The 72089-nt window shown below is 33.8% G+C and overlaps 2 protein-coding genes across 2 annotated transcripts; one reads left to right on the plus strand and one right to left on the minus strand.

Annotated features, from left to right (window-relative positions):
- Positions 1-10922: 10922 nt before the first annotated feature.
- Positions 10923-16347, plus strand: LOC125825280 (probable serine/threonine-protein kinase PIX13). Its single transcript, XM_049504631.1, has 6 exons — positions 10923-11163; positions 11511-11839; positions 13363-13498; positions 13582-13724; positions 14915-15038; positions 15646-16347. The coding sequence occupies exons 1-6, from the start codon at positions 11082-11084 to the stop codon at positions 16077-16079; spliced, it is 1248 nt and encodes a 415-aa protein (XP_049360588.1). The 5' UTR covers positions 10923-11081; the 3' UTR covers positions 16080-16347.
- Positions 16348-20324: 3977 nt separating this feature from the next.
- On the minus strand, positions 20325-33713 carry LOC125825253 (phosphoinositide phosphatase SAC6-like). Its single transcript, XM_049504600.1, has 21 exons — positions 33380-33713; positions 32621-32784; positions 32440-32523; positions 31868-31995; positions 31673-31764; positions 30709-30766; positions 30489-30545; positions 30374-30407; positions 30182-30262; positions 29261-29367; positions 26558-26644; positions 26385-26462; positions 26056-26126; positions 25880-25978; positions 24835-24934; positions 23968-24076; positions 23714-23786; positions 23125-23218; positions 22701-22793; positions 21331-21397; positions 20325-20756 (listed from the first exon to the last, which is right to left on the minus strand). The coding sequence occupies exons 2-21, from the start codon at positions 32766-32768 to the stop codon at positions 20626-20628; spliced, it is 1791 nt and encodes a 596-aa protein (XP_049360557.1). The 5' UTR covers positions 32769-32784; positions 33380-33713; the 3' UTR covers positions 20325-20625.
- Positions 33714-72089: the final 38376 nt, after the last annotated feature.

Below are 72089 nucleotides of genomic sequence, written 5' to 3' on the forward strand. Positions count from 1 at the left end.
CAACTTTTATAGTTGAATTTAAATTTAAATATAATTAAAGTTATCCTACTTTTCACATGACAAATTAAAAAAAAAAGAGTCAAATTTGTACTCTCTTTTTGGGTGTGTAATTTTTGTTTTTTCATGCGTTTTATTAGGGTGAATAATATTGTTTACATCATCACTTCACTTGGGACACTTATGTTCTTTATCTTAATTTATATGACATAATTTTTTTGGATTATTCAATTTTGTTCTTATTTGATAACTATTGGGAAAAGGGTTCAAAACACATACAAATTTTGGCCGAAATTGCTGTTACACACTCTAACTTTGTGAGGGTCCTATATATGACCTCCCTGAATATTTTTTAGTGTATTATTGAGGTTATTATCAGCTTAGTTGGATGAACAAGTGACCAACACTGTTAGCGCGTAAGGGTGGGATCAAAGTAAAATGAACCCATCTTTATTTGCCATGTGGCAATCCACATCATTCCTCTTCTTTTTTTTCCATTAAATATCCTTATTATTTTTTAATTAGGGAATATATACAAATGTCAATTTTTAGTTGGATATCTCTTTAATAAATTAGAATTAATTATTAATTCTCATTAATATTTCTTCTTCATAAAAAATCCAGCCGCTTCACTGTGTCGATTGTGGCAAGGGAAAACTCTGCCAACGCCAACAACGAAAAACTCAATCAACAATTATCAAAAATATAATCACCACCACACGAGTAAATCCCTCAATTGTAACAACTACCTCCACACAATCGAAATTGCAAATTTGCAATGAACTGGATCTACAAATTACAAATTTTACCATTTTCAAATTTCGCCATCACTCAATCGTTAGCACTTCACCATCATCACAAAAAAACCTCCATCACCACCAAAATGACAAAGACGACCGCAAAGTTTTAATTTTTTTTAGAAAGATAGGAAATTTATATGAAAATTTATAGCCAAAAAAATTCATTATTCCTTGGAAAGAAAAACCCAATGTATATATTGGGTTTTCTACTGATTGAATTTCTTAAAGAATTTTTTGTTGATGTAGTTTAAAAGGAAGCTTTTAGGATGTTTTTGTTGGATTATAATGTGAAAGTCTTCATGAAAAATTTGAAGATTTTTTTTCTTAAAAATGATGAATACACTGGCAGGCCTGTGTGTGCCACCTTTTGGATAAAAACTTGATTTTGACCTTTAAAAGAGGTAATAATTTCACTTCAAAATAATACAGGGGGTCATAGAACCCCGCAAAGTTGAAGTGTGTAACAACAATTTGGGTCAAAGTTTGTGTGTGTTTTGAACCCTTTTCCCATTTAATACATTATCCCTATTTTATTTTTATTGTGTTTCACTTAACATTTTATTGTGAAGAAAAATTAACTAAAATAAGTATTAAAGTGACTTTAATAGCGCCAATTTGATAAACGCTATCTTCTCTGATCTGCTAAATTACTTTATGTTCAATCAGAAGATGTCATATAAATTAATTCGAAGGGAGTTTACTTTAGAATATAGAGATCAGAAAAAAACTTGTGTGGATATTTAGGTGTGTGAATAATTATTGGAAATAAATTAAGAGACAAAATATGTAGAGATTACCTGAGAGTTAAGTACCAACATAACCAAAGCCAAAAGCTGATTAAATTAAGGTGATACACATGCAAGGAAATATTCAACTAATTATAAAGAACCCAAAATTGTTTTTTTTTTTGGGTCATTTTATGTGTTTGTGGCAACGTTGAAAATATTTTGCTGCGTTCTCACTAATACTTTTCAAATTACGACAAAACCATATCTTACAAAATTGTGATCCATCATACATCTTTGTTTTTGTCAACTGATCATCAATTAATTGTACGTAAGAGCGCCAAAGTCAGAATTGAACGTTTATGAGTTTAAAATTTTAATTAGTTTAAGTTATTAATTTTAAATTAATAATTTATAAATATTTATTATATCTTCTTAAGATAAATATAAGATTTGAACTAAAAATACTAAATTCAGCTGGAAAAACCATAACTCTTATTCTAGCTACACACCGAATTTATTCTAAGGATAAAATATGCAGCATCTGCACTTCAAAATGAATTTAAATTTTTATAATGTGGGTGTTTGTTTTTCTCTATTAACACCTTTATCTTTATTCTTTTAATCTTTTAACTCCAATCTAATGATAATTTAAAATTATAATAAAAATTTTGAAGGATAAATTTGTTTCTTTTTGTCTTGAAAAATTTAGATATACAGAATCTAACCTCATTTTTTTTGTTGGAACCTCTTTTAATAACAAGGAAAAATACTAAACGATATGTAAAAGTATAACAAGAGTATGAATGTTCCAAAAGTGTAATACACAACAAAATTGAGTATTTTGGGTTAATACATTATACACGAGTTAGTTTGGATATATTTCCTTAAAAATAAAGTGGTTAAAAAATCAATGAAATATAAGTACTTCCTCGATTTACTTTTTTCGTGTTCACGAAAGACAGTTTGATTGATTATCAGAATTAAATTAAATTAGACTAATATAATATTTAAAATTTAAATGTTCGAAAATTATACATAAAATATTATAAGTTTTATCCTTCCATATTAATATAATGATAAAATACATTTTAAAATATTAATCAAATTGGAAAGACAGCTAAATTGGAATATTGCTTAGTGCAAGAGCAGTACTATATAGAAATTCCATTGACCAAGTCTGATCAATTATAAGGATATATATAATAAAATGTTTTATAAAATGCAAGAGAATCTCAATGTGTAAGTACATGACCTAAAATAGTAATCCATATAATAAGGATTAGTAATGTATATTAATTAAATTAAGAAGTGCACTTGGGTTAGAATAATGATTATTCCATACATTATTAGGGGTACTGAGGTAAAATACCGCTCAGATTATGAAGCTATATATATTTTTTAAGAAAACGAGTCAGTTTTTTAAAAGAAAAATATAAGATTAATTAATAATAATGTTATCAAAATTGGATAATATTTGATTACTAAAGAATATCAATCATAATATTTAGATAAAGTTCAAAATTTATTGTGAAAAAGTGAACGTGAATAGACAAATAAAAAAGTTGAACAATCAAAGTGCTTGGCTCAAACGACAAAAAAATCCTCTTAAAATAAAGTGAACTATATATAGGAATGACCATCATACAAGATGATCTTGAATTTTTGGCATTGCTTAATAAATTTTTTGATAGACAACCTTTGCTTTAAAAAATTTGCTAGACAAAATTTTCGTTGTCAATCAAACATAAATTGTGGGCATAAATTAGTTTTCCGTATATAATATAATTTTGGAATATTTCAATAAATAAAAAAATGTGCTTGTTTAATTGATCACAAGATCTTACTTATAGTCAGAATTGGATGGGTTGCTCAATTGAACACAAATCATGATAGATGAGTAAGATTTAATAATATTCATTCTACATATCGTATTAAATTAGCCACAAGTTATAATGTATACATAAAAAATGTTTGAAGTATATCATTTTTTACAACTTTGTCCTCGTCATTCTTATAATTCACAAAATAGTATTTTGCACTTTTTAAATTTAAAATGTGAGTTGCTAAATTAGTGTAAGAAAAGAATAATTGGCTTTGATCATGATTAATTTACAAATAAAGTAACTTAATACGACTGAAATGTCATACATAATAGACAAGAAATTACACTATCTTTAACCTCTGTAAGTTAATCCCAATTTTTGACCTTATAAACAAAATCAACTTAGGTGTATTGTGCACATTACCATTAGAGCCTATGTCTGATAGACAAAAGAAATTTTGTTAAACGATATTTTTTCCCCAAAATTTTAGCAAGCAAGGACGAAAGTACAAAATCACCCCTTATGGTATTTATTTTTTTGCAATATCCTTTTAAAATGGTGTGATATTATCTACTTTAGATCAAGCCCTCACAACTTTTTTTTTTTATGGCTATCCATACAGAATTCTATTTACACATGTCCTATAATCTCTCCATTAAACTAAGTTTTCACATAACTTATCATTCATTACTCATGAGCTAAAATAGTCCAAAAGTATTTGTTGTTCATCTTATATTCCTAAGATACTTTGAACAAAAACTTTGAAGAACTTGATAAAAAATAACAAAGTTTAAAGAGCATTTTCAAAACTAGAAAATTAAAACTAGTAGAGAAAATAGAATTAGAAACAGATTAGAAACAATATACGAAATATTTTTCTTAAAGAAGAAAATCGAGCCCACTGAATGCACAGTATCCCCTTAAGGAAATTATTCCCCTCAAGTACCCGAGGTTAATGGAATATATCCTCCCAGGATAGAACGATCTTACTCACCGGTATATCGATACTTAAAACCGCGGTGTCAACGAACCACTCAACGACAGTAAAGTACACTTAAAATACTAGATTTAGTAGTAGTAGAAGAAGTCCAGAAAAATTAGTTCAACTAAAATGAGAGGAAATCCCTCAATTTATAGAAAACAAAGGGTAGTGTGAAAAAGTTCTTATTGTGCCTTACCGGAAAGGTCACAAACCTTTGGAAAAGTCACAATCTTTCGGAAAGGTCACAACCTTTCATAAAAGTCACAACTTTTCATGAAAGTCACAACTTTCATGAAAGTCACAACTCTTCATAAAAGTCGCAACTTTTCATAAAAGTCACAACTCTTCATAAAGTCTCAACTTTTCATTTTTCATTCACACCTTTTAAAACCCAACAATCCCCCGCATGAATGGGGAATGACTCCAAGACAAAGAAACGGACAAGTATGTGTACTTTACAAGCAAGAATTAATTGCATCTGAATAAGTAGGTTTTCCCTTGGACTTTCCGTAGTGAACGTATGTCAGATATACTCGGTCAATCGGTAGATGCGATATCTTTGAACCGTTGAGCTTTGGTGTATACCTAGACAACCATATGTCACACAATTAACCCTTTACCGTTTATGGTTCTTACAGTTGTGTTCGTTTCAGCCATGAACACCTCCTGGTTTCATGAGTGTATAAAGAGATGGGTTTTTGACAATCATCCTCTTTGAAGCGGCTTACACTTCACACTCACATAGGTAATTTCTAAACGTGTTATCGCGTAGATACACTATTTGGTCAAATCTGCCAAACTTAGCATATCATTAAAAACTTTAAGCTTTATTAACTAATTAACAAGCCTTAATGTTGTATCCTTGTTCCTGAGCATTGTCTTCATCATGAGAATGGATTGAGTTGGTTGACAATGTCGAACCGTCAATCACAACTTTGTTTTTCTCCTTGAATCTAGCTCTTGGGATCTCTAGTCTGCTAGATAGAGTTACCGCCATGATGACTTGTCCTAAGCCGTAAACCCATTCCCTTAGATGATTTTTCAACTCTAGTTAGGCCTTTTTTGTAAGTGGATCCGACACATTATCCTTTGACTTTACATAATTAATTGTGATAATTTCACTAGAGAGTAATTTTCTAACGGTATCATGTCTATGTCTTATATGACGAGACTTTTCGTTATACATCATGCTCCATGCCCTACCTATTGCATCTTGACTATCAAAGTGTATGCATACTGATGCCAAAGGTTTGGACCAAAGAAGAATATCTATCAAGAAATTTCAGAGTCTTTCAACTTATTCACCGGCCTTATCTAGAGCACCTAGCTCAGAGATCATTGTAGAGCTAGCGATACATGTCTTTTTTGGAAGATTTTCAAGAGTCTACTCCTCCACCAAGAGTAAATACATATCCACTCGTGGATTTTACTTCATTTGATTTCGGTGATCTAATTTGCATCACTATATCCTTTCAATACTGTTGGATATTGTTATAATGCAAGACATAATTTTGAGTATGTTTTAAATACCCCCAAAACTCTTTTCATTGCCATCCAATGAGTTTGATTGGGATTACTCGTAAACCGACTCAGTTTACTAATAGCACATACTATATCTGATTGCGTACAATTCTTGATATACATCATACTTCCCAATACTCTAGCACAATCCAATTGTGAGTCACTTTCGCCTTCACTCATTTGAAATGCAAAGCTCACATTTATTGGAGTCTTGACAATATTGAAATCCAAATATTTGAACTAGTCAAGTACCATTTTCGATGCAATGAGACCGTGCCAATGTTAAACATTATAGAGTTCTAAGTATTCTTATACCAAAGACCGCATCAACAACTCCAAGATCTTTCATATCAAACTTGCTTTCTAGCATACGTTTAGTAGCATTTATGTCATTTGTGTCTCTACTGATGATCAACATGTCATCAATATGCAAACAAACAATGACCGTGTGATTTTAATGTAAACACATTTATTACTTCCATCATTCTTAAATCCATTTACCAACACGATTTGGCCAAATTTCTTATGTAATTGTTTGGGTCCTTGTTTTAATCCATAAAGTGACTTAACAAGTTCGCACACTTTCTTTTCTTCACCAGGAACCACAAAACCCTCAAGTTGTTCCATGTAAATTTCTTCCTCCAATTCTCTATTTATGAAAATTGTTCACATTCATTTGATGAATTTGGAGGTCATATACCACAGCTAATGCAATTAACATCCGAATGAATGTAATTCTAGTCACTGACGAGTATGTGTCGACAAAATCAAAACCTTATTTTTTTCTATAACCTTTGACAAAAAGTCTTGCTTTTTATTTGTCAATAATTTCAGCGACTTTCATTTTCCTTCTGAAGATTCACTTTGAACCCAAAGGTTTATTTTCTGGAAGAAAATCAATTAACTTCCAATATGGTTGCTCAAGATTGAATCAATCTCACTATTGACACCATCTTTCCAAAAGGATAAGTCTACAGAAGACACAAGAAATGTTACAAAATCATATTCGAAGGAAGTAGATATCCTTTGACATTTACTACGCCTCTGAATCTCTTTAGTAAGTACATTATCCTTTTTTCTTTCCAAGGTCTTTTAGACCCTTCACTAGACTACTCAAGTCTAATTTTACAATCCACAGTCATAGGTCCTATTTTAATCCTTTTAGGAATATGAACTTGGACTTTGGATAGACACCCCTACACTTTGAAATATTTCAAGTTGGATTTCCTTCCTTTCCATTTCTCATATGGAATAGATTGTGTCCTGAACAAACAATTTTTTTTATTGCTTTCTTTCTGAAAATACAACTTTTGTTGTTCCCTTTTGCTGTAAGGATAACTTCTCCACACAAGTTTTATGGTAAACCTGAACTTATAAGTAATGTAGTCATCATTTTCTCCAAAGTTTGATTTTTTTTTCCATTCTACAATTCTATTAGATTGAGGTGAATAGGGCAGTAGTTTGATGGATAAATTCACTTTTCAAACATAATTCTTCAAAATGAGATTTATATTCTCCATCCCTATCACTTCTTTATCTTTTTTCCAACTGATTTTCAACTTCAATATTATATTGTCTAGACATTTCTATTGCTTCATCCTTACCATTCAGCAAATAGACATAGTCGTTTCTAATGCAATTGTCAATGAAAGTTACGAGATACATTTTCCCACCACGAGATGGTGTTGACTTCATATCACAAATGTCAGTGTAAATCAACTCTAAGAGATTAGAATTTCTTTCAACAGATTTATAAGAATGCTCAACATACTTAAATTCCACACAAACTTGACATTTTTATTTATTGCACTCAAAGTTAGACAAAACTTCTAAGTTGATTAGTTTTCCTTACAAGGTTTTGTAATTGACATGCCCCAAGTGTTAATGTCACAAACAGTTTGACTCAAGCAAGTAAGAACAAATAAAAATATTGAGTTTGAAAAGCTCTCCGCAAGGTAGCTTTTTCTCACAAAATTTTGTTCCTTTTTCTTACAATTTTGTGTGATACAAACACTATTTAGAGTCATCACCTTGTCAAATGTCCTTTTCGAAAGGACCTTTCCATAACTTTCAATTTGATTGTTATAGAACTACCCATGAACAAAGTTTCATCGGGTCCAATAAAGACAATATAGTCCAAATGCTTCTTTTACAAAACATGACAAATGACTATTCACCAATATTCATGTCTAAACAAATAGTTATATTTAATAGACATATCTTTTCATGAAAAATCACAACATTTTAAGTGACACTTTTTTCATAAAAGAACTCAATCATTTTGAACAAGTATACATATAATTTGATAGTTTCATACTAGTCATATCATATACTAGTAAACGAGAAACTCAACGACCACAATATTAAATATACTCCAAGAATTTTGTGGGTCTAACACAATACAAAAGTATCATCGAATTTAATATCTTGTGCTCCAAATTTAAATTAGACATTAGGTCTAATTTTATCTTTGTCATAAACAAGAACCCCCAACATTTTAAATATGATCTCAAAAATATTTTTCAAGTATTTGAAAATAGTTTTTCTACATATTTTTTTTCCTCATGCTATCAAAGTGTCATTGGCAACATGAAACCACTTTTAAAAATATTATTCTACAAAAGAATTATAGTGCTTCAATTTCATTTGACATTTTTTACACAATGTCAAAGTTCACTCCATAGAGGCACAAAATCACAAACTCTAAGTCACTGGTATTTTTCCTTTATCACAAATAGACATACCACTTAGTATTTAAAATACTAACAAAAGACAAATTTGTTTTGTACAATTTGTTTCTATATAACAATGAAGTTTAAAGAAAATCAAAAGTACAACATTGACTTATTATGTGAAATTTTCATATTCTTCAAACCAATTGCATAATCTAATTTATCCAGAGTAGAAAACTATAAAAGTTTTTAGTCTACAAAAATCATACACAATCAAATTTCACATGGAGTACAAAACTACAAAAGTTTTTTTCAGTCTCCAAACAAAATTGAACATAATCATAGAGTATCACATAGATTTGCTTTTCTTTTCAAATAGCCTTCAACTATAACATTTTGACATACTATTTTATCAAACAAAAATGTGCATCTCTCATTCTGCAAACTAAAGAATTTTAAAGGCAACACTTTTCCCCAAGGAAAATTCTTTCAAAAAACCATATGATTTGCAGATCTTTTTCCAAAGACATACATGATAAATATCAAAACTGTTAACTTTTAGAAACTATTTTCCTCCTTAGATAAATAATAAGAAGGTTACCTGGTGTAATCTTTAACCGAAATACCACCAATTCTTCTAGTACATTCTCACTTTGACCTTGCTAAATAAAGCACCGAATTCTAGAGAAATAATGCGTTAATCTTCTTCTTTCATGATCTGCTTCTCTCAATCAGTAGAATACAAGAAATACCAACAGTATAATAATTTTCTTAAGATTGTTGTTCATCTTGTATTCCTAAGATACTTGGAACAAAAACTTTGAAGAACTTGATAAGAAACAACAAAGTTTAAAGAGCATTTTCAAAACTAGAAAATTAAAACTAGTAGAGAAAATAGTATTAGAAACAAATTAGAAACAATATACGAAATATTTTTCTTAAAGAAGAAAATCTAGCCCACTGAATGCATAATGTCCCCTTAAGAAAATTATTCCCTTCAAGTACCCGAGGTTAATGAAATATATCCTCCCATGATAGAACGATCTTACTCACCGGTATATCAGTACCTAAAATCACGGTGTCAGCAAACCACTCAACGACAGTAAAGTACACTTAGAATACTAGATTTAGTAGTAGTAGAAGAAGTCCAGAAAAATTAGTTCAACTAAAATGAGAGGAATTTCCTCAATTTATAGAAAACAAAGGGTAGTGTGAAAAGGTTCTTATTGTGCCTTACCGGAAAGGTCAAAAACCTTTGGAAAAGTCACAATCTTTTGAAAAAGTCACAACCTTTCATAAAAGTTACAACTTTTCATAAAAGTCACAACTCTTCGTAAAAGTCGCAACTTTTTCATAAAAGTCACAACTCTTCATAAAAGTCGCAACTTTTCATAAAAATCGCAACTCTTCATAAAAATCGCAACTCTTGATTTTCCATTCACACCTTTTAAAACCCAACACTTATAACATAATAAGACATGATTTACTTCTAATCAAACTCCCACAATTTTCTTTATAAGATATCACACTAATAACAATATTCAACATATTAGATATCGATATATCGAATATAGTAGCAGTAATACTTTATTCACACACATTTTTTAACAAAGAAAAGGTGGCCTTCAAGTGGCCGACCATGTGATATAAATTTATACTCGTAAAATAACATACCAAGCAAGTCTCTTCATAGGACTTAAATACACCTCCAATTTAACAATATGAGTGAAATACAATATCCCTAAATTTTCATCAAATTTAGAGGTATTTTAAATATTTTTTTCGACTTTTTGTGAAGAGCTTCATGCTCCTACAAGAGTTTGAGATCACTTGCTATGTAATGTGATGAATCAGAGGTATATCTAAGTTTAAATAATCAAGTAGAGGAGGTGTTTTTAAGATTGCCATGATTCAGAGAAAAACTAATAATTTACCAAAATATCATAAATATTTTCAATACTTCTCTCCAAGAAAAAAGAATGAACAAAAATTCTTTTTATGGTTCAGTTGTGTTCACTTGACTTAGACTTTCACAACGAAAGTGTCATATTTGAAACCCTTTATTGAACTCGTCGTACTAAGCTTATCTATTACGATTTACTCTTTTACACCATTTATTTATTTGTAATATAAACAAAGTTCATTTTCTGTGTATGTATTCCAACAAGGATGACGACTTCGACTCAATTTTCTTTGTCATGTAAAAGAAATAGTAAGAAGAAAAAATGGTTCATGTAAACGGCAAAATTGGGCATGATTAATTTAATGATGACTCGGCGGTTGACTTGTCTTTGAGATTGGTGGTTGCCATTGCCACGATCACAAAACTTCAAATATCAGCTAAACCAGGAAACCACACTGTAAAATCCCAGCAATTTATAGTTGAAAATTTGGCGTATCAACAACAATATTATTAGCTTTACTCTAAATTCCACCGTTTTGTCAAAAGTTACAACTTTGCTATTCTCTTCATAAAAATCAAGATTTCTTCTTTTGAATGATGATAACTATCAGTTTAGTAGTATTGAGCTGAGAATAAGAAGAAAACGTAAAAATTGATGGGGAATTGTTTTGGATCGGAGATTCTTGACACTAATCCTAGTACTAAAAGCAACACATCAACTAGACCTTCCACCCCAGGTACATACTCACGTTTTTCTTGTTTTCTCTGTAGGTTAAAAAGTCTATTCTTTTTAGGAAAATGATTTTGTTCAAATTCCCAAATGGGTTCTTCCTTTTGCTATTTATGGGGAAGATTTTGACTTTTTCTTGATTTTCTGCATGTCATCTTGTGCAAAAGATGCTAATTTTCTCTCTTTGTTGAGTCTTTACTAAAGGACCCAAATGGCTCCTGTTTCATTTTCTTGGCAATTTGTAGGTTGTTTATAGTTTTTGGTAAAGCCCCTTTTCAGATTCATAGCTTTAGCTTAATTGGGAGTAAAAAGACTAGATTTTTGCGATTTATTAAATGAGTTTTTTTGGTGCAGATACATCAAAGAACTACAGTAGTGGTGTTGGATTTTCGACTGACAGTAGTACTGGGCGTAGCCGTTTTTCAGTGGCTGCAAGTGAGGATTCATGTTTGAATGGAGAAATATTGCCTACTCCAAATTTGAAGACATACAGTTTCTCTGATCTGAAGGCTGCCACAAGAAATTTCAAGTCTGACACGGTTTTGGGGGTGGGAGGTTTTGGGACCGTATTTAAAGGATGGGTTGATGAGAAGACGCTTACTCCAACTAAAGTTGGAACTGGTATGGTTGTTGCTATCAAGAAGTTGAACTCAGAGAGCATGCAGGGATTTGAAGAGTGGCAGGTATGACAAATTTTTATACAATTGTAGGCATTTATTCTTTGCACAATGTTGGACCATCTTTTGTGGAAGAAGGCAATAGTTTGACCTTTTTTGTTGGAGAAAGATCTTTCATGACACATCTTAGGAAAATGCCCATGAATGGAAAGAACATATGCTACCTTGTTGCTGATCATTCGAGGACAATTATGTGGCATTGGTTGTTAAATATGCTGAATAATTTGGGTATCCAGTTTTTGGTTAACTATTATGTATGAAACATTTGCAGTTTATGTTCTTTAGTCAAGTAAAATCTGTTGGTAGACAGGCTAGTCAATGGTTAGACAGTGTCTCTGTAACAAACTAGGATTGCCTCTTACATGGATGAACTCTTTGATGAAGTTGAACGAATAAACTACTAAAGTGGAAAAATGTGTGTATTGAGACATCTTTATAAGTAATTCAATCTATAGTTAGTTATTGAGAGATTTTAGTTCCGTAATTTGCATGTTTTCAAGCTGGAAACAGACATTGATCTTGCTAGTTCACATTGTGTACTGATTATACACAATTACTTGCTGAATGTAAAGTCCTCTGTTGGTTTGATTTGAGTCCATATTTCTCCATTTACATCCCAACGATACAGATAAAAAGTATGAGCTTAACTTTTGTAGTTTGCATAGCTATACACAGATTGTGTGAAATAATTTCTCATCTTGTTAGTTTGAGTTAACAATATCATATAATGCGTCAAACTTCCTATCTTACTCCTAATCACACACTTTGAGCAATGAGTACTCATCTGCGTCCTGTTATAATACTACTTTCGTTTTTGTTGTTGAAATAATTTCTAGTAACTTCAAGTTAACTTGTTGCTGAACAGATTTTCTGCAACTGTATAGTGGCCCAATATTTAATTGATGTCTTCAGGTAATTGTAGTGTGCAGAGACATGAATAGTATAAGAGCTATCTGCCGATTTATATTAAAGGCCTCTCCAAAATTGTGGTGTCAGCCTTAGCAAATTTCATATCAGATAGGTAGTTTGTTGAGTGGAGGAGGAAGAATACTGCCTCTGAACATCCAAAATCCAGCCAACTCAGGAATAAAATGAACTGTTTTACAAAATTGACCCATATTTGAGATATGATTCGAAAAAAGATCAAGGGTTTCCATATGTATTATTGTTGAAATCTATACTACGCAAGTGTACGTGGTCGACAAGTATTATTCCTATGAGGACTTGTTACTAACTTCAGACTAAATTAAGCTGTTTCTAACATCAATTGTGTCAGCTGTCACTGCCATTCCTGAAGTTGGGATGGGTGTACCTTTCTCTTTTAGAGAGAGTCGTACTGTTTAGTTATTTAGGTTTCTTATTTCCTTATTTAGCTATCAGGAGCGTGTACTTGAACTTTTCAATATTCTTGTTTTGTTTATCAACTAACTTCTGTATTGCTAGTTCACTTTTAAACTTATATTATTTGTCATATATAGACTATAGTTAGATCCTTTAGCTAAAACTCCTAATCGTTCAATTAACTGCAGGCAGAAGTGAACTTCTTAGGAAGGCTTTCACACCCAAACCTTGTTAAATTACTGGGATATTGTTGGGAAGACAAAGAACTGTTACTTGTATATGAATTCATGCCAAAGGGAAGCTTGGAGAACCATCTTTTCAGAAGTAAGATGTTCTGTACTAGAGTTTCAACCGAAACAAGGTTAATAATGATATGATGCACTGATCTCTGTTATGTTGCTCTGCAGGGAGCACAGCTATTGAACCACTTTCTTGGAAGTTGCGGCTCAAAATCGCCATAGGAGCGGCACGAGGTTTAGCTTTTCTACATTCTTCAGAAAAGCAGATCATTTACAGAGATTTCAAGGCCTCCAATATTCTACTAGATGGGGTATGATCTTTTGACTTGTGATTCATTTGGTAGGCCAGTATTCTAAAATATTATAACAATAAGAGAATAAGGACAAACAAAAGCTAGATTCAAGAGTCAGCTACTACATTGGTTGGACCACTGGTGGAGACACCCTTTAATAATGGGTGTAATCCGACACCGTCTTGCAGAATTCTTTCTTATGTGTGTGTATAAACAATTTTTTTTCTAGAAAACAATATATATATGTACAGTAGGTCGGCGGCTCGGTGCTACTTGTAAAGTTTGCAAAATAATTATCAATTATGGTACACAAAGTGAAGTCTTAAAATGCTACAATCCCAGACCTAAACCCACTCACAAACCGAATAGTTACTAACTGATATCTCTGGGTAAAATCATGCATATGCTTTTCCCTCTAGGGTTTTGGCCTAGTGCTTGGAGCTTAGAGCAAGGTGTGTGTTAGGTGCACGTCATGCGTTCGAACCTCGTACTAGACAAAAGCTCAGTATACTCAGTATTTGAGTGAAGGGTAGAGGGGTACCCATCAAGCTTCGAACCATGTGGCACTGTTCCTCGGGAATTTCTTGATTATCAAAAATAAAATAATATCCTGCATATGCCATTGGTTTGACATATACTTGTTGCATATCCAATGCACTTGATACTTCTTGTTAGTAGCTGGGTAATTTGGGTCAGTGGTTGTTTGACTGCCGTTGTTTGTTTTCATTTTTTCTGTTTGGAGTACGGGCATGTGATTGATTGAAGGGTATGGAATTTTACTATAGCGTATAATTAGTGCATATTCCTTATGTTTTCTCTTTCTTTTATTCCCTTCATCTTTCACACAATTGAAACATGAGCAAGTCCTAGAATCAGCTGGATTCCTGAAATTATTCATCTATTATATTTTGGCTTTGGGAGGATTTCCCCTTCCATATGGTTCCCCAATAATTCTCAAAGAGGCTGTGAGTTTGTATATTATGCGATAATATGAGTAATAATACTGAACTTGAACGTTTTGTTCTGTTTAATATCATCAAAATCCCTATCTGATCTCATATTGTTTTTTTCTTTTCCGATGGAGAACTAAATGAAAGTATAAGGAGTATAACTATGTTTTTTCTTCAATGGATTTTCCTCCTTTCCAACTTTTATGTACATCTGCATAGGGGACAAATTTTGAAAGTCTTCTACTTTTCTGTTTGTAGAGTTACCATGCAAAACTATCAGATTTTGGCTTAGCTAAAGTTGGGCCTTCAGCTGGGAACTCACATGTGACTACTCGTATCATGGGCACATATGGTTATGCTGCTCCTGAATACATTGCAACAGGTGAGCACTATTTTCGAGCCCTTGTCCCATTACTTTTTAAGATCTACATATCAAATTATGAGCATAATTCCAGCCATTTTATCTCAAAAGTGATTCCATATTCTGGGGACTTTAATGGGTGAGAATCGCAAGTGACTTGAAGGCTTAGCTCTTTGACTCGAGGTTGCTTGGTTTTCAATAAGAAAATAACCGTAGTGCTTTATGAATTAGTTAAGTAATTGCATTCGCTTGTTTGATAAATTTGTCTCAACTTTCAATTCAAAGAGGCTCGCTGTGTGAACAAATATAACTTGCAGAAACTAGAACTTCACTATTTCTTCTTAAAATTTCATTGTAGTATCAATGCTTTCATATGTGATCTATGTATAACATTTTTCACGCTCTCCTGCATTGGCTCGGATTTCAGTACCTAAATATACATGCACATCTATTGAACCACCAGTAATAATTTGATCAACATATGCTATATGCATTAAATTGCAGTTATAGATGTACATCTGATTTGCCAGTGTGCAGAGTAAGCAAGACTACCTTGAAAGAAAAAACTAGATCCCAGAAACATTTGCAGTATAATGTGTTAATCCAAGGATTCTTGTCATGTCAACAGGTCATCTGTATGTAAAAAGTGATGTATATGGATTTGGTGTCGTCTTGCTTGAGCTTTTAACAGGCTTACGAGCACTTGACACTAAACGACCTGGCGGACAGCATAATTTGGTGGACTGGATGAAACCGATGCTTTCTAACAAAAGGAAGTTGAAGTCCATTATGGACGCCCGAATGGAGGGCCAATATAGTTCAAAGGCAGCAACACTTACTGCTCAGCTTACTATAAAATGCCTAGAAGGAGAACCTAAGAAGAGACCTTCTATGAAAGAAGTAGTGGAAGTGTTGGAACAAGTTGAATCCATAAAGGAGAAATCCAAACCTTCCAAAAGCAAAACCGAGTCTTCATCTCATCGATACAAGCAGTCGCCGAGAAGTTATCCTTCTCCACGTGGTGCAAGTAACCATGGATCCGGAGCCGGATCTGGAAGATGACAGGTACAACTGGAAAAGCAAACGCGAGCTGCAGAAAAATGAGTTTGTTTATACATTTAATTGTATTGAATTTGTTGTAATGCAATTTGGTTAATCATTGTTTTGGATAACAAATTTTGTAAAATTGTCTGTCACATCTGTACTCCATGAGAAGAATACTGATTTCATTTGTGGAAGGTATGACTACAGCTAAGATTAACAGGCAGTCCTGCCTGCTGAAATGTAAATTTGTGTAAGCCAAAAGCTCTTGTAAGGCTCCATATGATATATATCTGAATTTGAATGCACGTATGAATATTAAGATTTGAAAACTAATTAATTTAGATAGTTTGTTTTCTCAATATTTGAACAAAGTTTTTTGTTATAGAAAATTAATAAATGTAAAATTTAAATAAAATACTAATTATTCGTTGTGGTGATGATTAATAGTGGTGGTTGTGATTGTTGACAGACGGTGATAGGATTGTTGGTAGTAATTAGTGATGATGGTGAGTGATAGTAGTAGTTAATAGTGGTGATTGATGGTGGTGTCAACTAATAATGGTAGTTGGATGATGGTATAACTGATAATAACTAGGTTGTTCAAAATCGAACCGTCACCAATAAGTCAACTGTAAAATTGACTTATCCATTTAGGATTATTGTAATTACATTTTCATCGTAACTATATTTATTAAATAATTGTTTATGTGCATGAAACCTCAAAATTTAGACTTTCATATATTTTTCACCATGATTTACATTTACAAAATTACCAGAAATGCGCTTGTTTGCCCATAGGGACCAACTAACTCTATTACAAAGGTCTTAACGGACGTCCATGAAATTTTTTGGCCAAAATCAAGCCGGAATTCCGGATTACCGAAAATCCATGGACTATAGCACTAGAAAATCGGCAAAATCTGGGTTTACCTACTTTGGGGATCGTTTGAACTTCAAAATGCACCTGTTCGCCCCTCGGATCAAACTGGCTCCATTACTAAGGTCTTAACAGATGTCTATGAAAAATTTCAGCCAAAAACAAGCTGGAATTCCGAATCACTGAAAATTCATGGACTATAGCACACAAAAATCGGCAAAATCTGGGTTTTCCTTCTTTGGGGCTCGTTTGAACTTGAAAATGCGCCCGTGTGCCTCTCGAGACCAACTGGCTCCATTACTAAGTTCTTAACGGACGTCCATGAAAAATTCGACCAAAAACAAGCCAGAATGTCGGATCACCAAAAATTCATGGACTGTAGCACACAAAAATTGGCAAAATTTGAGTTTACCTGCTTTGGGGCTATTTTGAACTTGAAAATGCACTTGTTTGCCCTTCGGTACAACCTGACTCCATTACTAAGGTCTTAACGGTCATCCATGAAAAACTTTGGCCAAAAACAAGTCAAAATTCCGGATCACCAAAATTATATACCGGCAAAATATGGGTTTACTTGCTTTGGGGCTCGTTTGAACTTGAAAATGCGTCTGTTTACCCCTCGGGACCAACTGAATCAATTACTAAGGTCTTAACGGACGTTCATGAAAAATTTCGATAAAAAACAAGCTGGAATCCCGGATCACCAAAAATATATGGACTATAGCACACGAAAATTGGCAAAATTCGGATTTACCTGCTTTGGGGCTCGTTTGAACTTTAAAATGCGTATGTTTTCCCCTCGGGACCAACTGACTCCATTACTAAGGTCTTAACAGACGTCCATGAAAAATTTCAGCCAAAAACAAGCCGAAATTTCGAATCACAAAAAATCCATGGACTATTAGACACGAAAATCGGCAAAATCTGGGTTTACCTGCTCTGGGGCTCGTTTGAACTTAAACATGCACTCGTTTGCCTCTTGGGACCAACCGACTACATTATTAAGGTCTTAACAGACGTCCATGAAAAATTTCACCCAAAAACAAGCCGGAATCTTGGATCACCAAAAATCCATGAACTATACCACATGAAAATCAGAAAAATCTAGGTTTACTTACTTTGCGGCTCGTTTGAAATTGAAAATGCGCCCGTTTCCCCTCGGGGGCAATTGACTCCATTACTAAGGTCTTAACGGATGTTCTTGAAAAAATTCGGCCAAAAACAAGCCAGAATCCCGGATCACCAAAAATTGATGGACTATAGCACATAAAAATCGACAATATCTGGGTTTACCTGCTTTGGGGCTCGTTTGAACTTGAAAATTCTCCCGTTTGCCTCTTGGGACCAACCGGCTCCATTACTATAAATGATCAGATGTTATAAATTTCATTTTCCTTTTACATTATTAATGTTCGTTACTACATAATCTTGTATGTAAGACAATATAGTGTTTTAGTTTTAATGATTGGTAGGTCTTAAGTATTATTTTATAAATTCTGTTATATTTAAATTCCCGCACAAGGCTTGGATAATTTTACTAGTTATATATAATATCAGTTTGGTTTGGTCCCGAGTTGACTTTCTTTAGTTAAAACCAAATCACTAGATTGAGTTTTTTCTTCGATTTGACTCGATTTGCGATTTAGTTCAATTTTGTTCACCCCTACTGCCTAATAAGCTAGAGAAATGACATAAATAATCCCTTAACTATAGAAGTAGGTCTAAAACGGTCCTTTAACTATACAATTAACGGATTTAGTTCTTTAACTATTGAAAAACTTGTTAGCTTTGGTCCCTTAACTATACACTTACCGGTTTTGGTCCCTTAACTATAAACTTACCGATTTTAATCCTTTAAGTATTTAAAAACTTATCAAGCTTGGTCTTTGTCCATTTTTGTAATACAAATACCTTAGGTTTATATTAACGGAATCCATGCCTTGAGAAATTAAATCCTTTAGATACTTTTCATGTTGTTTCTCTCTCCGTTACTTTTTCTTCAAATTAACCGTATTTGAAAAACCTTAACCTTAACTGTTTAAAATAAAATTCACGAGGAAAGAAAATATAAGTCACAATTTTATTCAAACGAGGATAAAATAGAGCATATTATTGTTATTAATGACTTGAATATGCTAAATTTTATTATAAAAAAAAATATTACCCATTAAATCCAAAGTTTTACTCCAACGACTTCATTGAACGAACTTTGTTTAATTTTTTCAGAAATTGAAATTTATAAAATGGTAGACTTGCAATTTTTTTTAACTTTTTTTAAATAGATCAATTTTATTATTCTATTCATTTTATTTTACGTAAAGAAATTTGAGTAAATTGAATAAAATCCGCACTGAATAGCATATTCAAGTGTTTAATTTTATCCTCCATTAAATAAAATTAGAGCTTATATCTTCTTTCCTCATTAATTTTATTTTGAATTGTGGACGTTATTGTTCTTTTCATAAGAGTAGTTTGAAGAAAAAAGGACGGGATAGAGAAACAACTTAAAAAATGGGTTAAAGATTTAATTTCACGAAGATTTCAGTTAGTATAAATCTAAGCTATTTGTATTTAAAAAATGGACAAAGACCAAACCTAATAAGTTTTTGAATACTTAAAGGACTAAAATCGGTAAGTTTATAGTTAAGGGACTAAAACCGGTAAGTGTATAGTTAAGGGACTAAAACTGATAACTTCTTGAATAGTTAAAGGACTAAATATGTTAAGTGTATAGTTAAAAGACTAAATATGTTAAGTGTATAGTTAAAAGACTATTTTAAACTTACTTGTATAGTTAAGGGACTATTTATGTCATTTTCTCTAATAAGCTAGCTCAATTTCTCAGTACCAGTCTACCACCACAAACTTCAGAGTGCTTTACACAAGTCTCATTCAACATAAACCATAATCAAATTGAATATATAGAGTAGTCATTGAAAGACACCAGGAACAATGGTTAGCCAAAACACACACCATATGATGCCACTTATTAGCTGGCATAATGAATTTGTTTCAAAATATTTAAAATTTTAGAAAAACAAAAAATCACTTTGTTACTCACCCCCCCCCCCCCCCCCCCCCCCAATATATCCTTACTGTTCTAACTAGTGGAGTTTTTATTGAGAAATACTCTTATAATTAAGGCTATTAGATGTGTTTCTCAAGAAATTTGCAAAAACCTTTAAAGACAATTATATAAGGAGGAAATTAGACCTTATTTCTATTGTGGGACATGTACAACCAGTTTTTATATTCAGGATCCATCTCAATTCCCAACCACCTTGTTGACATGAGATTTTCTCAAACAAAAAAAGGATGAGTTATGGTGAATATTGAACAATCCATTGTTGCATAGAAAGGTCATATCAAACATAAATGAAGAACCAGCAGAAATTACACTGGCCTACGTCGAGGCCAAAGTTAAATTTCTTTCGTATGACTTCACAAAGTATTATTGGACCAAAATTCCAATCTATAAACAATCATTCATAGCTAAACCCTCTGAAATGAAATGATCGAAGTTATGACATGAAAGCACAAGTGGTAAAAAACAAGAAAAAAAATCTATAGCCAATCCATTGCAGTGTGATTCCTCACCAAGAATACAAAAGTAAATGAATATGTTGACTAGCAAAGCTAGCAACTTCAGCAAATATGGCAACTAATCCAGTATCTTAAACTTATAAATTAACGCCTTGACTGGTGCAGGCGAGGCCTGTTACAGAACATGCGACCATTGGCCTTCACAAGTGCAGCTATGGCCAAACTTATGCTTGCCCAAATCAGTGAAAATAATAGGTTCCAAACATCATTCTGAACTGTAGATGGAAGAAAACAAGAGCGTCATATAAGGTTTATGAGTATCAAGAGATGTAAAGATTGTCACAAATGTTGTACTCCAAATCAAATTATATTGGCAAAGATCCTTTACTACCAGGCAGAGTTTTTCCCTCCACCAGAATTGCACGCACTCTCACAGAGAAAAAAAGAAAGAAGATCAAGAAAATGCAGCATAAAGGGCATAAATAATCCCTTCATCTTGAAATACATAGTTTTTTACCCATCTTGTATACATACTGCAAATACACTCCTTTGGGAGTTCCATTGTGCTCTTTAACCCTAATTTCATATCTTAAGTCATGATTGATAACAGGCATGACTATAGAACATGAATACATGATCAAGATATTACTAGCACATGGATCATTTTACTCTAGAAAGTCATGAGGCCATATAAAACCCTTTCAACCCCCACCTCACCAAAAAAGAAAAAAGAAAAAAGAAAAAAGAAAAACTAGAAGCAACTAAACTGGTTTGATTATTGAGATAGAAATTCAAAAATAATGATCATACAGTAGAACCATAGGAAAATTTCCATGTATGGAAGCTCACCTCTCCCCAGTGACAAGGTAGCAAAAAATAGGCCAGTCAAAATCAGTCCCAAGGCAAGAGGAAATGACTGCACATAGAAAAGATTATAATTAGGTGAGATGATATGACTGACAACGTCAAAGTCTGCTTAAAAAGATCACCACATATTTGGACCCGATGATTGTTACGAGAAAACAAAAGGGAAATATAACAAAACAAAGATATATAAAGATATTGTATTATCTACGTACTCAAAAAAAGTTTGGACACATTTTCCAGTCAAGTTTGGGCACATTATGACAATCAAATGGCAGTCAAGTAGATTAAAAGAAAAAAAAGGCCAGCCCGGTTCATGAAAGGGCTGCAACCCTAGTGTTCTGGCTTTGGGTACCATAATCACTTATCATGTATCTGTAAATGAACACTCTTTTCAGTCCTTTGAACTCAGATTGTGAGTAAAAGAGAGGGACAGGTATTACTATATACAACTCTCCTAAAATACTGGTATTTTCTGGCTGGCAATTCTCCTTTCAGTTGCATGCCTATCTTTTGTCTTGACGTGTTGGGATCATAAATGGATTCCCCGAGAAATTTGAGACTAAAGCTATTCTTACAGTTGAGGGAGCTCAGTGAAGACATAGCTTCACCTACTTTATTCCACAATTCCAGTAAATGATAAATATGGAATATGATTGAGGTGAATCGCCTGTTAAATAGTAATGGATTATGATATAAATGCCCAACTCCTACAAAATACAACTCTTTTGATCATTTCTTCGCATGTACCTGCAGTAGCATTCAAGTAAAGTCCTTTGATTTCACCTGTTTCATTTTATACTTTGAAAATTGTTTCTCTCGCAAATTAGTTAACAATCTCCCTAATATATAAATGGCTGTGAGTTCACAATCTCGTCAACTTTGTTAGTGAAACATCAAAATTAATAGCTCCGGAGAAGCTTTAACCAAATAACCCAAATTTAGTTATAATAGTGCATTTAAGATCATGGCATTTACTTGCACCAGATAGTAACTTGTAGAGGTATTTGCAAGAGCATTAGTGTGATGGATCAACCTTCAGAAGAGAGTTTCACCAACTAATCTCATATCCGCACAAAATCTCTACTAACCAGGCAACAGGATACTATCTACACTGTTTTTACTATTCCCCTAATTTTGAGATATGTCTTGTATTATCTTTGTTTGTCCCCTAGGTCTACCTCATGCACAAAGAGGGTCCCAGTTAAGAACATGAAATATTAAATTCACACAAACTACTTTAACCCTGTTAGGTTACCAATGAATGCAACATTTTGCTATACAGGTACTCAGTAGAATCTGACAAATAGGAACAATAAAAACTTGATATAGTAAGAATAAGTAATAGCACTCACAGCTATAGCCTCAATTCCTCCTTTCTGCGATGTCGCCGTCATATCTCGGGAGACAGACATAATGTAATGTCCTTGCATTAGATCGATTGCATCCTTCAGAAAGTGTAAGAAGAAGATAGAATTTAAGTGTTTAAGTAGACATGAGAGAAGTATAAAAAGATTGTAAATTCTTTATCCTATCATCTCCCTAGCAATTAAGAAGAAAGTCATCCATCAAATATCAATAAATCAGAATGAAGACAAGCGAGAGACTAATCAATGCATGACTGCAATTACTACATCCCACATACACCCAGATACATGATTTCAGTATCATTCAAAGAAAACTTTTCCAATTTTTTTATGAACACATGGTACATGTAGGTACAAATGGATGCAAACTTAGTAACATGAAGTAACTAATTGCTGGTATGAGTAGCAATACCTGTTTTGTGCCATCAACAAAGTTGTTCAAGTAGTATCGCATTAGGGCATTGCGACCATCATTGACTATTCCTTGGACTGTTCTCTTACCAAATCTGCATCAATAGCCATTTTAAATTGCAATCATAGGTGAACAAAATACTTAGGTTCAGAATAGTAGATTTTCAAGATTATTGACGAAAGTACATGCACATACAAGTGCTAAATCCATGATTTAATTCTAAATACAGAACAAAAAACATCTTCAACTTTCCAGCTAAGACTTCTAAATCTTCAAAAGATTGTAGTCTTTTTATTATATTACTGATTTGCAAAAGCAAATCTAGTTGCGCGCAGATACTGCTAAAACAACTCCAAATTGGCATGTGACTGACAGTTCACCAGGAAAGGTTTATGCATGCATATCAGCAAATATAAGAATCTGACTGGTGAATTTAAGGTTCAATTACATATGCACAACTAAATATGCCTATAATCTGAAATACTGGCATAAAAATTGCTGCCTGTGTTTTATCCCTCTTAAAAATAACATCTACACATTTCAGCTGAACAAGAAGAGACATCTTTAGCATGATCGAAGAGAAATTTACCTGACAAAATCTCCCTTTAGGGCTGGAGTACCAGAATACTGTATGCTTATATCATCCCCATGGTTGGCCCACACTGCACTTAATCATATAAAGTTAAAAAGAAGATAGACCAAAAACCTGTAAAAGCAAGAATAGAACTAGGTGCTTCCATGAAAACCATTACAGTAAAAAAAAAATCATCTGCCACAAATTCTAACGAAGCAACATATACTCTTGAGAGAAAACATTAATACAGATTATCAAAAATTACTCACATATTTTGAAGCTCTCATCAAGGTTGGAGTGTGTGCTTATAGTTTCTTCAGCATCAAAAATACCAAGTCTTCTGAGTTGGAATTCCAACATTCTGCGACCAAGCATGCTCTGCAAATGAATATCATTTATTAGAACATTTACTTAAAGTAGGAGAGAAGAAATGCAGATCATGGCAGTAGCCTATATGGGTCAGCTTAATTGGTATGGGCTCCTCATGCGTCTTTTCTTGACTCAAGTCTCAGCTACAAAATATTGGTCCTCCTTGCCCCCACCCTCTCCCTCTGTCACCACTAGCGGGCAGTCCTCAACACACATAAAAGAAGGAGATCCCATACCTGAAACAAGCTAAGTAAATTTATCACCTTGCCTATATGTCCTCATAATTGCACCAAAAAGCTAGCACACACAAACATCTATATTTCATCTCCTGTACAGTGATTGCTTTAGCCTCAAAACACCTACATTTCCTCTCTGTCCAGAGGACCCAACATACACAAGCTGGAGCAGTTTACCAGATTTCCTTAGTACTTTGTTCTTCCATTGACACCCAAACCAAGTAGTAGATCAGGGGGGGAGGGGGGATTTAGAACAGTCCCTCGGTTCACCTCACGAACTAGTTTTTGGGATTGAGTTAGGCCCAAAGTCTCTCAACAAGGAGCATAACTACGTGTGTTAAGTGTCAATAGAAATAACATGCAAATATTAAGCAGTATCCTTTCACAGTGGCAAAGTTAAAACATGTTAAATTGAGAACAAGCACTGCAAATGGGACTCGACATTGTCCTCCCTGGACCAGTAAATCTGAGCGCTTCTTACATCCATATCCCTACAAAAAATCTAGTAATATTTTTATAGGTAGGAGATACCTGGGTGACATTTGTTCGGTCTAAGCAATCAATGCAGTTGGTCCTCACAACTCCAAGTTGCACCTCAACTTTTTCATCTTTCTCATTCAACAAAAAGTACCTAATATGGAAACAAGAAATCAAATTTAAGAATGACAGATCGGAAAAACAAGAAAGTATGTTGCTTGCAGAATAACAGAGAATGCGTTTCTACCTCTCCATGCATAATGAAACACAAAACCGTACAAAATAACTTTTCGATGCAGAGTAATACAGAGTCTATTTTAAAGACAGTAATGCCATTGCTTGTTACTTGCTCCACCAAGTATCAACATAGTCCACCTTTTTTTTCTGTTACCTTTTCTGGATGCTCTCTCTCTCACGTGGTTTTATTTTCACATAATTCTCAAATCTAAGCAAAAGAAAATATGTGTGCCCTTGCTGCTATTATTCTTTCCTTGCCCGCAATGCAGGTAGTCTTGGCATAAGCTTGTTGCATCTTAGATGCATAATATAAGATAAGCATCTTGCTTCATCAGCCCTCTGACTTCTGAAAGTGAAATATTGCTTTGTCTACTCCCTATTAATTAGAGAGAACAATTTTTTGAGAAGGAAAATTAAAACTGGACTTATTGACTAGTTATTGAGCATAAACCTGTCATTCAGATTCATGTTCGGAAGAAGGGGAAGAAAAATGTGCAAACAGGTACCCAGAAACCTCCAACTCAAAAAGAAAAAAAGATGTAAACCAACTAAAGCTCTCAACTATAAATCCGTGATATCCTGCATCCTTTAGACTGTCCTGCCCCTCAACATGCAGGCCAGAATAGGTGCCTGCATCCCATTTCGACCACCATCCCTATTCAGCTAGATAAGATTGGGATGATCCAGACTAGGAGAATGGTTTATGTGATCCCAAAGCACATGTCACAGTTGGTGGCTAATAATGAGCTAGGATGCAAGATACCATACATGAAAGCAAAGAGGATAATATTACACAATATATACATGAAAAGTAAACTCAAAGGAATATATACATGAACTGTAAAGTCAAAGGAGATTATACCTATTCTTTATGAAGAAATCCTCAATTTGATCATAAAGGATAGAAAGCCGCTCAAAATGAACATGCCCGCATATATGGTGAAAATCGAAGTGCAAGTATCTACAGAACTTGTTCAATATTAGACTGAAGCGCAGCAACTTAGTGTGATGATTAGATCACCAGAAGAAAAACCCTACCTTACATCATCACCATCAACATGCTGCATTGCATTGGCAAACTTTTCATTCAAACGCCCTTCTCCTCCATGCTGAAAGGTTTCAGAAAAGAAATGAAAAATTGATAAAATTGCATTACACATCACCATGAAAATATTTATAGCCACGTTTTTACATACGCGGCAATCAAACCACTTTCTATGTATCAGAGGACATTTTTTTTTCCTTGTGTTTTTTTATTTTGATAAGGTAAAGGTATTAGAGGACATCTTCTAGAGCAGCATTTTTGTTAAAAGAATTGTCAGATCGACTAGTCTGGAAAAAATAGAATAATTATTCAAAGATTGTACCTTGTTGACAAGATCAACTGATAGAACATTTCCGTATTTCTTTCTGAGGTCCAAAAAGTGTCTCTCAGCTACTCTAGGCTGTGGATACGTCACAAAATAAGGAATTATAACAGAAGCCATATAAAAAATGTGAAGAGAATGAAGACGCTGTAAAGCAGAAAATGCTACTCAACTGCTTCTTCAAGTCTCACAATCTCAAACTTAGGTTTATATGTCAAATCAACAATCTGATCCCACAGTAGTGGGATTGATCCTCTGACCTACAAAAGAAAAACTAAGAAGTTATACAAAACAGCATGATATCTCAAAAATATATACAAGCATGTGCATGTAATGAAACAAACCAATATATCTGGCCAAAAGGAATGAAGGTAGACATTTAAGATTGAAATTTCCCTACTTTATCATTTCATTGAAAACCCGAAAAAGTTATTTGTTTTATTTAACATAGATGATACAGTCTAATTTCGACCATCACAGATTTATGATGTTAAAACTCGTAAAGAATCTCTAATACTTTCAGTTCAAGTAATACGAGTTTTGGAATCAGTCAAATCAGATATGATGATATGTCAAGATTGAGAAATTCATCCTGGCCCTGATAGAACATCTAAATTTAGTAGATTTCCTATCGCAAATATAATTCCAAAGGATGGGTAAGCCAAAATATGTCGAGCAAATGTGACTACGTAGAAATACAACACCGAGTTTCTATGACATCTTTTCCGACTTCTATTGTTTGTTAAATGCTACTTATCACCAGATTCAGAGCTTCACTCAGTTCTGTTCTTATCAGAGGGTAAGCTATAATCCTGTGGCCTGCAGGAAGGAACTAATAGTAATCCTGGTGAAGCCTGGAGAAGTTAAGTGATATATCTTAATTAAGTTCTATTGCCGTTGGAAAATCCAAACAGTATTGTTGATCTCAGAAGCCCGTATTGAGACTTGAACGTTTTGTCATCACTAAGTTCATAATTATTTTTTTTGAGGTGTTTAACACAAATAATTTAATATACAGCAAGCATGACTTGTAGACAGAATGATCTTTAACACAAAATGCTTTTGATGATTGAACAAGTACCTAAGTATACTAGAGGTAACTTGTCTTACAACCATGATTAGTCGAAACTTTGTTTTATCAGCCAGAAAGGAAACAATGAACCAAAAAAAAAAAGTAGGGAAAAACAGAAAGCTGAAGGTGATACACTTCTCCACTCAACTCTTAGTTGCATTGTGCAGGGTGGAACAAAAGTTACTATAGTTAGTTAGTGTACCTGATTTTCCTAGGTGACCTGAAGTATCTCCTGCCGAGAATATTAAGTCACCGCTGCATTTAGCAAAAAATATCGATTGGTGTATTCGGCAATATTTGCATAAATTTTGGTGTTGTTTACCACTTGTTTTAGTGTTTTTTTGTGTGCATAAACCATTGAAAATGGTCAATTAGGCTTGATTATGAATTTTGGATGTTTAGGAAGCACTTAAAAAAGGAGACAAATTAGGATAGCTTGGGACGAAATTTAGTTAAAACTGGAAGATCTGGACAACCTGAAGTTGACTCACAGCCAGTCGTGAGAAATACTTAGGAAAATTTTGCAAGATTTTGGGACTTGTAGTGAAGGAAGACTCTACCACAGCTCCATCCCATGAGGAATCTGGGGACTGGATGATCAATCTGGGTGGCTCTTGCCAGACTAATGTCGTGGTTCGAACTTCCATCACAATAAGGAAAAATCTAGGCAGAAACAGGCGAGCTTATTTTAGTCCACACAAGATTTCTAGGCCATGTAAAATCCCTTCTACCCTATTTTTAGCAGACATCCCGACTGATTTACCAAAGCTTTCTTGAAGCTTGGAAGAACCCAGAGTCCGTTTCAATTAAAGATTTTAACAGTTTTTTCTGAGCTCTTCTTATTTTCTACTGCTGAGGATGTAGTTTTGACTTGGTAGTTGGTTCACAAACACGAGTAGCTAAATTTCTTATCTAGGGTTTCAATAGAACCTCTTGTTGGATCAGCTTTTTACTGTGTTTTCCATTAATCAAGCCTTTTTCAGTTTCATTTGGTCAACTATGATGTGTATGATGTTTAATTGGTGAGCTCTCAATTATTGTGCCCTAAAATCTTGTCATGATTGGGAAAAGAATCACGATTGGGTTTTTGTTGTGCAACAACACTTCAAAGTAATTAAGGAATTAATTGTTTCGCTTCACAGGTATTAGGGATGATTTGACCTTGTTGTGATATCTTTGATGAGTTGGTTACATGAATACTTAACTATGGGCTGTAGCTATTCGAATTTATTGGATATACTATGAAGTGTAGCTATTGGAATTTATTGCTAATAATTGGGAGATGTTAGGGATAATATAAGAACTCATGATCATTTGAGAAGAATTAGGCCGGGTTAAGAGAAACACACCATTAGTTCAATCCGACAATTGACAAATAATGATCCTATTGAATACTCCTCCATCTATTTAGTTGGCTATTCTATATATTTCTTTATTGGTTAGTACTAATTCATAACATAAAAGAATCTTCTTTTCATTACTAGGAAATTGTTTGAGTTTTTGAATCTAGTAATATTAACTAGCAATCAATAGATGCAGACTACCTGTGGGTTCGACCCCAGACTCAAACGGCAGGTTATATTTGCAGTGATTGCTTCCTTATTTTATGACTAAATAGGGTGTGATCAATTAGTACATATTTTATTCAAGCATGAATAAATACTAACATTTATTTAAATTGTAAACCAAAAAAAGGAAAAAGGGTATCACCCTCTAATCACGTATCAAGAAAACCAGAGTAATTCACGAAAAACAAGAAAGGATGTAGAAAGAATCACACCATCACATTGTTAAACAAGTCTACCTGAACAAATGATGCAGTACATCCATTCAGCTGTATAATTTGCTCGCTTTCCACAAAATTTGCAACAAATCCATCAGTATCAGCACCTCTTCTCCACATTCGAGTGCCTACAATGATTATGAATAATTAACATAAGCAAGAGATCAGGTTATTGCTAATTATAGTTTTCTTAGAGCTCTCTCTCCATGATCAGAAAATCTAGCGATTGTTTGAAGGATAACTGAAGAAGATGAGAAAAGTAAAAGCTACTTTCTTCATTATTGATACTGATCAACCTAATAAGCTAAAATCACTTATCAGATAGAACCTAAATACAAAGTCATCTATACAGTACTGGAAATGTGTTACAAGCAATTCATCTAAGAAAATATTTCTCTTTAGGCACAATAAAACCAAGTATTAATCTGGAGATTTAAGGCCTAAAAATATAAAAAATTATATTCATAGTCCCGAAAAACATTATCTAGGATTTACTTTAAACTGACAGTATCTGAAGTGGGTGTAAGTAATGATCATAAAAAGAAAGTTGTAATGTACATAAAACAGTAAAGGACGAAAGTAAGTGAAGTCAAGAGCAGAAAAGACATAACATGGTAAGAATCATATGTAAAGTCCATATGCCAATGACATTACATGAACATTGAACAGTCAAATAACAAAGAAGCAAGGTGCATTATGGGCCTTTCAAAGAATTACACAGTTGAATCACCATTGATATCTTACAGTAGTTAATTGTTACCATTTCAAAAAATATCATTCACCAGTTTACTTATCAAAAACAATATATATCATTCAGCAGATAATGAGGATTGATGGTTCTACAGAAAACAACAACTACAATTCCATTCCTTCAATCCCATTGATCATTTTTGTCAAATTGCACAGTTAAGAATGAAACAACAAGAAGAAAGCAAAGAATACCAGTTCTCCTATTACACCTCCTTGCAATCAGTGTAACATCAACAATGTCTTTCCCAATTGCTGCTTGAAAGTTGTGAAAACCTTATCAAAAGTTAAGGTATAACCTCAAAAGATAGCAAACAAAAATACCCTTAAACATGAATTAAAGCCATGCAGGTTAAAAAACCATGTATAACTGAATTGCAAGGATACTGCCTTGGACAACTGGAAGCAGGAAGGGGTCGAGCTGTCATGGCAAGAAAAACAGATGAGTTACAAATCTAGAGTAGATCCAACAAAATGAATGAAACTCACAAAATATATTTACCTTGTGATCTATTAGCACTTCCATCATATAGTTGTTCCAAAGAAACCGAGGGTCTGCCTGTGCAAAAACAAATGAAAGTGAAGTTATCAAATCAATATTCAAGAAAATTGTTAACCAATCAACAACAGGTTCTATATCAGTTAAAAACGTAACAAGCTACCACATATGAGTAAATGACTAGACTATGGACTTACATTTATGTAGAATCTAAAAGACTTACTTGTCTCCATAGAGGAAGCAACTTGGATTCATCACCCAAATCATGCAATCGCTGAGCACTGCAGTAGGAACCATAAGTTTCATATTATTGAGGATTGCACCCTATATATTCTTACAATCAGATGAAATGTAACAGTGATAGAAATATGTCATAATTCTAGTGTACTTTAAATTAAGAACAAGTAACTTCAAGTTTAAAAACTTTTAAAATGTAAAATTCACCTCCAAGAATGCTAACCTAAAATAAGATCTATGACAAAGGGGGATAGCTGAAACATAGCTTGCTTAGTTTATTGTCTAAGGTAGGGAGATACACTTTACAGGGGTTCAACGTAATGAGATCAGCATAGAGGGAGATGCAAAATAAGAACCTTAAAAGATATAAAAATTTGGCACTGAAGTCTGTTATACGCTAATTAAATGACCTTCAGAAAGAACTGACTTGAATTCTGAAGCCCTTTTTTTTTTTTTTGCAAAGTTAACTTCTATAGAAAATCACATATGTGTCCTTTTTATATAGCACTTTCCAGGATAACTCAAATATTTTTTTTAAAAAAAAAAAACATAATTCTTCAAATTTAGACAGTTGGATACCCAATTCGCTCAAATGATCAAAACAACCGTATACTTCACCTAAATTAACATAATGAACATTGTAGCCTCAGAGGTATGTTCATCTTAGTTCAACATAAATTATTATGTCTCCACATTCTCAATGTTAAAGACGACCAATTCAAACATCAAACATCTAAAGCTCAGAATTTCATGGTCCATGCTTTAGTGTCAAGCAATAGCCACTTATAATACTCTTTCAACCAGAATGTTCCCATTTCTTGAAAATAACAAGAACAAATAGTTTTTCGTAGGCACAAAAAGCTAGTTGATCAATTTCCAAGCACCTTCGAGAAAAGAAATAAAGGAAGCAAAGCTTGTTTAAGCACTGTAAATGCGATAAGATAATTCACCTCAATGTTATATTGACATCATAAGAAAAGTACAGACCAGGAGTCTTTTCTGCTACATTTAGCAGGGCAGAAAACTCAGCTTCCATTTTTTTCTGCCGAAGGAAAAAGAAAAATCATTGCAACAGAAACAGAAACAGAACCAACTAGATACGCTTCAAAATAAACAGAGATAAGAAGATAGATATGAGAAACTACCTGTTCAACAGGAGTGTTCTTGAGAGAATGATCACAAGGGAAAACCTTCATTGATGAAACTTTAAAGATAGGGTGTCCCATATAAGATCCAACACTTTCACGTTCTGTTATGACCAATAAATATGATCCTGAATGCAATAAAATGAGAACTTATGACCATTCTTTTCTGGAACTTTGATGTTTTCCTGCAACCTACCATATTCTATTTATCCATTCCTCTCAGAGTATAAGTATGATAGATAAAAAGGAAGAGGTTTTTGATGGCATGATAAAACTTTTTAGCGACTTCTAAAATAAGTCTTGTTTTCCCTTCCTTACTGTTTCAAACATATCTGTGCAAGACCAAGAGATTGGTGCAATGATTCTAACCGAATTACTTCGTAGAATGATCTGTGAAGAGGATGATCAAGAAAAGGGATACTTTCACATACAAATTATTTAATCATAATATTCTCCTATTAACACAGAGAACACTCAGGGAAGGAAAAGGGATTCCTAAATGCACTTAACTGCCATAACAGTTGTTCCGCTACAGAAGTAAAAACAAAAAACTCAAACTTTTACTGACTTGCCTGCCAAAAGCTTTAATATCCCAATAACTCCAAAAATTGTCCGAATTTTGGGAACACGAAGTGAACTGCAATGTGGTATCTCATCTAAAGAAGAGAAAATATACAAGGAAAGAACAAAGTTAGCTTATAGAAAAACTAAAAACCAGTAGAGCATTTGAAAACAGCAAAATAAGAAAGCAACCTATTAGTTTCATCGACCCATCCACACGACTGATTTCCAAACATGAACCAGAGGATCCATCAGTAGGCTCAACAACATATTGGTCTGGAAATTCCCAAAGTCGCATCCGTTTATACAGTTTCTGTGAAGAATCTCCCTTCTCCATCATTATTGGAATTCAATCACTATAAAATTGTAAGACAAAATCAAATCACTGAACCATAATTGATACTATCATTTTTAAGTCTCAAAATAAGAAACATAACAGCATTAAAATTCTAACAGGATGACAACAAATTGCAATAAGGAAAAGAAACCTGTGAAATTACAAAAGTGATGGTTGCATGCTGCACTGTGTAAAAGTAATTCAGCTGGGTTTTTTTTTTCTTTTTGCTCATGTCACAACTTACCCAAGTTGACACCCCAACGTTTCTTCATTTATTCAAACGATTTCTTTATTATCTATCTTTCATAGACTAAAAACAATGTCAGGAAAGTTGTTTCTATTGAATATATATCCGATAATAACTCAAGCAGATCTAATAATCGAATCTTCCACAACCTCCTGATGTTGCTTAAACAAGATATACATCAGCTAACAAAAACATCTCAAACAATGATCTAACAGTTTACTGAGATTCCCATCACCAATTCTACCATCAAGATTTGACCTTTAAGGGATATGAAATACAACCCATGAATTGTAGAAACAGAGTAAGCAATATGTATAATAAAACCCCAGAAACAAGAAACAAATAAAGAAATGCAAAAATTGAATACCTGAATGGAGAATCTGCGAAAAACTAGAAAAGGGGTGATTCTAATAAGGGAGTAAAATCAATAGAGGCAGTGGGGGTAGGCTGAGGCCAACCCAAAATCAAGAAGGAGCAAGAGTGGCAGCAATAGTAGAAAGTAAATCGAATAAATTAGAGAGAACAAAGAAGAAAAAAGGTTCTTTTTTTGTTTAGTTTCACTATTATTTGGGCGCAAAAACAAACTCAAAGGTGGATGGAATGAAAACAAAAAAGGGGAAGGAATGATACAACGTTTGATTCGCTACCAATTTAACGGAATACCCAACTCTTCCCTTACTTCTCGCTTTCAACACTAGTCTATTCTCTCTAATTTTTTATTCATATTTGATATCAGTATTAGAGCTTCAATAAAATTTAAATCGTGTACAATGTAGAACCTATTTTGTGTTTAATTTACTGCTCAATGAACTGTGCACTTAAAAGCACTATATTCATAGTTTGATAGTTAGTTTGAAAGTGAGTTATGTCATTGTTAATACTATATATGTTTAACGATACTTATCTATTATTAACTTTGCACATTTCTTAAAAAACTATAAATAGAGGAGTAATTTTACTATATCACATTTTGAATATAAAATAAAGGGAAAAATGTATGAAATAGCAAACTATTAATTCAAATTAAATGTTATAGTCATAGTTTATTTTATTTGTAATTCGCAGCAAACATCCTATTTTTTTGTCATCTGATTCGGTATACAATTAGCCATTTTCGGTATACAATTAGTCATTTTATATATTTCGGTATAAAATGTGTTTGTGTTTGTATAAAGCGAGAGAAAAATGTATATATAAATACAAATACATATATTTTCGTCCTATACACTTATAATTATACAAATACAGATCTTATTATACAAATTACAATGTATAAATGAATTTATACAAAACTTAATAATTTGTATAAAATTGGATGTATCTAGCGAATTATACAAATCAAAAGCTCCATAGCAAACATAAAATTTGCTATGGAGCGCAATTATGCAAACTATAACTATAACATACAAATATATTTTTTATGTTTGCTATATGCAAAAGTTGCTCTATAATAAATACAATGTCTTGAATAATGTGATAGGGAATGACTATAATTAATGATAAGGGGAAATTTAAAAAACTAAGTGCAAAATTATAAATTGATTTCATAAGTGGACAAGTATTGTTGAATATCCCAAAATAGTATAATGGACAATTATTGTTGGACGGAGGAGTTCCATGTTCGGTAGCTAATTATAATATAATTTTTTTATGTATAAAATTTATATTTTGTGGTTGATTTTTTATTTAGAAACTTATGTATTATTTTATATATATATATATATATGAAAATTATATATTTTTTTTTTATATATTCTTTTTAAATAATTTCTACATTACTAATATTTACATAACTTTTATCAGCTAACAAACGACTTCTAAGTGCTTCATTTTGTATATATGATTGAAAACAAAATCTGCCATTACGTCTACTTAGGGTCTTTCGAAAACAATTTATCTAACCTTCATGAGGTAATCAGAGGCGGAGCTAAGTGGGGGTTCATGGAACTCACTAGCTTTTTCGCAAACCCTATATTTATATTAAAAAATTAAATAAATATATGTACATTAATATGCGAACCCCCAAACAAATTGATTTAGAACCCTCAAACTCCTAATCTTGGCTTCTCCTCTGGAGGTAATGCTAAGATTTACATATATTTTACCTTCTTCAAACTTCACTTGTAAAATTTCACTGAATATGTTATCGTTGAACGAATAGAATATAAATTCATTCGGTTATGAACATTGAGATAATAATATAAAAGTTTATGCACTATGTTGGTATAAAATGCACAATCATTATTTTAATCCAACGTGTTATAGTAAACCTTAGTACATGTTCAAAAATGTCCTGTCGCCCTGTCAACCGGCGCTGGTGTGGTGGAATAGCACAATGATGCACTTCACGTTATTCTTTTCTTTATTTTTTCTTCCTAATAATGAACAAAATTCAAACATCTTTCAACCACCAGCATTTTTAATCAAATTTATAATCATATTTACTCAATTTATCATTTAGTCATACAAATTTTTCCCTATTTAGTGCACTTTGAGCCTTGGATAACCCCTAACAAGCTTTATGCCTTTAGATATGGGAGTGTTCCTGGTTCGATTTGGGTTGATTTCTATTAAAATTTAAATTTAAATAAATTTAGATTGTTTTTTAATTATTAAAAATTAAATAAAATATAATACGTATTTATTGATTTGGTCCTGTATTTTTTTTAAAAAACAATTTAATGATATTTTTTTCTTTCATTCTTTTCTTTACAACTAGAAAAGAATTTTCCATCATTTTTTAATTGTGATGGTTATAGTTTTCTTGGATCATGGTGAAAATATCTTAAGATCTATATACTTTAATCAAGTGAATAAAGATAATAAGAAATAGAAAAAACTAAGTAAATTCCATAGTTATTTCTTTGAATAAATGAGTTCGCATTCGTGATTTTCTTTTAAGAAAAAGGCTTAAGATGTAAACTTTATTAGTATATTAGAGATAAATAAAATTTTAACGAAAAAGTATGAAGTGTGTGTATATATATATATATATATATATATATTTAAATTGTGTGTGTAATTTTTCCGTCTGATTTGGTCTTTTATTCAGTTTCTTTTTGATAAAATAAAATTGGAACAAATATTATCAATTTTTGAAATTTAAAACCAAACTCAAACAAGATATCAATTGATTTAATAGTGATTTTATTTTAATTTTGTTAGTGAATTACAAATTACAATTCAAAAATAAAATATCTTCAGGCTAAGGTGCGAATATCTTGCTCCCTTTAAGGATATTCAAGCTCACTATGATAATTTTTTTTTAGGAAAAACTACATAAATGAGTCAAAAAACTCAAATTAATTACATGTTCATACCCTAATTCAAAGTAATTCAAGAAATACTTATTCTCTCAAAAAAAAATAAAAAATTACAACTCATACCCCCCCCCCCCCCCCTCTATTCATTAAGACTGATAATTTTCACTCAACTGATTAAATCAGTATATATATATACTTTATTGGTATTATTAAGGATTCTTGTTCAGAAATTAGTTATTAGTCAGTGACACTATAAACGTATATGTATATTGTTGTGGTATCATTAAAGTTTCTTGTTCAGAACTTACTCATTAGTCAATTTATGAATGAAGGACATATATATATATATATATATATCATTCATTCATAAATTGACTAATGAGTAAGTTCTTAACAAGAAACATTAATGATACCAATACAGTATATTTGAATCAGTTTTTGAATCATGACATTCATTCATAAAAGAGACACTTCAATCGGAAGCCTCATATTTTCATAAAACTAATTGATACTTTAGTCAAAAGCATCCTTGATTCATAAAATCTTTTATAACATCATGCATGCATATCAACATAGCTTGAATCATATCATAAAATACTTATATGACATGGGTTCATGAAAACACATTGAATACATTGAGATATGATCTAATCATTCATAATCATTCTATGGAGAGAAAATTTTAATCCAATTGAACTCATAGGAGAATCATGAAAATCCTAGAAATTAGGTAAGAATCATAAGTAGAAATTAAGGTTTCTTTAGGACTCAATAGGTGAAGAGAAACCCATTGATGAATTTCTCACATACCTTGATCAAACCTCATATTGCAATCTAGAAATGAGACTTGAAGCTTGAAGAATCTTTAATTGCCTTGGGAGGAAACTTGGAGAATATTTTTTTGGAGTTTTGAGAGTATGAGAGTGAATGGGGAGGTTAGGGGCCTTAGGTACCCTTTAGTCTTCTAAATAACCGTAGAATGACTTATTTTAGGAATTAAAAGAGTAGGAAAAGACTCAATTAACCCTTGTACACTGCTCTACGGACCGTACGATCCCTTTGTGAATGCCAAGTACTTAAAGTACAATTCTCTGACGAGGAACCATGGATCACCTTTCACGACTGGTACTATCAGGTAGTCAAACTTAATCCCTAAAACTTGACTTTCTGGATAATAATTCACGAGCAGGCCTCCACGATCCATAAAACCATGTACGACCCACACAAGCCCTTTATGGACTTCCAAGGTACTGAAATCAAGAGTTTCTGAAGTTCAAGTCTATAGATACCGACTACGACCCATCATCCTTTCTAAACTCGTATTGGCCAATCGTGCAACTATTTTTCTGAAACACCAATTATTTGAAGGGCACCCACTAGAAGAGGAGCTATGTGGGGGTTCGTGGGTTCGGACGAACCCACTAGTTTTTCTGTTAAGTTTGTATTTGTATTAAAAAATTATATATATACTTTTGAACCCCCTAACAAAATTGATTGACAGTTCAGTGGTAAGGAAGAACGGTGAAAATGCTTTTCACACATTTGTTGTGGGTTCGAACACCTTTCTCTTATGTTCTAAAATTTAGAACCTCCAAACTCCTAATCCTGGCCCCGTCTCTGATGTTATGCCGTAATTTTACTATCTTTAGAAAAACCACTTTTTGAAATGTTCTAAGTATAAAACAATTTGAGAAAAATACTTAGAAAAGAGTCTCCACTTAATTTTTTAGAAGAAATTAAGAAAACTTAATTTAAAAAGATTTTAACATATTAAATCTTTATAAATTTAGAGAAAATGGGTAAGAAGTTCTTATTTACGCTTCAAGAAAGTTTTTAAGGCATTTGAAGCGCCCGCTAACATGCGGTTATCCTACAACTTAGTTAGAATATATTTTGACTATTGTTTAAGAAAATGGTTTATTATGTAATAAAAAAAATTAGAATTTATTTGACTCATTTTTACAATAATAAGTTGAGCCAATTTAGTCGATAAACCAAGAAATCATTTTAATCTAATTAAAGTTAAGTGAAAGTTTTGACTAAAAATAAACATTTGAATAAGTAAATAAAGAATAAAGAGTTGATGAAATAAAATTTATTAAAATAAACCGACACAAAGAAAATAGTTCATCTTTTGGGGAATTCAACTAAGTTAATTAATGATTTTAAAGTTGGAGTTAATAATAATAATAAATTAGTCAAACATAATCAAAGCAAATAGAAGAGCAAAAGAGATAATGAAATTAGGCCCTTTCTTGGGCCAATTTCGCTGCAAATTTTTGGGGCTTTAACCCAATTTCCATTTTTGTATACATCGACTGTATATCAGCGTGTATATCAACTCTTTACATGTATCTCTTGCTTCCGAACACCTGTATTTTGCCTCATCTCTGTATTTTTGCATTTTGACCTGTATATCAGTCCATGGCCTTGTATATCATGTATACGATTGTTGTATACCTGTGTATTTGAGTGTATACAGTCCCACATTTCCACTCACTTTACTTCTGCTTCCTATGTAGTTTAGCCTCCTTTTTATCCGAACAAGATGATGCTTACTCAAATGAATTCAACTCGGAGAAATGCAAGGATGGAGTCCAAAATAGACTCGGTGGATGTCACTTTTTCCGAGCAGCGAACGGGAGAAACAAGCTTGAATGAGCTTTCCATGACCACAAGTGTGATTCTGACAAGGCAAAAAGAAATTCAAAGAAATCTAGACCTAATTTTGAGGTTATATCGATATTATATCCATCAATCTAAAATTACGACTTCCAAAATTCTCCCCTCCAAACACTGACTGGTCGAGAGTTTATATAGGGGAAAAGAAAATCATTTTGGGGGGAAATCGGATGGAAAGTAAGAATTTGAATTTGAAATTGAAGTTCTCTCTAAAGGATAAGGTTGACAACATATTTCTTGTACGAATTTGAATGGAGAAGCGTTGGGCTCGAGGTCGTGATTTGTTGTTGGATTTTTGGATTTGCAACGCGATTTACTCGCTTTGCTGTTAGTTCGCGTATGCTACGTGTGAAGAAGACGAGGTGGGGTCGGGGCATTGCTATTGGAGAATTGGGTTGGGTTGTATGTATGTTATTTTGTTGGAATAGGTATTGGATTATTAATTGGAATTATGTTGCTGTAATTGTTGGGCTGCTGGAGTTGATTGAGAAAGAAGAGGGCCCAACACTTGGTCTTAAAGATAGCTAACTTTGCAATTAAGAGAAAGACCATACGAATTTCAATCATAGCCATTTAGAGTTAACAATTTAGCCAAATTGTGTTTAGTTGGTGATTCGGCTAAAAACTAAAAAAGATGAATTAGCATAAATTAATTAGTATAAATTTTAGGAATCACATAGTTTTAATATGAAATTACAATCTATCCCTATTTAGTTTGTAATTACATTAATCTCTGAAAAAGTAACACAATCCGGATACATAATTTGTAGTGTGGATACATTAAAAAATAAACGTTATATAATTTATTGTTGCACTTTTAATGGAAAAAAAATGGAAAATTAAAAATTAAATCCCTTAATTCACGCAAATCAGTTTCATCCTTAATGTCAATGATAGAAACGTGATTCCCAAAATAACAAACCAAATCAGAATTCAAAAATTCAAATCGTGTTCGTCTTCTTCCTTGTTTCAACGAAGGAATTTTTGAGTGAGAATCAATTTTTTTTGTTGTTAGTTTGATTATATAATGAATATCTCAATTTTGTTGAGGCATTCAGGAGTATGGGAGAGTGAGGTTAAATATGAAAGATACAAAAGTGATGGGATAGTGGTTGGTGAAAATGTTTCCTTCATGAATCTAGTTCTAGCCATTGCAGCTGAGTTGAATATTGATGACTCAAGAAAAAAATTGAAATCCGATACATTGTAGATGGAAACTCCTCTCCAATGAGTATAAAGAATGATATGAGAGTAAAACTGTACGTAGAGGTGAAGAAACGCGAGGTTGGATTTGGTATGTATCCCCTCTGTGTTGATACAATTGATAAGGATGTTAGCGATATAGAAAGTTTTGATGTGTCGACTGGTGCAATCGTCTGTGTTGAAGGTGCTGAAAAGGATACAGGGGCTCTCAACTTGGTAGAATAAAAAAATGGTGATTCTTGTTATCAGAAATGGAGGTAACGAATTACATATCTGATACAAACAGTACAGATGTGAAAGTGAATCAATTGTACAAGCATAAAGCCACTCTAGTATCTGTAGTGGAAAAATATAAAATAACACATGGCTTCAATTTTTGAGTTAAAAGATCTGATAACAAAAGGTATGCAACTCATTTTTCATTCATGAATTTGAATTTTGGTGAATCAATCATGATACTTTATTTGCTATAAAGTTGATTCATTAAATGTTTGGCATGTTATTTTGAGTTCTTAGATTTGTAAGTTACATTATTGTGTATTATAAAGTATCAGGTCTATGTGACACTACTCTTTTTTAGCTGTTTGAATTTATGTATACATAAGAAAATAATGATACATTATTGCATTACAGTTGATACAATTATGATTTGATGTGTATTTACTATTTAATATATTTTTGTATCTATGAGTTTGAGTAATATCACTATAACGTATCATAAATATTTGAACTTCTTTCTTTTATATGTTAATGTATCAATATATGATTGTTTTCATTAAAGTAACTGATGCATGTGACTCTCCTTTTTTTGATATTTGATTGTATATACGCATATAATAATGATGATACATTATTGCATTCAACTTGATACAAGTATGTTTTGATGAATATTCCATGGTTAATGTGTTTTTGTATCTTTGTGTCAATGTAAGATTATTATAAAGTATCAGATATATTTCACCTTATGTTAATGTATCAGTATAGTAATTTTTCACTAATATATCCTTGTGTCTAGAATCTACTATTTTAATGTATCAGTTAGGCAAGTTACTAATGAATCTGGAAAAAAAATGCAGCTATGTATTATTGTGTTTATCGGATGACTGTTGTTGGAGATTGAGTGCAGGAAGAAATCAGATTTATTCAAAGTGAGGTACTTCAATAGTGAGCATACATGTCTGTTAAGGGATATAATATTAACAAATGTTCAAGCTACAATTGGGTTTATTAGTGGTGTGACAACTCCTAAACTGCTCAATCATAAAATAATTCATACTCCAAATGATGTTATTGAAGACATTAGAGAACTATATGAGATTGATATTTCATACCAACAAGCATGGCGTGCTAAGGAGCGTGCACTAGAGATGACAAGGGGTAAATCTGCGAATGGATATAGACAATTGCCTAAATACATATATATGTTGGAAACTGTGTATCCATTTTTTTATATACGGATGCATAAGTCGGAGCGAAATCAGTTCATGTATCTGCTCATAGCAGTAAGGCCATTAATGAAGGGGTTTGACTTATGTAGACCATTAGTTGTTGTTGACGGTGCACATCTTGGTGGAGCTTACAAAGGAACTTTTGCATCAGCAAGTACGCTTGATGGTGCAGGTATGATTACTGTATTAGAATTTATAAATTTTTGTCTCATAACAATGATTACTTGATTTTGATCCTTTATATATCGATAGTTGTGTATCTAGAAATTAACAAACCTGTGCGCTATTTATGAGTAAGATGCATATTGCCGTTAGCTTATGGAGTGGTGGACAGTGAAAATGATTGTTTATGGATATGGTTCTTCGAACAGTTTAAAAGTGTATTCGGTGAGAGGGAAAAATGTGTGTTGTATCAGATAAATATGAAAGCATAATTAAGAGTGTCAGTACTGTTTTTTCAAATGTTCCTCATTTTGCATGCATATGGGACCTTTGAAAAAATGTTTGTTCAAACTTCAAGAGAAGCAGAAACATGCTAAGTGGTGTGTTCTATTCAATGACCAAGGCTTATAGAAAAAAGGATTTTGACAAATTGATGGCTAAGGTCGTTAAAATTGACAACCGAGTTAAGATGTATCTTGAGGATGCTGGTTATGAAAAGTGGTCAAGAGTTCATGCAACATTAAACATGGGGAGAATGATGACTTCTAACATAGCGAAATGTATCAACAATGATTGCCTTGTTGAGGTGTGACAACTACCAACAATAGATTTTATGGAAGAAGTCAAAATTCTATTCTGTTCTTGGAACTCTAAAAATAGAGAAATAACATCCTATACAAAGGAAACATTAGGGAGGAGATTTTAAGAGTTGTTGATTCTAAACGCTTCTAATTGTTCAAAAATGAAGGTATGTACCAATATATAAACTATCATGTATCTAGAATTGATTGTTGTTTGGCTGTTGTGAGTATAAAATTGATTTGATTGATATGTGGTTTGTGTCTTAATTAATGTTACCAGGTTGTGCAATCTACTGAATTTATTTATTCAGTTTATGAATGTGGGTGTGCATTGTTTGCCTTGAGAGAAAAATCTATAACTGTGGGAGATTTCAGCTAGACGAGATACTTTGTGCGCACACATTTACTGTTTTGAAGAAGAAAAATATTATAGATATACATCCCTACTGCTCAAATTATTATAAGCCAGCTGCATTGGGAAACACATATGAAGTTCTGATGGTTCCAATGCCAGATAAAGAGGATTGGTCAGCACCAAAGTTTGTTTTGGAAGAAATCATCTTGCCACAAAGATACAAAAGGCTGGCTGGACGACCAAGGAAAAGTAGGAAGAAAAATCCAGATGAAAAGATAAACACACATACAAATTGTTGTGGACAGGAAGGTCACAACCGAAGAACTTGTACTTTCTTCCTGAAAGAAGATTGACAAACTTGTTTGTTAGAGCTACTGTTATGTTTCAGATACATTATTTTAAGATTACATGTTTTCATTTTTTTTTTCATGTTTCACTTTTACCTTGATAAAACATTACAATCTACTAATAGCCAGTGAAATCTCGTTACAATAATTTGAAATGTTAAGATTTTCTACCTTGTGATTATTTTTATAACATATTATGATTCAAATACATGTTTAAATAATGTATCATTACCTATTTAATAATAATGTAAATTATATTCTGATTGTGGGGATTGTATCAGTCAATATATTTTAGACATGTTTTTATATAATGTCTCTTAAGTTAATTGAATAATGATGTATCTTATATAATAATGTTGTCAAAAATATAAGTATGCAAAATGAAATAAGAAGTGTCGATAAATGAATCACAATAAGTAGTAATTAATTTGTCTATGTGACTAATTACAATAAATTGACCAAAATTGCCAGCAACATGAATGAGTTTCAAGATATCAGCTCTTACCAAAAGTAATGAGAATAAAAGTTGTAGTTTGTTTATGAATTAATGAATCTGATACATTGAATTGGTAAAGTGTAAAAGTATCAGCTGAATAAATTGACCAAAAATTATCAGCTCCTACCAGAAGTAATGAGAATAAATGATGTCATTTCTTTATGAATTAATGAATCTGATACATTGCATTAGTAAAGTGAGGAAATATTAGCTCATACCAGAAGTAATGAGCATAAATGCTGTTGTAGGATCAAGAATTAATGAATTTGATACATAAATGTTATCCAATTTTTGTATCAGATTATATACGACAACTGCGTACACCAATACATTTCCTCAAAAAACATGTGAAAATATTGAAATTTGATGTCAAACTAAACAAGTTTTAACTGAAACACTGTAATGCTTGGGTACTAACATCTGAAAACAACAAAAATAGAAAAGTTCAAAGCTAGAGTTAATGTATCTCAAAAATAATAAAACTGTAAAAAGGTGTCTAAGAACTGATAATAAACTCTAATCAACATTGACCAAATCTTCTTGAACTAGTACTGTGGAATGACTTTTAGGCCTTGTTGGATCATCATTTTCACTAACGTATCTTGCCTTAGCCTTTTTAGTACCGTATTTCCATAATAGGGCTCCATACAGTTTACAGAGGTATTCTGAATGAAAACCAATTTTTGGAACAGGGAGACCATCGCTAAGGACCTCAGCAAAGGCAGCTACAAACATTCCACAATCCCTTCAAAAAAATGAGGAATATACATTATAAAGAGAAAGAATATACATTGTAATTCAAATAAAAACGTGCTAATACTTACAAGCTATCGCTTTCTTGTTGCATAATGTCTTGTATGAATTCAACTTGAAATATGTGCTCTGGTCCCAAAAGCATGCCAGTTTGACTGTCATTGTAAGCATCCAATGATGACCAGTCGGTTAGCTCCGTTTGATCGAAAAAACCACTGTCATGAAGGTAAGGAAGGTAAGATGATAGCATAATCGCCAACTTTTTTATCTCACCAGATGCCACTTTTATTCTTATACTCAATGATGAATCGTAGACCCGTATGAGCCTCTCTTTTAAAGAAACAACACCCAACACCCAATGGAACTTACCATATGAGTTCACCGAAATGTATACATCATCAACTAGATGCCACAGTAATCCAACCGGGATGGAAAACCCTTTGATTATGTTTTTAATTGACCTCTCGAATACAAATTCAACAACCTCACACACAATGTGATCTTTGCGTACTTAAATTTTCATCAGGAGGGCTGCAGTAGTACCTTGTGTGTGCAACATTAATATATGTCTTGAATAAACAATTGACAGTGGTGAATCTGTATTGATTAAGGCTGTGTAGTTTTGACTTCTTCCTTAAGTAGTACAAAACTACATCGATGTGATGCAACATAAATGAAAAATTACACAAAATGTTAGTAAATATGATAGAGCAGAACAATCACACTTTCAAATAAAGTATATGATATGATTTTGAGTTTGTATCGTTATATAAACTATGTTGATACAAAATATCAATGTATCGTAGATATATTAATAATGTATCTTTCTACTGTACCTCATTTGTCCAACATTTTTTTGGCTGAGATATGGCATAAAACCAATTTTTATCCCTGGGAAAAGTAACTACAAAGTCTATGTGTTCAAATCCAAATAAAGCTGATTTGGCTCTGTATTTATCATCCATTGGTTTCCTATATATATATATTACAACTCAATACAAGTGAATTCGGGAAGGGGTTTTTTATGGACTTTAGGAGTTATGGTTGAACCTCAAAATTAGGTTTCTTACATATCTCAGGCTATATGAAAATTCAGGTCACTTGTCATTCGATACACTTGATTTGATGCACACTTATGAAAGAATTTAAACTATCCCGATATCGAATTATGAAGAGACCGAAATGCTCGAGAATAATATTTGAGAGAGGATGTTGGAATACAACATAGTTTTCAATATTGAGCCCGCCTACATATCTTTTAAACCTTAGGAGTCAGGCTGTTTGTAGTTTGACTTGATCGGTTGAGAAAGTAAATCTATTATGTTAGATAACCTTCGGTTGAGGAAGAATGACAAAGTAGGTCGAGTATGAAAAAGAGGTTTGCAACCTCTTAGACATGAATGTGATGCACTTCACACCCATACTTAGGAATTTACACGGACATACTTTCCAAAGCTCTTGGTGTATTGTCACTCGTATTGGAAAGTTTCCTCCGGTGAGAGTGAAAAGTTTTTCGGATGTAAAATTGAAACTGATAAACCCAAAAAAAAACCACATGCCTTCTGATAGGGGTGTGGTTTGATTGTGGTGGAAGTCGCTCATCAGCTCACGTCCTAAGAGTTTGGTACTCCTTTTCGGACCATGTCGCAGTTCGCTGCTAAGAAAAAGTTTCACGTTGTGCTGTATCTTTTTTGCTTTAAATTATTTTTCCTAAAACTCGTAATAGAATTTTCATTAAAGTTTAAGATAAAACGAATGTGTAAGAATATATAAATGAATAAAACAGTGATATATATGTGAGAGAATGGGGATGAAGTCGTGTGACTTATGAAAGACATTTGGCCAAATGTTGTCTGTAGTTGTCTTTAGAGACTTGGTAATTAAACATGGAGCCGTCTGGCTTATGATGATGTGGTCACATGACCAATTGGTGTCTCCCATTGTCCTCACAGATATATTGATAAACAATGTCTCTGGTTGTTTTCAGAGACTTGATGATAAGTGATGTCTGTAAAGTTTAAGGTAAAGTCGTTAAAGTAGGTAAAGTAGATTAAAGTAATTACTAAAGTAGAGAGTAAAGTGAAAGTGTAGCCGTCTGGCTTATGTAGATGATGTAATAATGTCTCTGGTTGTCTTTGGGGACTTAAATGATAAATGAGTCCTCCAGTTGTCTTCAGGGTCCCAATGGTAAATGATATCTAATATCATCCGATTTTCTACGGGGACTAGAATGATAAATGAGGCCTCCGGTTGTCTTCGGGGTCTCGATGATAAGTGATGTCTGTAAGTCAAAAGTAAAGTTGTTAATGACATCATAAAGTATGAGTTCAATATGTGTGTTTCCTACTTTTGAGTGTATGAATCCGATATATCCTATTTTAGGGTTGACTAATCCGTGTCCTATTTTAGGGTGGATGAACCCATGTATCCTATTTTAGGGTGGATGGACCCATGTCCTATTTTAGGGTGAACGAACCCATGCCCTATTTTAGGGTGGATGAACCCGATATATCCTATTTTAAGGTGGACGAACCCAAATGTCCTCCGATTGTTTACGGGGACTAGTTGTAATGATGCCTCCGATTATCTTCAGGGTTTGATAAAGTGATGCCTCCAATTGTTTTCGGGGCTTGATGTCGAAAGAGTAAAATTATAATAAAGTTGTAACAACCCGGAAAACCAGTAAGACCAAGCTAGAGCCTAACAAAAACTAGTAGGTGAAACTAGAGCCTTATGTGTGAGATTTTGAGTTTGATGTTTTGTTTTAGGTTGTATATTGAGTTCCCGAGCTTAGGTGGAGGTGTCTAGGGGTTAAACGTCAAGGTACGACCCCCTAAAGACCAACCAAGGGTCCTTGAGGGGGACCCTAAAGTCTAAACCCCTAAGGCTGCCTAAAACCAAAAATCTGCCAAAATGGGGCCACCTACGGATGGCACCTACGGCCAGTAGGTTGATCCACGCCCGTAGGTGGGGGTTTCGTGGATCAGGCCCCAAAATGCAGAGTTGAAGACCCCACCCACAGACTTGTAGGACGGGGCGTGGATTGCACTTGAAATCTGTGCAAAGTCGGCTAATAGGTGGGTTAGTTTAGATAATTCTATTTTAGTTTGTTTTAAGTAGGGGGTTGCTTAATATAGTAATTATACATATATATAAAGTATTTTATATCATTTAACACCTCATTAATTCATTATAACCCAAGACCCCAAATCAAAACCCAACTTTCCTTCCCTCCAAGAATCTTCTCTCTAGAACCTCCATTGAAGACCAAGAAAGAGATCAACTAGGGCTTGAAGATGGGAGCTTTTCAATACAAATTTGGTGGGATTCTACAACTAACGGAGTTCTTCATCCTTGGGAAGCTATCACCTAAGGAGCCCCTTTCAAAAGCTTTTATCTCAATTCTAGAAAAACTCAATTAGCTAGGGTTTCAACTCAACTCCATGGATTCCTTTTAAAGTTGCTTTTAAAGGTTGAATTATGTTTGTTTATGAATGTATGATTGATTTTATATGATTTTAAGTCAACTCCTTCAAGAATCCATGAGATCCCCAATCCTAGCTATGATTCTTCTTTACATTATGTGATGGTTTTGCAAGTTGGTCCAATTGATTTGATGTGAGTTAATTATGATGTAATTGCATGATCTAAGTATGATTCTACATGTATACTTGATTAACCTAAGATTTCTAAGGTGAATTGATGTGATTAGGGCTATGCCATGAAAGAGGCTAATTGAGGGTTTATATGTGACCTTCTAAGAATGATGAACTTCTTGATGAATTGCCTTAGATTAGATCACCTAGACATGAATTGCTTATAAGTAAAGCTTGTAGACATGAACTAACTTGATTAGGGCTTATATGATGGATCATGCTTGTGTAGTGTTGAGATTGAGTTTATATGTTTCCTATATGACTATAATTGATCAAGAATGAGACATGTGGTTAGGTTACCTTAATAGTTAGGTATAAAGGATGATCATGTGAGGCATTGCTTGAAGAGTAAGGCCTGTAACAAAAATATGACTCCTAGGGCTTAAAGGTAAGGAGCTAAAATGAATAAACTAAGGGTGTTAGGGCTCCAAGAAGGAAGCCATTATGTATGTTGAATTGTGTATGGCCCTATTGTGAGGAGACTTCATCTACATGACATCTAATATGAGTATATGAGCTTATGCATGGAATGAATGTTTTACTTGGGTTATGACTATATCTATGTTTCATATATTGAATGCTATAAGTGTTGACTCAATATGACCCTTGAATGTAAGATATGATGTATATGTATGCTTATGGTATTATATACATGTTTATGAATACTTTGAGGATAACATGTCTATTATGATAAAGTTGTTGTTGTGTCATTGGAAAGACAATCACACACATACATGCATGAATATGAATATGATGTGACTAAGGTGTTGCTTATGATTCACTTAGAAAGTGAAGATCCTACGACTATTGTGTACTTGTGGTAATTGTTGATAGATCATTCTCCCTTTACCCTTACAAATGTTTATGTATGAATTGTCTAGGACTATGATTATGTATGATATGTATGACTATGATAGTATTGTTGTGTTGTATGAAAGGCCATTCTCATTGAACACACTATGAATACTGTTGACACCCAATTTTGACCCTTGCCGGGAAGAATTAATTTTCGAGCTTCTTTAATTTTGAACGATTCAAAATAATTAATTTGATTAAAAGTTTAAATATTGTTCAAGTCATTTTTTGGTAATTTTAGTCCTTTTATAATTTTTAAATAATAAATATGTTTTTATATAATTAGTATATTTTATAATATTCAAAAATCGTCTCAAAAGATTTTATTTTAATTAAATATTCAGTTAATTGGTTTAGTTATATAATAGTCTATATTTTAAGTTATTTAGTTTATAATTAAGTTAATTATCTTATATCGTTAAAATTAAGAAGCTTCTTAACTAATTAACATCAATTCGTCTTATTCAATTACTAGCCGAATCTATCCTAATTAAGTTCAAATTGGCTATGATTTTATAATACAATGATAACCATTTTTTCATCAAGTTTTTAGAGTTATATTTAAGGGCCATTTTTAGGCCAATATTCCCATTCCTCCAGCAACCCAAAACTCCAAATTCAGCCAATCCAATTCAATAATTCCTTAACCCTAGCCCAACTAATACAATACAATAGCATTCATTACCAAAACAACAACATAACAACGTACAAACAGTAGTGGCCTGACCCTGCCAATGTTTTCTTCCTCGCTGCAAATCGAAGCCCAGAAATGCTCCAATCGCGAGCCCAGCAGATGCGAATTCAGTCCAGAACTCGAATGCATGTGGAGCAATATCTCACTCCCTTTATCCTTTCTCCTCGAATCGGACGGCTATATTCATTCTTTCGTTGGAGATTTGTATTAACTCGAGCTGGCACCTTATCTTTTAATGATTTGAAATTCAAATTTCTTCATCTTTTCCCCCAAAAACGAACCCTAATTTTTACTCTATAAATACTTCCTCTTTATTCTTCGTTGGGGGGGGGGGGGAATTGGAGTTGGAGTTGAGTAGGCTTCTTTGCTAGAAAAAAAAAGAGTTGGAAATTTTTAGCAAAAGATACAAAGTAAGGTTTGACTATTCAGTAGTTGACATACACTTTGGATACAATTTTTGAGAAGCAGAGGATGATATTTTCAGCGTTTGGGTTAAGTTTTTCTGCCTAGATTTTTGTTCGGTTGTTCGAGTTTGGGTTTTTCGTGGAGAAGTCGCCTTCTAACTCGTCATTGTCTCAGTCGCTGCACTTCGAAAGGTAACGCCTCCCTCCATAATGTCCTTTGACTCTCTTCTGCTACCTTAGAGTAGCATTTCAATGATAGAAGCTTCCATTTAGTTGGTTGCTGGCTGTTGGTTGCTGTTTAAGTCGATGTTGATGGTCAACTTCTGGTTGTTGTTTTGTTCTTGTTTTCTTGGTTTTCTTAGCTGCTCCATCATTAGTTTTGGAGATGTTCTCCCTTAGTTTTATCTTGTTATTAGTTACTATGAATATGCAGGTAGTAAGGAAAAGGTGCTCACATGCCTATCAAGCTTTCAAAATGTTTGAAATGTCACAATCGATGTCCCAACCCCCACTTCATTCCAAGGCCATTTTCTCCGAGCCCTTTTGCTTATGAGTTGTATTTCTTTTTTTTTTCTCATCAAATATTTGAAGCTTAGCCTTGCCGAAATGCATAAAATTTGGTCGATTTAATGTTAAGTGCGCCGTTTCTTGCTTATTAAAATGAGTATAAGTTGTTCGGAGATTGGTGCTAGACTTTTGCATTAGTCGTAAATAAATACACTTGATTAAGTCATCATGAAGTCTGGAGACTGTTGATCAGTTCTTTTGTTTTTCTTAGCGTTAGGGAATCAGTCGTAAGCGAGCTCGATTATTCGTGCATTTTATGAGTTGACTGCCCATTTAGTTTAAATGTTCTTCTCTTTAGCCTGTGTTTAATCGATTTAAAGATAGCGTTTTCTATCTCTTCTTTTGAGTTTTAAAAGTGTCTGCCGCTTACGGAAATAGTAAACTAGTTTTGGTTTAGAATTCATGTTTAGTTTTGGGTAAATTTTATTTGGTTTAGATAGTGAATGGGCATGCTATTTTCAGATTTTGCATTTTTATTGGTTTGCCTCCCGTAATGTCGAATATTGCCAATTTTGTTATATGTTGTCTTATGTGCATGTCTTAGTTTTCTTTTGCGTCTCACTTTGCTTTGGATTAGACAATATTCCTTTGCTCATTTGCTTATGAAAATTTAGAAGATGACGAGACCCTATTTGGCTTACATTGCATAATGTCCATAATACTCATTATATAGTATATTAAGTGATTAGTTCGCTTATTTCATTATGATTTTATCCTTCTATTTAACCCTTTTCTTGAGCAGTAACTTGAGTGCAAACTCTGTTTGTTAGCATGATCGGAGGCCACTAGTTTTTCTTATGTATTTGTTCCCTTTCGTTTAGATTTTCAACCTTTACTATTTTTATTCTAAGAGTCCTTCTGATAAATTGTTTTAGATATGTTATGATTTTCGTTATTTTAAGGCTCTAATTCTTTACTATTGATTTTTGTTGCATGTGAATCTGTCCGAGTTCATTAGGAACTCCTATCTTTCTATTTGCATTTCGGGAGAGCCTTAAATGCTCAAATTTCTTTTTCGAGTCAGCCGGTTATAGAAATCGACGATCAGGTCTCGGATCCTGAAAATATGCATCGAATCGGAGAGTTGAAGGAATTGTGCCAAAAAGCCACTTTTATTTTAAAAGTTGTATTTTGTTACTTCTGGGCCTAAGCCTTTTGCATTTTAATTATCATTATTTGATAGTTGTTAGGACAGGTACCAAGAGAGAAAGTGGGCCACAAACCCAACATTATTAGTCTAGGATAGGTGTGGAAATGGGCCTAAGGCCCAAAGTAGAAATTAGGCCCAAGTGCTGGCCCAGGCGGACAGATCCAGACTTGGGCCCAAATCTTCTTTCCCTATTTCCTTTATTTGTTATTATGTGTTTTATGTGTTTATTTAATTTCGAGGTTTCAAAAATTCAACTCCCCAATAGATAACTATTTTGAAGTAAATGTTTAAAATTAAGTAAATATTTTACTTTCACTTAGTCGAGCGTGCTTATCTTTTAAATAAATTAGCCAAATAATTAATTATCGGATAACCGCATTAGCGGGTGTTGTAGGTGCTTTTAAAATCCTTCCTAGGACACTAATAAGAACCCCGAACCTCTTTTAAGTTTTCAATCGATTTCCTGTTTTAATCCTTTGAAAATCAATTTTCTTGATTTTTTTTTAAAATTAAGTGGCAACTCTAAATCAGTCTAAAGTAATATTATTTTTATAATAAAATAGAATGGAGACTCCACTGGGGATTTGAATGGGTTCTAACCTTAAAATTAACTTATTTGACTATTTGTTTAATTGCTTACGTGATTCAATTCTTGTAAATTACAAATTGTTGCATTTCATGGCATCCGATTTCGCCAATCGGCAAATACATTGCATTAAAAAGAAAGGCGGTTACGTGGCTTACCACGACTGTCTTTCAGAAAAACACTATTTGAATTCATTTGAAGTGATAAGCGAATAGTTGGCTTGTGGTCATCCAACGTTGTTTATTAGATTTCACCCCGTAGTTTGTCCGACTTGGGTAACCAGGTCTTATCTAAACCAACTCTTAGTCAACTAGTGTAGAGCGAAACCAAATCCCTTTTAGTGCATTGAACTAAGATAACCCAACACCCAAGGTGTGTTGGGCCCATTAGAAAGACCACCTTGAGTCCAAAACGGCCCACGACCTAAACAGACGATCATACTTATGTGTTTAAATTTAAAGAATATATACGTTGTTTGAAAATCATTGTTCTTGGGGGTTGGGAGTCTACTAGTTTGTTAGATTCAAAGAAGGAGTTGTACAAGCAACTATTCTATACAAAAGTGTGGACATCCAGAGACAACAAAAAGCTCAAGAGCGAATAACCTTTCATAGAAGTTTAGTTTAGGATTGTACTCCTGTGTGAGACTGATTATTTTTTATCCCTTTTACCCTATTATGTATCCCCATTCGGTTTATTCGCAAAACTTGTATAAGTATGGGTTTTGGGGCAATGAAATGTTTCAAATGACGTATACATCTTTCATATTGTTAGGCCTACCCTTGGCATAAATGGGTCACATATCTATTTAGAATGCGCAATATTCGTTTATGTGTTATAACTGCTTGTGTGAATATGTTGCTTCATTTGGAGATATTATAGCTCACTCCTCTTCGAATTTTTTAGAACCCCTATGCATAAATATCAAGTCACTATCAAAAGTACGTCCAAATACTCTTCGAGTCTTTAGTTTCCCAACAAGAATCAAACTTCTCTTTCAAATTCTAAATCTTACTTTCTCATCTCGAAAAAAAAGTCAATTTGCCATCTCAACTCAAAAAGAGATTCAAGTCAATCAAACTACGTAGGACCTGAATTCTCGCTAGTGAGATACATGGGCAGTCTTTCAAGGTTCGGTCCCCATTTTGAGAAATTTTATCTTTTTCAACTCTTGCAAGGAGAATAGAGTTTCCTCTCAATCGAAAATCAAAAGTACGACAAAGAAAGATACAATCGACTTTGTCACGACTCAAGTCGACATTTCTGATTCACTAAGCTCAAAATCAAATAGACAAATTTTTGTCTATTAAGTCATTTCACTAAATACGTGGGCTAAGTTATCTTCAAGTGGAGCAACTCTTATATGTTTGTGGTCATATGTGTAATATTTTGTATTATTTATCATTTACATAGACTAACACGTTTATCTTTTGAGTTATTTTCCTTTGTGAGGTACTTAGAACTAATTTGTGTTGATAAGCTGGCTGGTCATCCTTATTTCACAAGATCTAAGGCCCCCAAAGATTTCTTACCTGATCAAAGTTTGCGAAAAGGAAAGGCAGTAATGGGTGATAACAATGACGAGATTAGCCTGATTGATGTTGATGTGGCTCAGCCCACTGTCGCTGATCAAAATGAATTAATTATGCAATTGATGCAACAGATTACTGAAATAAGGGTTGAAATGCAAAGAAGACAAGATCTACCGAATCCAATTTTTTCAGTCAACCCTCCTGGAGATGGAATACCTCCACTCCACTTTCCTCCTCCAAGCGCAGAACAGGTTCAGAATCCACCCTCTAACCCCGCTCAAAATCCCCCAATCATTGATCTAATCGCCCCAAATCCCCATCATGCGTCTGTCTCTTACCAAGCGTCACCTCCTCCTCAAGGAACCTACCCTCAAACCTTCCCTCCTCATCAAAATGCCAACCCTCAAGCTTGCCCTCCCACTCAAAACCAAAATGTTAACAATCCCCAAACCTTCCCCCATCACTAAAATCAACATACCAACCCTCAGACTTTCCCCCAAAATTACCAAGCCACTAAAAATACCCAGAATCTCTCAATTTCTCCGCCATTGCCTCAAAATACTACTTTCCGAATTCCAATTCCAAATGAACCCTATGCCAATTGTTTCGAGCTTGATCACTATGAGGAACAAGAGAGAGAGAGAGTGGAGGTCAAAGGAAGAGGCAGCCAAGCTGAATATGAAAGAGGAGATCAAGAAAGCCATGAAGGAGTTGCACTATATTCCTGAAGTCGATGGGTTGAGTTATGAGGATTTGTGCATCCATCCGAATCTGGACCTCCCGGAAGGGTTTAAAATGCCAAAATTTGACACTTTCGGAGGAACAGTGAATCCCTTGCCGCACTTGATTACCTACTGTGACCAATTCGTAAGAGTTGGCAGGAATGAAGCCTTGTTAATGCGGCTCTTTAGCCGAAGTTTAAGTGGAGAAGCGTTGGAATAGTTTACCTCTCATTAGGTAAGGCAATGGTCTAGCTAGAATGTACTAGCTAAGGATTTTGTCGAACGGTTCGCCTACAATGCAGAAATCATTCCTGATCGCTATTCTTTGGAGAGAATTAAGCGGAAATCCACTGAAAAGTATTGTGAATATGCGTATTGGTGGAGGAAAGAGGTCACCCGAGTTCGACCCTCTATGTTGGAGAAGGAGATCGTTGAAGTGTTCATACGCATTCAAGAGCCAGGGTATTATGACAGGATAATGTTGCTCATTGGGGCAAAATTTGCGTAGATAGTCAAGGTAGGTGAGGCTATCGAAGATGGGATTAAAACCGGAAAGATTTTGTCGCGTTGCCGCCCGAACCGAATCTTCAGGATTGTTGAAAAAGAAGAGAGAAGATGTGTCTTTTATTTCCTGCGCATCTGATGAAAAACGACACTTCAAAAAGTCCTCACCTTACATAGGTTATTCTCGAGCTCCACAAAATTCATAGCCAGCTTGTTATACCCAATCAGGTTATCAAATTCCACCACCGGGTTACCAAATTTTATCTCATAATTACCAAATTCCACCACCGAGTTACCAAATTTCACCTCTTATTTATCAAACTCCACCTTCACATTACAAAAATGCCCATCCATATTACCAAGCTCAGTCAGTTAATTGTTCAAATATCCAATCAAGTTACCAAAATCCACCTCCACATTACCAAAACACCCCTCCTAGCTACCGAGCTCCATGATACCCAAATTTCTAAACGCAAGCACCAACTCACCGAAATCCTTCAAACTACCGTCAAGTACCTTCATATCCAGGAAATAATTACTATTCTCCTTGCCTAAATCTTGAGAAGAAACCTTCTAGAGTCTTTATTCCTTTGGTTGAGAGCCGAACACAATATTTGAAAGATTGAAATCAGTTGGCCTGATACAGATAATTGATCCAAAAAATATCAATGTCAACTCCAAGCTTTATAGACCCGATCTTAACTGTGCTTACCATTCAGGAAGTGTTGGGCATATTACCTAGGATTGTATCAACTTGAAACATAAAATTCAAGAGTTGATAGATCAAAAGGTCGTCAGTCTTCAGATTGCCACTCCTAATGTCAATAGTAACCCCATGCCGAATTATGGAGGGGTAACTATTAATATGGTTGAAGTCAAAGAAGATTTGAATGTGAAGAAAGCTATAATCTCAGCCAACCTTGAAAAGCTTGAGAAAGTTGTAGCTTCTCCAATCAAAAGAGAGAAATCCAAATTCGCGATCATGGCACCTCATCAAGCTTTTGCTTTAGTGCCGAAGGAGGGTCAGAACAAACAGAAGTTCAATCAAGCTTTTCCAAAATCATTGCCCCACTTATATCAGTCTTTTCCAATGCAAAATGGTCTAGGGGAATGAATCGAAAATTGGTTTAAAGAAGATGATATTGTGCTTGAAGAGATGATCGAGACACCAGTCATACCAGACAACGAGTCAAAGGAGAAAACGCCTAATTGGACATCCACTTCACTCTTGATTCCTCGCTCGTCTTGGTAGACATAAACATTTTTTTATATTATTTCTAAAATTGGTGGCGTTTCGAATGAGGCTCGAGACCCATCCTTTACTCTGTTTTTGCCATACTATGTTCTAATATCCCTACTCATATTTTGAAAAGACAAAATTATTTATCGTCGTGGTCAAAGTTCTAATTTTCTCGTTTCAAATGAAAACCTCATTTAATTCGAAAATGTGCTTTACTTGCCTTATATTTGCTATCTAATGGTATATGTCTATGATTTCAGTGAAAATATTTTCAAATCTGTCAATAACATGTCATGTCACAAACTGAATGAACAAAATGGGGTAGATGCAGACGAATTTGAGGACTATATTGAAATGATCATGGTACCTAAACATCTGGTTCAGGAATTCAGATAGTTCGAGAGTCACGATGAGCCGAATTCAGAATAGATTAGAATAGTGATTCAGGAAAATGACGAATGCATCAAAGAAAACAAAATTGGTGCCTATCTGACAAAAGCACGGGAGAGAGAACTCATCAGTTTGCTTAAATAACACATCGATACATTTGTTTGATGACATTACGTGGTTGAGCGTGAACTTTGGATCTCACAAGTCATCAATCTACTTAAATGTTGTTAAAAGACACCATGTTTGAAGATCGATTTCTATCTTTTCCTTGTAATCGCCTTTATTTGCTTGTAATCCTTTATACTTAGAATTTATCCCTTTGTAATGAACTACGTTCGACCTGAATTCTCAAGAAGGCCTATGTCGGCCTCGATCATTTCCTCATTTAATTTCTTATTTTTGTTAATCCTCGAGAGGGGGAACTATATTGACCTGATTCCTGCCTCAACGGGATACGTAGGCGCCACGACGGCTCGGTCATATCTCCCATAAGATATCTTTTTTTTCTATACAATAAAAATTGGGACAAAATTTTTGAGAGGGACTCAAAAATTTTAAAGAGGAAAATATTTTCTCCAACGAGTCAATATTGATGATACATTGCGAGTTGCAACTGGGACAAAATTTTTGAGAGGGTATAAAAAATTCTACAAGTCATATATCAACAGTTCGAGATACCCCAAGACATCTAACTGGGACAGAAATTTTTGAGGATGGCCTCAAAAATTCCTTTAATCATCACTTGAAGTTTGTAATAAATTTCGAATATTTCGAGCATATTAGAGTTTAAAAGCTAACTTCAAATGATCTATGACATCGTTAAAGTTCATAGTCAACTGCAGCAATCTCTAACACCTTTGAATTTCAGAGTCAACTACAAAAATTCTCGATTATAGTAGATTTCGGGAGAACCATGTTAGAAATTTCTCAAGTTTTAAGGATTTTTGAATTCTGCAGAACAAGTTATCGGACACACCAAAGTTCCGAACCAATGATGTTCATTTAAGCTTGACGTGACATGACACTTGGCAGTGATGTTTTTCAATTACAGCTTTTCGAAAACCTTTTCTTAAAGATTTTATCTATATGTTTCAAATATTTTTGCATAAAAAGTTTTGTCTTGTCTATCGAGAAGTAAGAGATCAGAGCGATCAACTGAAGATAGCTAGACAAGGAGCAAGTGATTGAAGAAGTCAACACAGATCAGTTTGTTTTAAAAACTAACAATTTTTCTGTGGATGCAGGTCTATAAGATTTCCTCAAGTTCATCATATTTCTCCATTCAACGAATATAAAGAAGTCAAAATGGCGAGGAGCTCCCCGAAATCGACAATTTTTTTGTGGATGCAGAAAAGTCATTGAAGTTTACTTTAGAAGAAAAATAAAGAGTTTGGAATACGAGCAACAACACCTCAGTTAAATTCCAGCAAACATGAGTCATAACGAAGACAAAGTATTCAAATGGGAACAAGTGAAAACATCACTCTCAACATATACAAGCATCTCGGAAGACACAAGATTACATTTTTCAGCATTAAGAACTTTTGAAGAATATTCATGAATTTCGTCGACATCAGACGCAGTAATGTGAATTACCCAGAGGGACATCATCTCTACCCGCCTAATGAACATTCCTAAAGTATTACAAAATGAGATAATACCATTACCCAGAGGGACAACATCAGTATGTTATCAATGGAATATCAACATCCTACCGATATCTTCATTATCATTATCCTACCAATGGATCTTCATCAACATTATTCAACCAATGGATCGTAATCGCTATCCTACCAATGGATCGTCATCCTCCTACCGATAAATTTTCCTTATCTTTATCCTACCAATGGATCATCAGCATTATCCTACCAATGGATCACCAACATTACCCTACCAATGGACCAACATTATCCTACCGACGAATGTTTTTCTTTTTCATCATTATCCGTTCGACGGTTCTTTATTATCATCATCCTACCAATGGATCTTCATCAATATTATCCTATAAATGGATCATTATTAATATCATTTTATCGATGGAGCATTATTATCCAATCGATGTAGCAACTTCATTCAATCAATGTAGCAGGATCATCCTACCAATGGATCAATATCACTCTACCAGTGGATTATCGTCATCCTATCAATGAAGCATCATTATCCTACTAATGGAGCATCGACATCATCATCCTATCGATGAAACATGATCATCATCCTATCAATGGAGCAACATCATCCTAGTATTATCATCATCCTATCATGCAGCAGCATTATCCTACGAATGGATCAAGCATCATCCTACCAATGGATTATCGTCATCTTACTAATGAAGAATCATCAACATTACTTTCATTTGCAAGAACGACATCAACACATTACATCAGTCTATTTCTTATTACTTCATATAAGAAGAAAAGTACATTAAAGAATTATATTATAAATATAAACTACGAGCTTCATTTGCTTTACGTCAGATGAAGGAACTGACGTTAAATGTTCAAGGAGAGAAACTAAGTGTCAACATAGTAAAAGACGTTTATCTCTCCATTTGAATTACATTTTTATGCTAATGAGTTTTATCCCATTCTTTGTCGAGAGCATCCAAGAGGATGAATTCTCAAATCAAACCATAGGTGCAGACGACATCAATGATACAACACAAAGTGGAACTTTTTCTTAGCAGCGAACTGGGACATAGTTCGAAGAGGAGTGCCAAACTCTTAGGACGTGAGCACAGGAGCGACTTTTACCACAATCAAACCACACCCCTATCGGAAGGCATGTGGGTTTTTCTTTAGATTTATCGGTTTCAATTTCGGATCTGGAAAGTTCTTGATTTTCACCGGAAGCAGCTTTCCAATCCGAGTGACAGTACACCAAGAGCTTTGGAAATTATGTCCGTGTAAGTTCTTAATTATGGGTGTGAAGTGCAGTGCACTCATAGCTAAGAGGTTGCAAACCTTTTTTTCATACTTGACTTCTTTGTCACTCCTCCAAAACCAAAGGTTAATGTGCATAATAGATTTCCTTTTCAACCGATCAGGTCGAACTACCTGATTCCCTAAGATGAGGGATATGTAGGTGGGATCAGTGTTGAAAAGTCGATTGTATTCAAATATTCGCTCTTAAATCTTATTCTTGAGCATTCTGGTTCTTTCATAATTCGATATTAGGATAGATTTTGAATTCTCTCAAAATCGTGCATCAAATCAAGCGTACCGAACTAAAAGTGGCCTAAATTCTCATATAGCCTGAGATATGTAGGAAACCCACTTTCAGGGTTCGGCCATAATTCTAAAAATTCGTACCAAATCCCTTTTCCAAAAGATGAAGATGTGGTCGGTCAAAATTAGATTAGTCAATTTCATTTTCCTCGAGCTTCTTGCATCGATCGAGTAAAATGAGGAACAATTGTGGACACCCAATTTTGACCCTTACCGGGAAGAATTAATTTTTGAGCTTCTTTAATTTTGAACGATTCGAAATAATTAATTATATAAAAAGTTTAAATATTGTTCAAGTCATTTTTAGGTAATTTTAGTCCTTTTATAATTTTTAGATAATAAATATGTTTTTTTTTAATTAGTATATTTTATAATATTCAAAAATCGTGTCAAAAGATTTATTTTAATTAAATATTTAGTTAATTAGTTTAGTTATATAATAGTCGATATTTAAGTTATTTAGTTTATAATTAAGCTAATTATATTATATCGTTAAAATTAAGAAGCTTGTTAACTAATTAACATCAATTCGTCTTATTAATTACTAGCCGAATCTATCCTAATTAAGTTCAAATCGGCTAAGATTTTATAAGACAATGATAACTATTTTTCATCAAGTCTTTAGACTTATATTTAAGGGACATTTTAAGGCCAATATTCCCATTCCTCCAGCAACCCAAAACTCCAAATTCAGCCTACCCAATTCAATAATTCCTTAACCCAAGCCCAACCAATACAATACAATAACATTCAATACCAAAACAACAACATAACAGCGTACAAACAATAGTCATCTTTTCCCCCCAAAACGAATCCTAATATTTACTCTATAAATACTTCCTCTTTATTCTTTGTTGGGGAGGGGGGGATTGGAGTTGGAGTTGAGTAGACTTCTTTGTTAGAAAAAAAATGAGTTGGAAATTTTTAGCAAACGATACAAAGTAAGGTTTGAATGTTCAGTAGTCAAAATACACTTTAAATACAATTTTTAAGAAGAAGAGGACGATATTTTCATCATTTGGGTTAAGTTTTTCTGCCTAGATTTTGTTCGGTTGTTCGAGTTCGGGTTTTGCGTGGAGAAGTCGCCTAACTCGTCACTGTCTCAGTCCCTGCACTTTGAAAGATAACGCCTCCCTCCGTAATGTCCTTTCACTCTCTTCTTCTACCTTAGAGTAGCATTCCGATGATGGAAGCTTTCATTTAGTTGGTTGCCGGCTGTTGGTTGCTGTTTAAGTCTATGTTGAGGGTCAGCTTCTGGTTGTTGTTTTGTTTTTGTTTTCTTGGTTTTCTTTGCTGCTCCATTAGTAGTTTTGGAGATGTTCTCCCTTAGTTTTATCTTGTTATTAGTTACTATGAATATGCAGGTAGTAAGGAAAATGTGCTCAGATGCCTATCAAGCTTTCAAAATGTTTGAAATGTCACAATCGATGTCCCAACCCCTAGTTCATTCCAAGGCAGTTTTCTCCGAACTCTTTTGCGTATGAGTTTTTTTCTTTTTGTTTTCTCATCAAATATTTGAAGCTTAGCCTTGCCGAAATGCATAAAATTTGGTCAATTTAATGTTAAGTACGCCGTTTCTTGCTTATTAAAATGAGTATAAGTTGTTTGGAGTTTGGTGCTAGACTTTTGCATTAGTCGTAAATAAATACACTTGATTAAGTCATCTTGAAGTCTGGAGACTGTTGACCAATTCTTTTGTTTTTTTTAACGTTAGGGAATCAATCGTAAACGAGCTCGATTATTCGTGCATTTTATGAATTGACTGTCCGTTTAGTTTAAATGTTATTCTATTTAGCATGTGTTTAATCAATTTAAAGATAGCGTTCTCTATCTCTCCTTTTGAGTTTTAAAAGTGTTTGCTGCTTACGAAAATAGTAAATTAGTTTTGGTTTAGAATTCATGTTTAGTTTTGGGTAAATTTTATCTTAGTTTAGAAAGCGAATGAGCATGCTATTTTCAGATTTTGCATTTTTGTTGGTTTGCCTCCCGTAATTTCGAATATTGCCAATTTTGTTATATGTTGTATTATGTGCATGTCTTAGTTTTCTTTTGCGTCTCACTTTGCTTTGGATTAGACAGTATTCCTTTGCTCATTTGCTTATGAAAATTTAGAAGATGAAGGGACCCTATTTGGCTTACATTGCATATTGTCCATAATACTCATTATATAGTATATTAAGTGATTAGTTCGCTTATTTCATTATGATTTTATCCTTCTATTTAACCCTTTTTCTTGAGCAGTAACTTGAGTGCAAACTCTATTTGTTAGCATGATCGGAGGCCACTAGCTTTTCTTATGTATTTGTTCCCTTTCGTTTAGATTTTCAACCTTTACTATTTTTATTCTAAGAGTCCTTCTGATAAATTGTTTTAGATATGTTATGATTTTCGTTATTTTAAGGCTCTAATTCTTTACTATTGATTTTTGTTGCATGTGAATCTGTCCGAGTTCATTTTGAACTCCTATCTTCCTATTTGCATTTCGGTAGAGCCTTAAATGCTCAAATTTCTTTTTCGAGTCAGCCGGCTATAAAAATCAATGAGCAGGTCCTGGAGCCTGAAAATATGCATCAAATCAGAGAGTTGAACGAATTGGGCCAAAAAGCCCACTTTTATTTTAAAAGTTGTATTTTGTTACTTTTGGGCCTAAGCCCTTTGCATTTTAATTATCATTCTTTGATAGTTGTTAGGACAGGTACCAAGAGAGAAATTGGGCCACAAACCCAACATTATTAGTCTAGGACAGGTGTGGAAATGGGCCTAAGGCCCAAAGTAGAAATTAGGCCCAAGTGCTGGCTCAGGCGGACAGATCCAAACTTGGGCCCAAATCTTCTTTCTCTATCTCCTTTATTTGTTATTATGTGTTTTATGTGTTTATTTATTTTCGAGGTTTCAAAAATTCAACCCCCAAAAGATAACTATTTTGAAGTAAATGTTTAAAATTAAGTAAATATTTTACTTTCACTTAGTCGAGCGTGCTTATCTTTTAAATAAATTAGCCAAATAATTAATTATCGGATAACCGCATTAGCGGGTGTTGCAGGTGCTTTTAAAACCCTTCCTAGGACACTAATAAGAACCCCGAACCCCTTTTAAATTTTCAATCGATTTCCTGTTTTAATCCTTTGAAAATCAGTTTTCTTGATTTTTTCTTAAAAAATTAAGTGGCGATTCTAGATAAGTATAAAGTATTATTATTTTTATAATAAAACAAATACGATGTGAATGGTTTACTCACATGTTGATGATTCTAAAGTGAAAGGACATTCCCACTTAATGAATTTATGAGCTATTATGATATGTTGGTTTGAGTGCCTAGTGCATTCTCTTATGACCACGAATTTAAGTAAAGACTTAATATGACTTTTAAATGGAATTTTGATTAGAACCGAGAGGGTATGAAAGTGAGATGGAAGCTTTTACGTTTGAAAGTCCGGCTTCCCATTGTATGTTATCTTATGAGATGGAAACCTTTTACATTAGAAAGTCCGGGTTTCTAGTAGCAACCTTCTTACCCCATAACAATATGCCCACATAGGTCTATAGCTAGTGGATCCACCTAGAGGCTATTATGTACGTTCTAACTTAGGCAAGTAGGACATCTCTTTTTAGTGTGGGGGTAGAACACTGGATTCCATGTAGCTCACATGGTCTATGTCGGTTAAGGCTAAATCTCCATAAATGATAAGAATATGAATTATGATAAGAACATGAACATGTTCTATGTTTCCTCAAGAGGTTCTACTTAATATGAATGGGGGTATGGGACTTCATTCGTGCATTGCACAAGTAGGCTTTGAGAAGGGGCATGATATGTCTCTTTTATGATGTGATGATTATGAGTTGAATGTATGCTTTATATGAAGTATGAATATGAATATGAACTATGCTTATGACTTCTTAATGAGCCTTACTTAGTGTGAGTGGGGTATGAGACTTCACTTATACATTGCACAAGTAGACTTATAAAGGGTTTGAAGTGTCGGTTCCTTATACTATGAAGGTATAGGAATTATGTATGCATGATATGGATTATGTATGAAAGGTATGTATGAATGTTAAGGTTGACTTCACTTGTTATAAGTTATGAACATGAATGACTCCTTACTTATGTATGTTGGTTATGAATAAGGCAAAGTCAGATATGTATGTTGTTGGTGGCCTAAATGTGATACTTAGCATTTGGTAGGGTTGTTGACACCCAATTTTGACCGACCTTTAGCAATTTTAGAAATGCTATTCGATTAAATACGTATTTTTTAAAATATGTCGTGTTTAAAATTTAATCAATTTTGTCTTAAAATTGCGCATTTTAGTATGCATGATTTCAAAAATTATTGTATTTTTTTTTTATCAATAGTTAAACTCGAAATAGTTACTTTACTTAAATATGTTAAAATCTTAGATGTGTTTAATTATACGAAAATATTTTAATATGTGTAGATGTTATTAATTGAATAGCATTTTCCTAATTTTCCTCAAAATTACTTAATTTCTAGCCTATTCTATTCTAATTCATTTCAATTCTAGCCGCTTCAATTAAAATCCTCATTTTCAATTATAGCCTTTTTTGGTTTCAATTTTAGCCTATTCTTATTTCAAATCAAGATTCCAAGCAATCTAATCTCATCCGTCCATCCTTTAAGTTAAATCATAGCCACTCATCTAAACTAATTCGATGGTCCAGATTAAGTCTACCAACTCTTTCCCCTTTAATCTACCAAAGACCAAACCCTAAATGATCTTTCTATTCTCTTCCTCTCCCTTCTCTACCGCCCCAACTTCTCCTTCCCCTTCGTTCTCTCTATTTTTTCTGGCGAGACAACCACCGACGAGGCCGGCAGCTGCTGGCCTCCATCGTTTCTCCATCCGCCTCCTCCCTTCTCCTCCTCTCCTCTCCACCTCTTTTCTCTCTTAGGCGCTCGCTGCCTCTTCTCCCTTTTCTGGTGAAAGTAGATCGACGAGGCAGACAACAGTCTCATCTCCGTTGAGCGAGCCGCCAGCAGCTTTAGCGAGGACAAGAGAACAACAACACCAACAACTAGGCGACCTCCACCCCGTGAGTCACCGACAGCAGCTCCGACCAGCGAGCCACCAGCAACAGCCGCAGCCGGCGACAACAGTGGCGAGTTTCGACAGACATTTCTTTTGGAATTTCAAGTGTATTTAAGACGGATCTTTGACAGATCTGTCCAGGTTCGCTCCTCTTTTCCAATTATCATCTCGTTTCGGCTAACAACTTTCATTTTCGTTTGAGTTTGGTATGATTTTTTACTTGTTTAAATTTGTGGCAAAACCATACATGGGTCCAAAATGGTGATACAAGCTGATGCATTTACTTTTATATATATATATATATATATATATATATATATATCCTGTTCTTATATTTTGTGGGAATGAAATTGGTTCATTGCTTCTATCGAATCTGCCGAGTTGCTATTCAAATTCGTAATTAGTGCTACTATTGTGGTCTATCCATTTCGAATAGGGAGACTATCGTATGTTTTGATCTTGATTCTTAGAAAATATATCTAAGGTATAAATTCTCCATTCAAACTTCTTGTTCGCTGTTTCTGTTGTGATGGCTTGAGCAAATTGTGAAATTTGATTACTCGGCTTATCACAGCAGGTTCAAATTCTCAATATTTTTTCTTCTTTGTTTATATATAAAACGGATTTTAGTGCTTATTTTCTCCATGGTAAAAGTCATTTTTTAAGTATTATTTGATTGAGAATCGTATTTGGTCTTCCTAAAATAATTAAATTTTGATTTTCCTTGATTGTTGGGATCTTACTGCTATTCAATTTTTTTATGTGCTGATTGGATGCCATAATATAAGTTTTCACTGATTCTTGATGTGTTCCTTTACTTGTTCAAAATTCCCTTGGTGTTAGGTGTGATTTAGTCTCTCACAGATTGTGGATTTTCAAATTAGTACGTGCTTAATTTACTCTGTCTATGTTAAAAGAATAGCTCAATAAGCAAGGCCAATGATTCGTATTTTAACTGATATTTATTTATGTCCCCGTAAATCTTTTTCTTCATTATTAATGGATGATTTTCTTTAATTGATTTAGCTTTCCTTTAATATTTGTCTTGACTGATTCTTATTTGTTATATTTATAGTAATCCATGAACAAGTGAATATTTAGATTGGTGCATAATTTTTGCCTGTCTTTAAATTAAGGTCATTTGACCGTTTGATATCTTATTGGTTGTATTCCTTCACCTTATTTAGAAGCTTTGTTATTAAGTTATTGGACCAATTCAGTCCTTTTCTAATAGAGAAATTTTTTTAATTAGAAAAAAATATATTCGTTCCTTCCATGCTTGTCTTTCCCGTAACTATAAAAAGGGACATCCTCTCATTATTTTAGGGGGACATTCGAACAATAACAAAGAACTCATTCTCACCTTTAATACTTAAACAAAATCTGAAGTTCACTTCATGCTTTAATAAAAAATATATTCTCTGTTTACCATGTTGACGTTGTGGTAAACTTGGAGCTTTCTTTTGCTGTGTTGCTGTTGTTGTTTGGAAATCTTGCTAAATACTTCATTGCTGATAAACATATTCTGCTTAAGTGGTTAGTTGTTCCCCCATTAGTTTAATCTTCATTTTGTATTATTTTGAATATCGTTTTGTGTTTGAATGAATGAAAGGAAGCATCCGAGTTAGTTCTCTTCTCTCTTTTTATATGTTGTGATGTATGTGCATGATGTCATATTCGGTGTTTGCTATTTATTTGAGTAATTCGATGCTTGAGTTAATATGAGTATATCCTTTTGCCCGTTTCTATTAAAATGAATATGTTAAGAGCCCTTCTATTATTTTTGTGTTGTATTGCTTCTTTGTTAGCAGGGGTTTTCGAGTTCAAGTGATGAAGAGTCGCTTGAGATGAGTTCCCGGACAGAATTTAGTTTTATGATTATAGTTGTATTGCATCATTTTTATTTGGTATTGTAATTGTTGTATTAACTCCAACTCCCTCTCTATATAAAATGTATTTGGAGATCGCCTAAGGGTGGAGGGGATTACGTGCTATTTATTTACCTTATTGTTATTTGTTGTTAGAGAGCATGCCTATAGGAAATTGATTTAATTGACCGTCCATTCCTCATTTTAAATCTAAAATAATCAAATAAATAAAAGATGATTTTGTTTGTATTTAAATGTCGTGTAAGTTGTAAGCATGATTTGTGATTGGCTATTCATTCTCGATGCTCACTTTACAAATTAAGATAAGCCAATAAATATTTGTAATACCCTAGTATAATAATAATATTTGAAGTGTGTGACTATAACATATTGATCTATCTTGTCATGTTTGATGAATCACATTCCTTTTGAATAAAATGTATAAACCTATAAAATAAATAAATGATTTGCTCAATAATTTGTCTCACATTGAATATTTAGAAGCCATGCCCGTAGGATTGGATTGAATATTTGTATGTCAATAAAATGCCCGTAAATGTTCATAAATTTAGTTTGTCATTAGAAAAGCATGCTTATAGGATTCAACTAATTAAACCGATGCTAATTAATCAATTTAAATAATTTCAGCATGTTTTAATAACTTAATTTTGTTAATTATTTGAGCTCTAATTAACTTTAGGTTGCTAATAAATGTAGCATATTAATAGTTTAAATTTTGTCAGCATGTTAACTTGGATAGTATGTCTATAGACCACCAGTAATTTTTCAGCATGTTAAAAAATGAAGATAACTTTCAGCATGTTTTAAAATTAAAATAAACCTGTTTGAAAAATGTTCTGCAATGGATTTATTTTCTGACACTAAAATAAGATAATAAATTGCCTTGCATGCTAATAGTGTTTTAAGTAAAATCTGCTCTTGCCCAATCTGCATGACAAAGTTATCTTCTGCATATAGACGCTCTTCAGCTACTTAAAATCAATTCATTCTGCATGAATACTTGTTTTGCCACCTAAATTAATTTTCTGCATCTGCCACTTGCTGCCCCGATTAAATCTTGCTTGGATTAATTAATTTATGCACTATTTTACGGCTTAAAATCAGCTACTGATTATTTGCATGTTCCCTGTATTGTTAGTGGTTAATATCTTTCTGTATTTTAAAGAATAGAATCAGCATAATAATATTTTTGAACTAAAATCTTCTCCTAACTTGTGTTGTCACTCAAATTTTTTTTTTTTGTATCAATATTAAATCTTCTACTATTTCTGTATTTGCTACGTGTTTGTCATGACTAAAATCAGCTACTGATTAATTTTGCAATAATAATTAAATATGCCACTGTCTTAAATAATTCTGCATGTGTGGACACTGTTCTGCTATTTTAAAATCAAATAAATAAAATTTGTTATGTCATTATTTTCTGCCCTCTTTAATTGGTATTTTAATACGTGTTTACTTGTTTGTATGCACGCACCTGGGATGGATCCTTTCACATTACTTGTGTTTGCTAGCATGTATATTAAAACTTAGAGGCTAACGTGAGACTTTACGTGCTAAATGATCGTCCAAATTGTTTGACTTGGCGTCTAGGTGGGCCTAATTAAAAGCCTTTATTTTATTAAGTCTAAAACTTTTCTAATAGTAGTCCAACGCCTCTTGGACCTTAAACGGGGACGCTAGGTACCTTTTAGAGACCAAAAACATGCGGTGGTGGGGTAGGGGTAATTTAGACTCTACGGAGATGATGACATCGACTCGGACTTAATGACAAACTTTGGTTTTGTCTGTCACTACGAGAAGCTGACTGAAATAAAGAAAGTCGAGTGCTGATCCGTAAGTCCTTCAGAGTCTCCCTTTCCTTTCTCGCTCTACTTGTTTTATAATCATATATATTTAGGGTTGTTTAATTAAATAAAAATGATATTTACTTATATATTTGTGTACTTTCTATCTTCTCGCTTTTTCTTTTAAATTTTATTTGTGTTAATTATTTAGTATTATGCCATCATTTAGCCCTGCATGCGTAATTAATTAAATAATTAAAATAAACTGATCTGAATTGTTTAATATTAGTTATCACTTAGCAAACATGTTTAAATAACCAATAAATGAAGTGACCTTAATTGCTACTTGTAACCTCCACATAAATTGCATGAGATACGGCCGGAATCCACATTTGTGGACCTCAAGGGATGCCTAACACCTTCTCCTCAAGGTAATTTGAACCCTTATCCTTATCTCTGGTTCGTTGACCTTAGTTAGATTTAGCTAGGTTAGATAGGTGCCCTAACGCGCCTTAATTCGTTAGGTGACGACTCTTCAATCCCTCCAAAGCCCAAAAAAGTTGTTAGTTCGTGCATCAAAACCCGTTTTACGGAAAACGGGGCGTGACAAAATGACGACTCTGCTGGGGATCTTAGGTTCTAACCATTACGTGTTTCATGCTTATGAGGGGTTTACTTGGTTATTTAATTGTTTGTTTGGTTATTAGCATGTTAAGTCGTTATTAGTTTTCTTTGTTTATTTGTTTCCTTATTTATTGTCTGTTTTCCATGTTCCACACCTTTCCCTTCTTCTTTATCTGTTTATTCTCATTTTTCGCCCTTTCCCTTTTCCCTTATTTGAATACTCCATGTTTAAACACTATTTCCTTTCCTCATTTGCTTAATTTATCTATTTGTTTGCATGCTTATTTTTATATTTATTTATTTACTGCTTTTCTTAAAATTGTCTATATATTACGGCTTTCAACCTAAACGCTAATTGTTATCCGCTTTGATAAACTGACATTCCGCTTATACTTCCCCCAATTGGGACCCTCTTCCTTTTTATTTTGTTGCCGTGATGTTGTGCCTTTGCACCTCTCACAACTACTCCAATTTTCTTCAAACACCCAATTATAGAGAGTCGACATATGCGTGGACGGAACAGATAGTTTTACTACCGGAAAACCACGAGCCTTCTTGCATAGAATCCCTTTCAAGTCCGTGTCAAGCCAATTCTTAGAAAGTTTACTTAGGTCATACAGGCAGCAAAAGCCCTAGGTGGTTTGACCCTTGGTGTCAATCCGCATGATTAGTAGCCACCTTATTGTCTAAAGGGCCCCAACACCCTTTAGACAAATTGCATATTTATGTGTCAATGTGGTCATAATAATTAAATTGAGACAAATTTGCCAACATGGAGTTTAGATTTTGTTTGTTGTTTGTTTGCATAGTCATGGCCTATCCTCATTTTCCAAACACGTAAATGGTGGTCAAAGTGAATCCTACCTTGAAGGTCTGGTGGAAGAATATTGAGAGGAATCGAGATTTAGAGGCAAACGAACTACTAGGAGGCCTTACTACTTTAATCTCTATCGAGTCAGATCATCACTTGATCAAGGCATTGTTGAAATTTTGGGACTCTGAGAGGGTAGTTTTCAAATTTGGGGACTTTGAACTAACCCCGACAATTGAAGAAATTGGTGGGTTTCTTGGTCTCCCTTACAAAGATCGTGAAATGATTGTGCCACACAAGCCAACTCCAAGGACCTTCCTGAAACAAATGGGCATGCGTCATAATCCGAGTTTGCTTTGTCTGAAAGATGGATGAATTTCTTTAGAGTTTCTATACTCGCATTTTGGAGACGAGGAATGCCATGAAAACTTTCACAGAGAATTTGCTTGCTCTCCTACGAAGTGAGAAAGATACCGTCTTAATGCTTTCGCTGTCGCATTATTGGGCTCATTAGTTTTCCCTAGGGAAGGAGGAAGAATACACACGTCCATATGATGGCTCGAGGCGGGAAGACCATAGTTCCCATGATACTGACAGAAATTATAAGGGCACGGACCAAGTGTACCAAAGGCAAAAGGTATTTCGAGGGGTGTAATTTTCTATTGCAACTCTGGGCTGTTGAACATTTCTATCAAAGGGCTAATTCGGTAGACATTATTAGAGGGACTATGGGAAATAAAATCATCAATCATACCTCAAGGATGAAATATTTTGTTTCCCCTGTGGGAACGGAGGACTGGTTTGTATACTTGAGAGAACGTTCATCCATCAACATTCAATGGAAATACTATTGGTTGAAGCCTCGTCGTGTCATTATAAGAGGTAATGAGCTCTACTTTATTGAGCTCATTAGTTTAAATGGTGTGCAACCATACGCACCACTCCGAGTCCTCCGATAGTTTGGTCAAATCCAAATGATACCTCTGCGATCCCATATGGGCCAATAGGAGTATGATTTTGGGCCTGAAATACCACAAGTGGGCATCATACTGCGAAGGTAGGAAAAAGTAGTAACTATTGATGTTTGAGAGCATAGACCCTTCTGCACACTAGAGTATTATGTGTGGCTTTTGGAGGACGCAGAGCATGCAGATTTGAGCGAAGAAGGCCTTCCAGGTTTTGGTGATTAAAAGGAAAGAAGATGGGCTCGCAACCTCCTCAACCGCAACTATGAGATCACTCCAGAAATGAGGCAGCAGATTGTGCCTAACATTGGAGACCATCATTGACCCTGTTTCTTTTTAGGATCTTTATTTCCCCATGTTATCCCTAGCCTTTAGTTTATTTGTAGTTTTGCTTTAGTCTAATGTAATAAATTGAAATTATTCAATATATGAAGATCGTTTTATTTCTCTAACTCTAAACTCCAATTGGCAAATAAGGCTTGAATTAATCATTATGCATCACTTATATGTCGTCTTAGGCCTACCTATGGCCCCTAATGAGGTCCCTTGCATCTAGGGCGCTTATTTCAAACAATGTGCTATTATTATTATTATTTGCTCTAATTCCCTAACACTGTTTTCTGTTGATTCCATTGTTTTTCCCATTCCTAAGGTTGATCTGTCCTTCATTCTGGCACATACACGATCGAAAGGGACCCCTCCTTCTGCTCCTCCTCAAAGAACGGACTATAGAGACAAGGGTAAAATGTTTGACAACAACAACAGCAACGGAAGAGTAGAAACTTCTGAGGGAGGGCAACTTCCAAGTGACCTCATCCTTAGACTTGAGCGCAAGATTTTAGATTTGGAAGAAGAAGTAGCGCATATGCGCGATTTGGCCAAGTTATCTATTTCTCTTGGAACCCAGTTTGGTGAAAATATAGACAATCCTCCTCACTCTAACCAAACAACCATGCCAAACAATCCCCCAACCAATGTACCCCGACCTGAACCCATTCATCCAAATATCTTCCCACCACTTCATGCTCAAAATACCCAAATCCCATTTTACCACTACCACCAACAAACTAAGCCAACTATTCCAGAACCAGTTCCAAATGCAAATCCTTCATATACTCCCGGAAATAACAAC

Source organism: Solanum verrucosum, unplaced genomic scaffold, assembly GCF_900185275.1.
Source record: "Solanum verrucosum unplaced genomic scaffold, falcon-dt-bn FXZP01000113.1, whole genome shotgun sequence".
Lineage (NCBI taxonomy): Eukaryota > Viridiplantae > Streptophyta > Magnoliopsida > Solanales > Solanaceae > Solanum > Solanum verrucosum.

Bases quoted from the DNA above. Each gene is read 5' to 3' on its own strand.
- LOC125825280 (XM_049504631.1), top strand. From the start codon at position 11,082: ATGGGGAATTGTTTTGGATCGGAGATTCTTGACACTAATCCTAGTACT. The intron at 11,164-11,510 runs GTACATACTCAC...TTTTTGGTGCAG, and splicing joins AACTAGACCTTCCACCCCAG to ATACATCAAAGAACTACAGT. The intron at 11,840-13,362 runs GTATGACAAATT...AATTAACTGCAG, and splicing joins AGGGATTTGAAGAGTGGCAG to GCAGAAGTGAACTTCTTAGG.
- LOC125825253 (XM_049504600.1), bottom strand. From the start codon at position 32,768: ATGATGGAGAAGGGAGATTCTTCACAGAAACTGTATAAACGGATGCGA. The intron at 29,368-30,181 runs GTATTCTTTGCT...TAATCATTGTAG, and splicing joins GAGGTGTAATAGGAGAACTG to GCACTCGAATGTGGAGAAGA. The intron at 23,219-23,713 runs GTAAATTTCTCT...CTATTGATGCAG, and splicing joins CTAAAGGGAGATTTTGTCAG to ATTTGGTAAGAGAACAGTCC.